The 72089-nt window shown below is 45.2% G+C and overlaps 2 protein-coding genes across 3 annotated transcripts; both read left to right on the top strand.

The window, feature by feature from the left end:
* The first annotated feature begins 39573 nt into the window (after window positions 1-39573).
* LOC144599775 (uncharacterized) lies at window positions 39574-53982 on the top strand. The gene is made up of 6 exons (XM_078411012.1): window positions 39574-39647; window positions 43239-43338; window positions 49495-49824; window positions 51386-51655; window positions 52412-52650; window positions 53938-53982. Exons 2-6 carry the CDS (start codon window positions 43251-43253, stop codon window positions 53980-53982), a joined length of 972 nt encoding a protein of 323 aa, XP_078267138.1. The 5' UTR covers window positions 39574-39647; window positions 43239-43250.
* Window positions 53983-53987: 5 nt separating this feature from the next.
* Window positions 53988-67110, top strand: LOC144599914 (uncharacterized). Of its 2 annotated transcripts, none has more exons than XM_078411178.1 (7): window positions 53988-54210; window positions 61306-61410; window positions 62462-62560; window positions 64779-64832; window positions 66162-66215; window positions 66620-66663; window positions 66795-67110. In XM_078411178.1, exons 1-7 carry the CDS (start codon window positions 54012-54014, stop codon window positions 66864-66866), a joined length of 627 nt encoding a protein of 208 aa, XP_078267304.1. In that variant the 5' UTR covers window positions 53988-54011; the 3' UTR covers window positions 66867-67110. The 2 variants fall into 2 exon arrangements, with proteins under 2 accessions (XP_078267304.1, XP_078267305.1); XM_078411179.1 differs by lacking the exon at window positions 53988-54210 and adding an exon at window positions 56341-56569.
* Window positions 67111-72089: the final 4979 nt, after the last annotated feature.

Here is a 72089-nt window from a genome sequence, read left to right as displayed (position 1 = left end):
TGACGTGAAGTCGGAACTGGGGCCAGGGAACCCACCCGTGCCCGGAGCGATGCTAAGACTGATGGGACTGGAGGCAGCTGATCGGAGGGGTCCGGAAGCAAATCCCCGGGTACTCTAAATGGCGAGCCATATACTAGCTCCGCGGACGAAGCACCGAGATCTTGCTTAGGAGCAGTCCGGATGCCCAGAAGGACCCAGGGGAGTTGGTCTACCCAGTCCGGGCCTTCTAGCCTCGCACTGAGGGCCGCCTTGAGTTGACGGTGGAACCTCTCTACAAGCCCATTTGCCTGGGGGTGGTATGCTGTAGTGTGTTGTAACCGGGAACCGTACAGCTCTGCTAGCGTGGCCCAGAGGGACGAAGTGAACTGCGGCCCCCTGTCGGTGGTAATAACCGCCGGAACCCCGAAACGTGCTACCCAATGGAGGGCCAAAGTCCTGGCACAAGAGGCTGCCGAGATATCGGACAATGGGAAAGCCTCTGGCCACCGGGTGAACCGATCCACCACCGTGAGGAGATGGGTGTAGCCCCGGGAGGAAGGCAAGGGCCCGACTAAATCCATGTGAATGTGGAAAAAACGGACCGCTGGGACCTCAAACTCCTGTACGGGGGGCTGGACATGGCGCTGGACTTTAGCGGTCTGGCAGGGAACGCAGGAACGGGCCCAACCAGCTACCTGTTTACGCAGGCCATGCCAGACAAACCGAGCGGCTACTAACGCAGAGGTGGAGCGGATGGATGGGTGCGCCAGCCCGTGAATGGCATCGAAAACCCGGCGCTGAAGGGAGGGCGGCACTACCGGCCTGGGACGGGGAAGGGAAACATCACACCAGACTTTGTGCCTTCCCGCAGGCTACCTGAGCCAACATCAACCCCGAAGTGGTGGACTGGTATGCCGAGGCGGTATCCGCCAGAAGCTGTGCCTCCGCAAGCTCCTGGGGATCCACCTCGCAGTCCACCGCCGAAATGGGGGAACAAGTAGGCCTAGACAGGGCGTCAGCAACGGCATTAAGCTTACTCGCGACATGACGGACATCGGTGGTAAATTCGGAGATGGCAGTCAGGTGCCGCTGCTGGCGAGCCGACCATGGGTCAGACAATTTGAAAAATGCAAACGTTAATAGTTTATGGTCCGTAAAGGCCACAAATGGGCAGCCAACAAGGAAATACCTGAAATGACGAACAGCTAAATAGAGGGCCAGAAGCTCTCGGTCAAATGCGCTATACTTCAGCTCAGCCGAACTCAGTTGCCGGCTGAAAAACGCCAAGGGCTGCCAAAGGCCACCGACCTGCTGCTCCAAAACCCCACCCACCGCCACGTCAGACGCATCAATCGTCAGGGCCGTGGGGGCGGAGGGGCTCGGGTGGACCAGCATGGTGGCGTCTGCCAAAGCCGCCTTAGCTGCTGTAAAAGCCGACTCTGCGGCCGGGGACCATATCAACTCTACCGGTTTACCCGCAAGGCACTGGAAGAGTGGGCGCATGACCCACACTGCTGCCGGGACGAACCTATGGTAGAAGTTAACCATACCTACGAACTCCTGCAGCCCTTTCACTGTGGTGGGCCTGGGAAATGCCCGGATAGCCTCCACCTTCTCGGGCAAAGGGGTGGCGCCGGCAGGGGTGATGCTGTGCCCTAAAAAATCGAGAGAAGGGAGGCCGAATTGACACTTGGAGGGTTGGATAATGAGCCCTTGGTCTTGGAGCCGCTGGAATACAGTCCGCAAGTGGACCTGGTGTTCCTGCACTGAGGGGCTGGCAACCAGGATGTCGTCTAAATAAATAAACACAAAGGGTAAACCCCGACCCACACGGTCCATCAGTCGTTGGAAAGCCTGTGCCGCGTTCTTTAAACCGAAAGGCATGCGCAACCATTCGAACAACCCGAACGGAGTGATCGTGGCAGTTTTTGGTATGTCCTCCGGCCGCACAGGAATCTGGTGGTATCCTCGTACCAAGTTGATCTTGGAGAACACCACCGCCCCTTCCAACCCAGACGAAAAGTCCTGCAGGTGCGGTATGGGGTAGCGATCAGCCGTGGTGACAGCATTGAGACGCCGATAATCGCCACATGGTCTCCACCCCCCAGATGCCTTGGAGACCATATGCAACGGCGAGGCCCACGGGCTGTCGGACTGACGGACAATGCCCATTTCCTCCATCTTCCTAAATTCCGCCCGCGCCACCACCAGTTTGTCAGGCGGTAGTCTCCTGGCCCGAGCGAAAACGGGAGGGCCCTCGGTGCGAATGTGGTGGACCACGCCATGCTTGGCCGAAGGGGCGTCAAAACGCTGGATGAGCAGCTCTGGAAACTCCGCCAGGACCTCAGCATACGAGTCAGAGGACGCGGTGACGGCCTGGACAGTAGGGCTGGGCGGGGAGGCGATTGTCGGAGCGACGGGCTCCTCGCTGGCGGAGGGTCGGAGGTCGTTACCGCGGACATCGGGGACCAGTGAAAAGGCCCAGAGAAAATCTGCGCCTAGGATCGCTTGTCTGACGTCTGCTATTGTTAAATCAAATTCTTTACCTTCAGTCTGAATAATCACACGTGATACTGGATTAGCACATCAGATTTATTCCACCATGGGGTTCTTCCCGAGAAGATCTCCAGACACAACACTAGTGTCTGAAGAGACCTCAACTCAGGAGAGGGGAAGAACAACTTCTCCACGATTGTTTACTTTTTTATACAGAAAAGAGAGGTGTGACAAAAAGAAATCAAGGACCAATTACACATCTAATACAATGACCAATTACACATCTAATACAATTACTATGGTTACAGAGAAGACACAATCATTGATACAGGTCACATGCTCAAAAACCAAACCATTAATATAAGTCACATGTATTTAGAGAAACGCATCAATTTACCTAGCGTGGATTCAAACTTTTCCTCCTTTCACACGCACCCAAATAAGGAGTTGCTACTAAGAAAGAAACTTTCTTATCTATATAGACGAGCAATCTCGCAGCTGCATGACCTTGCTTTACTGTTTCAATACACAGTACTCTCAGTCAGACAGAGTGGGAGAGGACAATAGCCCATCTCTTCTGTACACTCCTTATCACTCGTAAAGGGACAAACACATTCTGTTCCCAAGGATAACATTTCTGCCACAAGCATCCATCTTACTGCTTTCCACTAAAATAAGCATCCATTTTATATTAGCTAAAACAACACAAGAAACCATCTTTACTACAACAAAATATAATATCTCTAATTGACTATACCAGCTAATAGCATAGATTCACATTATAATGAATGGCCATTCGTACGTGCGGAGGCCTAAAACAAGGGACATCTTCCGCGTACCGAACGTGCGGATGGGGCTGCCGTTAACCCCGATGAGGGTAGGACCTGTCTTACCCGATCTGGTCTCAAGGTCGGTCGGCGGCACGATACTGACAATGGCTCCCGTGTCCACCAAAAATTCTGTGTCCGTGAATCGATCTCGGACGTAGAGGCGTCGGTTCTGGCCAATCGCAACTGCCCCTATGTACGATCAGCCGAGGCATTTCCCACGAAAGTACAAGGTGAGCGGCAGTTGCGGGATTCTCCACCCCATCGTAGATGATAATAGCACCAGCTGCGCTTGTGCGGATCCTTTTGGCGGGTTTTGGAGGACTGGCGGGAGACGCGGCGCCATCTTGATGTCGCTGTGGCGTGGTCACTGATGTCGAGACCTTGTTGATCGAACCGCTTCCTTTCGATTTGGCCGCCATGAGCGCATCAGCTTTTTCTGCATATGCCTCGGGGTCCTTAAAAGAACAATCCGTGAGCAGAAGTCTGACATCTTTGGGAAGCGTCTCTCGGAATGCCTGCTCGAACATGAGGCAATCCGTATGTTCACCGGCTAGCATCATCATCTCGGCCATGAGAACGGACGGCAGCCGATCTCCGAGATCCGGTAGGTGCAGAAGTTTTTTAGCGCGGTCATGCCTATGGAACCCGAAGGTTCGTAGTAACAGTGCCTTCATGGCCTCATACTTGCTTTCTGCAGGAGGATTGACAATGAACCGCATCACACGTGTGGTCGTCTCCGGCGATAGAGCGCTGACGAGGTAGTAATATTTCGTCGCGTCTGTCGATATGTTTCTTAAATGAAACTGGGCTTCGGTGTGGACAAACCAAGATTGTGGTTGATGTGTCCAAAACGACGGAAGGTGAACGCTTACTGCGCTTAGCTCCGGTGTGCCAGGCGCAGCATCCAACAATGGGGCGTCGTGTTCGCTCATGGTCGGTGATCGCCCAGATCACGTCGGGGTCACCAATATGGCGAGTCTGGAAACTTGTTCTTTGTTGAAGAAGTTTATTGCGACAGCAATATTCGATTACAAAGGTTTCTCAACAAGATAACGGACAACCATCAAAACTCACTGTCTTCTTCGAAGACGTCTCCGAACTAACTCTTTTCGGGCGCCAAAAGCGCACATGACAACGCTGTCCAATCAGCGATGTCGCTCTCTGGACCAATCCCTACGGTTGCGCCCACACGTGACCTTGCTGGCCAATCTGAGGGTTCGACGACCAGGACCACTCTCTATGGTCGCTACAATACGATAGAACGTTATTCATCCCACAGGAGGGAAATTGATCTGCCAATGAACTGTCATGAAATATCGATTATGAGCTGCTAATTATGCATAAGATAACATGAAGAGTATCAAATGCATTCAGATCCACAAAACATAAAATCTTCTTTTTAATTATTTGTTTTTCCATATGTTTGTCCATTTGGTTTCTGCCATTGATTTTCTTTTCCGAGGAAACATAAGGAGTCATTACAATACAACAAACCATTAACAAAAATTGAATGAGGTGTCAAAGACCTGTTATTACTTGGGTGAGACACGGATCAATAATATCTTTCTCTTTAAATAAAGTCACATATAAAGATGAGGGATGACGAGAATTATGGGATTTCTTCCACAAGGTGAAGAGAGAATATTCTAGTCAAACAACAGGGGAAAAGGTTTTACTTCATTGATTCTCAAATGATCTGTGAGTAAAAACAGTTAATGATAATGTCACCTTAATAGTAAATGACAATTTCAATTTCACTTTAATAGTAAATGATAACTTCACCTGAAACAGCAGGGAAAGGAATCTCCCCACTGTGAGTACAATGGGCTTCTCACTGACACACTGTTAGATGGACTCAGTGTTGTCGAGTTACCAACAGATGATGTGTGGAATTAAGTCTCAGCTCTGTGGGCCTGTGGTGAGCTTGGCCAGTGACACTTGTCTCACTTGGTTGAGATCCCAGAGGAAGTGCATCATCCATGGAACTTACACGCGGTCAAAGGTTTCCCACCTTGAGGATTGTCGGGCAGACATGACAAGGTTAAATGGACAAATGGACAAATGGACAAATGTATCAATCCAGTTACATCTAAATGTTTAGGAAGGAACTGCAGATGCTGGTTTAAACCGAAGATAGACACAAAAAGCTGGAGAACCTCAGCGGGTCAGACAGCATCTCTGGAGAAAAGTCTTCTGTCTGATGGAGGGTCTAGACCCGTGAATTCAGGTGCAGAAATATTTCAAACACGAAGTTTATATAATTCCAGGAAGCAACATAGAGTCATAGAGTGATACAGTGTGGAAACAGGCCTTTCGGCCCAACTTGACCAGACTAGCCAACATGTGCCAGCTACACTAGTCCCACCTGCCTGCGCTTGGTCCATATCCTTCCAAACCTGGCCTATCCATGTACCTGTCGGACAGTCCCTTCCATTCTCTATCTCGAGAGATGCTGCCTGTCCTGCTGAGTTACTCCATCATTTTGTGTCTACCTAACTGTTTCATAAACGTTGGGATAGTCCCAGCCTCAACTACCTCCTCTGGCAGTGGCATGAGTGACACTAGAGCAGTAAACATAAAATGTATGAATGCATCAATGGAGGGACGGAGACCAAAAGACAATGAGGACCCGGCGTGGGGAAACCGCTGTGTGTCTGTGTGTGTGTGTGGGTGTGTGTGAGTGAGTGTGTGTGAGTGTTTGTGTGGGTGTGTGTGTGTGCGGGTGTGAGTGTGGGTGGGTGTGTGTGTGTGTGCCTGTGTGTGCGGGTGTGTGTGTGTGTGTGTGGGTGTGTGTGTGAGTGTGTGTGTGTGAGTGTGTGTGTGTGTGGGGGGGTGTGTGTGTGAGTGTGTGTGGGGGGGTGTGTGTGTGGGTGTGTGAGTGTGTGAGTGTGTGTGTGTGAGTGTGTGTGTGTGTGGGGGTGTGTGTGTGGGTGTGTGAGTGTGTGTGTGTGTGTGGGTGTGTGAGTGTGTGGAGGGGGGGGTGGAAAAAAAGGAGGAGCCGGCGTGCTTTGTAATTTTTTCTGCGCCGCATGGTCAGAAGTATTCCATTTCATGCTATCAATGTGTGGAACAACAACAACGTAACTGAATGGACCGATTCAGATTCAGATTCAGGTAAGTTTATGGTCATAAACATAAGGATGCAACAAGATTCTTTGTTCACATGAAGCTCATGGAGTAAAAGTTAATGGCGGATCAAACAATAAACATATGAACAAATGCAAAACAGCAGAACGGTGCAGAGTTTGCATGAACGCAAAATAAAAGTAAAGTGCAATAACTGCAAGAGCCCGTGACAGCACCTCCAGGAAGTGTGAGTGAAGGTGATGAATGATTCGGGAGTCTGAAAGCAATAGGGAAGAAGTTCATAAGTCTGTTCATAAGTTTTCAGCTGAGGTGGGATTGAGCCCAGTCATTGGACTGGACACACCACGACTCACTCTGAATCTCATTGATCTGTTGTTCACAGTTGAAGCAAGTCAACAGCGCCCTCTGCTGGGAAGTGACGTCACACTCAGCTGCACCATCTCCAGACTCTCAGATACAGTCAGTCTTCACTGGAGACCAAAGGACTCATCCCAGCAGAACAGGAGGGACACGGAGCAGATCCGCCTGAACAACACGGTCTATCTGATGGTCCGACATGTCACAGTGGAGGATGGGAAGCTGTATGTGTGTGAAGTGCAGGAAAATGGAAAAATCATTCACACAAGTTACGCCAATGTTAATGTAACTGTGGGTAAGTGTTAATACCTCATATTAGATATTGAGCAGACACTTGTGCCATTGGTGCTTCTTATGACATCATGGGAAGAATTGTAGTTCGTGGCCAAAAGCTCTCTTGGAGAAAATGTGCTCTCTTCCAGAAGGTCTCCCTGTGGAGCAGCTGCCTGTTCATCTCTGTTTGACAGATACACAATACCGAAAGAATGAATTCTTTATGTTTAGTAAGAGGGGGGCAGGAAGGACGGAGAACAAAAGACAATGAGGACCCGGTGGGGCAGGCTACATCTTTGGAGAACACTAATAGTAGGTGACGTTTTGGGTCAGAATTCTTCTTCAGATTGGCCATCCTCTCCATTTCCCTCAGTGACCCTTCTCACCGAGTCCTGCTGTTGTTTGAAGTGATTCCAGCTGCTGCAGACTTGGGCTTCAGATCAGCATTCAGCTGGAAGCAGAACCCAGGGAAGAGGGAAGGGCAGGGAATCAATGGGTGTGAATGGGAGAGGGGTGGTGGGAATAATGGGAATGAAGGGAAGGTAGGGATTGGATGTGGAGGGGAAGGAGGCAGCCGGTGGACAGAGGAATGTGACAGAGAGTGGGGTAGGGCCGATGTTTGCAGGTTGCTGGTTCTGTAAGAGGGTGAGTGAGAGAGTCAGGAGACGTTCACCAATCCCATGGGGGAGTCACTGGGATGCCAGACCAACTCATTATTGTGCAAAACCCACCCTATGAAGATGCCAGTGATTCCAGGGGAATCTGTTCCCACCACCTTGTTCTGTAACCTGGTCACCCTGTGCACTACATCTCTCCCCAAGCTCAATGGAGAACAGGTTCTGCTGTGCGGACATTAACATGGACACATGAGCGTTGCAAACTCTGCCGGGGTCTGACGCGGAAGGGTCACGATCCAATGTATTGTAGACATGAACAACTGCTGATATTTACAAAAACGACGCAAAGTGCCGAGTAATGGCGGGTCGTGCAGTATCTCAGGGTGCTGCCTGACCCGTGTTTTGGGTCGACACCTTTCTTCAGACTGTTTGTAATAGGGGGGAGAAAGCTGGAAGAGAGTTGGGGTGAGACAAAGCCTGCAAGTGGTCGGGCGATATAGGTGAGAGGTGAGGGGGGGGGGGGGGGTGTTGATTAGAAAATGGTCGGGCAAAGGCCAGAGATGAAATTATGAAAAAAATGTGTGATATGATAACGAGAGAGGACACATGAAATGTGATGTCAGAGGAAGTAATATATGTGGAAGCGGATTGAGGGAATTGGAAATGTGGGGGGAGGAATTTGTTCACATGTTAGTAACCAAACACTGAATAATTCAAGGTATCACAAAATGCTGGAGTAACTCAGCGGGTCGGGCAGCATCTCTGGAGAGAAGGAATGGATGACATTTCGGGTCGAGACCCTTCTTCAGACTGATGTCAGGGGGGGAGGGGCGGGACAAAAAACGGATATAGGTGGAGACAGGAAGACAGTGGGAGAACTGGGAAGGGGCGGGTAAGAGAGGGACAGAGAAGCTATTTAAAGTTAAAGAATTCAATGCGTTTTGTTAGTGTTTTTCCTTTCTGTAACCTGCTACATTACAGCTACACAACTAATTAACAGTGGCTTTACTCTCGTGTCTTGGGTTCAGCCATTTTAATTCAGGATCACACTGATTACAGCCTCATGGGTAATATATCCCCGGTACTGCACCACCGGGTGCGCTATTCCCATAACATCCCCCTTTATTTACAAAAGAGATATGTACAGGAACTTTACATGTATAGCCCTAAATTAAATTCTTCCATGGCAACTTATTTCACTGAGTCCAACATGTCTCCAACAGTCCACTTTCCAACATGCCTTTGACAATCCATTTCCTTAGTAGCTTCCAAATTTTCCTCCCTTGGATCTGCGACAGTTCAGTGCTCGGAATTATCTAAACTTTGAACAACACATGTCTGGTTCCTCATTCCCTTTCCCTTTTTATTTATTCAGTTTTATTAGCCATTACCACTACTTCTACATAAAACAATGCATATCAAACTATAACCAAAAATATAACATTAACTTTTTAAACATAACCTAATATCCTTTACATCTATATTCAACTACATGTACAGGCCCTATCCTTATGTGGGCACATAATCCTGCAGATAGCGTGGTTTTCGAACGCATCTACCAGATCTTGTTGTCAGGGTTTGATGCTCCCTGGGGACTGGTGGTCGGCTCATAGGTCGATTTTCTCGCACCGGTTCAGGCAATGTCACCAGGTCATCTAGGTCAACATCAACGCGATGAAATGGCTCGTTGGTCTTCCTCAGACGGTCTCGCTCCAGTTCAGGCAACGTCACCAGGTCATCTAGGTCAACATCAACGCGATGAAATGGCTCATTGGTCTTCCTCAGATGGCGCCGATTCCGATGATAGATGACGCCGTCCTCAGTTCTGACTTCATAAGATCTGGGTTGCGCAACACGGCCTACAACCACAGCCTTCCTCCAGCACTGATGTCGTTTATCGGTCGGCTTCACTCGAACTGGATCGCCAGCTTTCAGGGGAATCAGATCTTGAGATCCTCTGTTGTAGTAGTCTGCTTGTCTGTCTCTAGCTGCTCTCAACTCATCTCTTACTTTTTTCGGAATTTCAGGTTTGAGTAGCCTCTGAGTAGTCGGTAGAATGGTCCTGGTACGTCTGTTCATCAATCTTTGAACTGGACTGCTACTCATGCCAGGTGTTGGTGTGTTGCGAAAAGCTAGTAGGCTCAGGTAAGGGTCAGCTCCAGCAGCCTTAGCCTTTCTCAGCAATGACTTCACAACTTTCACACTGCTCTCCGCCTTTCCATTACTCTGTGGATAATAGGGTGATGTGCTCGTATGTTCAAACTGCCACTTCTTGGTTAAACTCTTGAACTCCTCAGCTGTGAACTGTGGCCCATTATCTGTGATGAGCTGATCTGGTATTCCATATCTTGCGAACTAGCCTTTGATTTTATGGATGACATTCACTGCCAGTGTTTTCTCTAGATAATCTATTTCCCAATATCCTGAGAAATAGTCCACAGTGATCAAATAGTTCCTTCCATCCAAGTGGAACAAATCTGCACCCACCTTCGCCCATGGTCTCTCTGGAATTTCATGGGAATGCAGCGTTTCTTTTGGTTGCTCTTTCCCTTGAGCTTGACATGTCTCACATTTTTGTATGAAGTCCTTGATTTCTGCACTCATTCCGGGCCAGTGCAGACATTCTCTTGCCCTTCTTAGACAGCCATTCACACCAATGTGGGAATCATGTACTCTTGTGAGCATGTCGCATCTCCTGGCTTTAGGGATGATTACTCTCTCTCCCCTAAATATGAGACCATCTCCAACACTCAGCTCGTCCCTCACATGGAAATAGGAGATGAGCTCTGGGTCAACATCCTTCTTGTTCTCTGGCCAGCCTCGTTTGATCACCTCTTGCAGTTTCTGCATAGTCTCATCTTCTCCTGTTGCATCCCTTATGCCATTTAGCAGAGGCTGTGCTATTGGGATGTGCCTTGCCAGGTTTACAGTCTCCAGTTCTCTCATGGTCTTGTCCGTCTTGCCAGTCTGTATATACGCTCTGCTCAGCGTGTCTGCAAGCTGCATCTCCTTCCCTGGTCTGTATCTTATTGTCACATCATAGGTCTGCATCCTCACCAGCATCCTCTGCAATCTCTTTGGTGCCCGATGAAGTGGTTTTGTGGCGATTATCTCCAGTGGCTTATGGTCTGACTGCACATTCACTGGCCTTCCATATGTGTACACATGGAACCTCTCTAGACCAAACATCACTGCCAGCAATTCTTTTTCTATTTGTGCATATCTGGTCTCTGCATCCGTCAGGGCCCTGCTGGCATAGGCAACTGGATGGCCCTCCTGCATCAGCGCCGCACCAAGTCCAGTTTCTGACGCATCGGCTTGTACTGTCAGCTCCTTGGATGGATCATAGTATCTGAGCACTGGCTCGGCAGTTACTAGCTTCTTTATGTCCATCACCGACCTGTCATGCACCTGTGCCCACCACCAAACTACATCCTTCTGTGTCAGCTTGCGCAGCGGTTCACATAGGTCGCTTAATCCAGGAAGGAATTTGCTCAAGTAGTTAACAAAGCCAATAAATCGCTGAACTCCTTGGACATCCTTTGGGTTAGGCATCTGTAGCACGGCTTCTACCTTCCCTGGATCTGGTTTCAGTCCTGCAGCAGAGACTCTATGTCCTATGAAAGTGACTTCCTTCACCTTCAGCTTTGCCTTCTCTATGTTCAGCTTCAGGTGACGGTCACGACATCTCTCCATCATAGCTTTAACCTTCCTGTCATGGTCTCTTTCTGCTTCCTCTGCCGTTTTTCCTTTCCCAAACACTAGGATGTCGTCAGCAACAGACCTCACTCCTTCCAGGCCCTCCAGCACTTGGTTCTGTCGTCGCTGGAACTCCTCAGGGGCCGTGGACAGACCACACAGCATGCGTCTCCACCTATATCTACCATATGGTGTGTTAAATGTCGTAAGCTGAGAACTCTCATCATCCAGTTCCACATGCCAAAACCCATTCTTGGCATCAAACGTGCTAAAGACCTTGGCATCATTCAGGTCGGTGAGGACATCTTCGATCGTCGTCATTGGGTAATGACTTCTTTTAAGCCCCTTGTTCAGATCCCTCGGATCTAAACAAACTCTCAACTTCCCATTGGGCTTTTCCACACACACAAGGCTGGATACCCATGGTGTGTGGGTCTCTACTGGGGCAATTATTTCCGCTTCTGTCAGTCTGCCTAACTCCTCTTTCAGCTTACTCCGTAAGGCTACAGGGATTCTTCGTGGTGGGTGGATCACCGGCGTTATGCTGTCAGCTACCAGCAGATGGTACTTGCCCTCAAATTTACCTGTCCCTTCAAACACATCAGCATACTCCGCTATCAATCTTTCCTTGTTCAGAGGGATTTCACTGCCATTCAGTGTCATTATGTTCTCTGTACACACTGAGATGAGCCCCATCTGCTGGGCTGCCCTGATTCCCAGGATTGGAATGCAGTCTTCCTCCAGGACTACAAACTCTACTTTGTATTTCCTTCCATTCTTCGGGTTCACCAGTCTCATCAAGCTTTCCCCAAGAGGCACCACCTCTTGACTGTCATCACACTCATCACTGGAACTCTCCACTTCTACCACTGCATGCACAGGTTTTTTCCCTTTCTTTTCTTTCTTCTGCTGCCCCTGCTTTTCCATGCATTGTGAGGCAAAATGATCTTTCTGATGGCATTTGAAACACTCCCTGCCATATGCCGGACATTTCTCCTTCTTTCTCTCATGTTTGTATCCACAGTATTTGCACTCTATGGTTGGCTGGTATCATTTCCCCTCATGTCTCACTGCACAGACATATTGTTGCTGGTCCCCTACCAGGACATCAACTCTGGCCTTGGCCAGCACCAAAGCCTGGCATGCCTTCATACACTTTTCCAAGTCAATTGAGGTTTCTCGGAGAAGTCTTTCCCGCAGCATGTCATCCCTTATGCCGCATATTATTCTATCACGTATCAGTGAATCCTTCAACTCTCTGAATCCGCAATGAGCTGCCAAGAGCTTCACTTCTATTAAAAATGAATCAAAAGTCTCCCCTCTCTCTTGGCTCCGCATAAAGAATCTATACCTGTCGACGGTCTCGTTCCTCACGGGTTGACAATGCTTTTCGAAAGCATCGAGTGCCTGCGCTAGCGTAACCTCTTGTACGTTGCCCTCCGGCGTCCGTGTCTCTAGCATTTGGTAGAGCTCTCTCCCTTGTGATCCAACTAGGTACATTAGCAGTTTCCTCATTGTCTTGTCCTCCTTCCCTTCCATGCTCAAATCAACATAGAGCACAAACTCTTCCCTCCATTGTCTCCACTCCATTGGCAGGTCCCTTGCCTCAAAATTCATTTGCCTAGGGGGCTTCAGCTGCTCCATTTTCCTGATAAATCCGCCCCTCTATCAATGGGAACAATGTAGGCCCCACAGTCGTCTCTCAGCAGTAATTACTCACAAACGTTGTCTGCTGTCGTCCTTTCGATTGAACCTGAAGCAGGCCCCGATCTGACACCATGTTTTGTTAGTGTGTTTCCTTTCTGTACCCTGCTACATTACAGCTACACAACTAATTAACAGAGGCTTTACACTCGAGTCTTGGGTTCAGCCATTTTAATTCAGGATCACACTGGCTACAGCCTCATGGGTAATATATCCCCGGTACTGCACCACCGGGTGCGCTATTCCCATAACACAATGTTCATACCGCTGGGCTGTAAGCTGCACAAGCGAAATATGAGGTGCTGTTCCCCCAATTTGCGGTGGGCCTCACTATGACACTGGAGGAGACTCATGACCGAAAGGTCAGACTGGGAGTGGGAGGGCGAGACCAAACGCATGTTGGGCGATCGTTTCGCTCAACACCTTCGCTCAGTCCGCCTTAATCAACCTGATCTCCCGGTGGCTGAGCACTTCAACTCCCATTCCCACTCCCACTCCAATACCTATATCTTTGTCCCCCCCCCCTCCCCTGATATCAGTCTGAAGAAGGGTCACGACCCGAAACGTCACCCAATCCTTCTCTCCAGAGATGCTACCTGTCGGCTGAGTTACTTCAGCATTTTGTGATATCAACAATTTGTACCAGTGTCTGCAGTTATTTTCCAACACAACTGGATAATTCAATGTTTGTATCTTTGGGTTGCAAGCTATTCAAGCAGAATATCAGTTGCTGTTGCACCAGTTTGTGTGTTGCCTCACTCTGGCAATAGGGGAGTCGAGAGTGAAGTTGTTGAGGGTGAGGACATGTTCTGCCAGGCGGAGGAGTGTGTTGGTAGAGGGGAAGAGATTGGGACTCTGAACAAGGAAGAACCGGTGGGCTCTGAGTCCTTCCCGGTGGGAGATGGAGATGCAAATGGAGCTGGTGTCCCTGGTAAAGATGAGGCGCCAGATCCTCGGAATTGAAAGTTATTGAAGTGTTGAAAAGCATGTGAGATGTCTCGGATGTAGGCAGGAACAATGGGTCTGCCAGGGCAGATCTGTTTGTGGAGTATCACAGGAGATAGAAAGAGACAGTAAGGGGCTGGTGGACGATTAGGTTGGCGGCTGTGGAATGGTGATCGCCAGAGGTGATGAGATCTGTGACAGTGTGGGAGACGGTGGCCTGGTATGTGTATTGGGCCAGACATGTGATGTAACAGGTCACAAAGTGAAACCGTGTTAATGTCTAACCTCTGACCAAGAGCTGAGCCGGGAGGGGCCCGTGCTGGTCTTTAGTTGCTCTCGAGAGTCTCCGGGATGTTTCCTGGACAGTCTGTGTGTGCGGGCGACCCTAAATGTCAGAAATTAAGCAAAAATCTGAATAAATTACTGTTTTATTTTTAGAAAAACCTGGTGTTTTGTTGCGGAATTCATGCAAGAAGTCACATTTTGAAAATTATCAGCTGAAAAAAACACAAAGAATCTTAAAAATCAGGTTGTGAATTTTTACCCGATTTTCGCTGTGCCTCAGTAACTGTGATGCTGAAAGATCTATGCTTTTGTCTCTCTGATACAGACATATACAGCAAACGTCACATACTTTACCGCTCCAGCACAGATGACAGTGACGTTCAGCTGATTTGCTATGTTCTTCCTGGTTCCGACCATCATTCTGACGTGTGGACCTGGAAATCTCGTCGCCTTAAAGACCAGGAGAAAGTAATAGCATCAGCAACCCTCTCTCAGCCCATCAATGTCACCAAGTCCGCTTTCAGGAATCGACTGGTGACCTCAGTGAGACACTTAAATGGCGAGGATTTCAGTGTGAGGATTGTCCCAGTTTTGTTTCAAGATACCGGAGTTTACACATGTTCAACAGACACATATCCATTTCTCACCATTGATCTAATCACAGTGAAAGGTAGGAGACAGAATGCTGCCACTGATTTTACTGATGAACTAATTGTTTAAAATCTAAACAACCTGCTTGTTTCCACAGTCACAGCTGAACCGTCTGATGCAGTGACTGAGGGAGACAATGTCACCCTGACCTGTTCTGTGTCTCACGTCACTGAGTCAATGAGACTGGTTTTGATCAATGGTGATGGCAAAAGTGTTGGAGAAAAGACACTGAATGTAGAAGATAAATCTCAGAGTCTGGTTATTCAGAAAGCTGAGAGAGGCAGAGGGAACTGGAGATGTGGTTTGTTTCATAAGGACCTGCCCCGGCTTTTTGTCCCGTACTATCAGGAGCCCAGTGGTGAGTGACTCAGGGTTTTTGCTTCATACTTACAATCAGGGTCACATTTTGATGTGACTTATTGCACTATTTGCCAGCACTCACTTCTCCTTTACAGTCCGTGTGGGAGGCTCTGCTCTGGTGCAGTGCCTGGGAGTATGGACTCCGTGCCCCTGGGTGGATATTGAAACTTCACCTTTCCATGTGTCACTGATGCTATTGGGAAGGTGACAGAGCATTGGGTCCTGTCAACAAAACAGACCCTTTCCATTGGACCCTGGACCAGGCCCATTGCCAGAATCACTGCTCCTGGTCCATCATGCCCACACTGACTGATGCTGAACACAGAGAGAGCATCTCAATGGCCCTCCACATCCTGAACACAGCTGGACCCTGGTGTGTTCCGGACATCAAGACGCAGAATGGTGACATTGTCTGGATTGAGATCCTCAGGATGATAAAGATATCTATAGCTCTGGTGCATTTCCCATCCTGTTTACATAAGCAGTCCAGTCACCTGTGGTGTTACAAACTGCAATCGCAGAATCATGCAGCATGGAAATGGGCCTCTTACCCATTTCATCCATGTTGACCAGTTATACATGTCAATAATGCCCCCTCAGAGTCCTCCACTCCAGGGAGAATAGATCTCGCTTCTCTAATATCTCCTCAGAGCTCATTAGCTCCAACCCAGGTAGCATCCTGTCAACCTCCTCCATACCTTCTCCAGTGCTATCATATCCTTCCTGTCATTTGGTAACCAGAACTGCATATAGTACTCCAGCTGAGGCCCGACCAAAGTTTACACATCTGCCGCATAACTTGCTTACTTCTGTGATCAATGTACTGACTGATGAACACACCATCCCGTATGCCTTTCCAACCACATTATCTACTTGTTTTTCCACTTTCAAGGAACAATGGATGTACTCCAATGTCCCTCTGTTTCTCAACAGTTTGTCAGACCTTATAATTCATTGTGCATGTCCTAACCTCACTTGTGCCCCCAGAACACATAACCTCACAAATGTCAGGATTAAGATCCATTTCATTTCTCAGCACAGTTCACCAACACATTGACATCTCTCTGCAGAATAAGACCACTGTCCACACTATCAACAACTTCACTAATCTTGTCACCTTAATCCACTGCTAAAACATTTGTGTAGATTAGATACAACAATGTCCCAGGACCAATCCCTGTGGGACACCATTAGTCACAGGCATCCAGGTGCAAAAACAACCCTCCATCATCACCTTCTGACTCCTGTTGCCATAGATGATTGGAGCTGGCTGCTGGCTGTTTGCAAATAAACCTGCCCTCCTCAGCCCCATCTTCATTGTTCATTGTTGGGTCACCCAGCCCCCCCTCCACTTTTCCAATTGAAGGCTTGATTATACTGGGAGACTATGAAATGTCCACACAATTTCACAATATTCACTACTCCACAGACCAGACTGAGAAATAGCACTAGGTTGGTCTAGTACCTGATAAAAAGAAAAAGAACTATGTCTGTTTAAATATGAAATAAAATCAGAGAATGCTGGAATCATTCATCAGGTCAGAGAGCATCTGTGGAAAGATTAATATAATTAATGTTGCTTATTGAAAATGTTTTGTGAGAATCTGTCAAAGTATTTTTAAACTGAAAAATTGAATTTACACTACTTCAGATTGCACTACAATCTGTGCACCATTCTGCTATTTTGGACATTCCTTGTTGCGTACAATATAGCATTTTTCACGCATAGATAGGTTGGTCAAAAAGGCATTCAGTACATTCGCCTTCATCAGTCAGAGTATTGTGTATAGAAGTTGGGATGTTATGTTACAGTGTTATGTTATGTTAAGTTGATGGGGGCCGCATTTCGAGTATTGTGTTCAGTTTTGGTCACGCTGCTATAGGAAAGATTTAGTTAAACTGGAAGGAGTCAGAGAAGATTTATGGGGACGTTGCCAGGACCTGAGGGCCTGAGCTATAGGGAAAAGTTACCAGGCTTGCACATTATTCTGTGGAGGGCAGGAAAGTGAGGAATGATATTATAAATATGTATAAGATTATGTGGGGAATAAATGGGGTAAATGCACAGTCTTTTAAGGGAATCAAGAACCATAGGTTCAAGTTGAGAAGGGAAAGATTAATAGGAAATTGAGAGTCAACTATTTCACACAGAGGGTGCTGGTTATATGGATCAAGCTGCCAGAGGAGTTAGTTGAGGCATGTACAATAACAACATTTAAAAAACATTTTGGCAAGTGCATAGATAATGAAGGTTTAGAGAGATATGGGCCAAACGGGTCCGTGGGACTCGAGTGGATGGGGCATCTTAGTTGATATATAGCAATTAACGGGGAAGGTCCTGTTTCCGTGCTGTTTGAGTTTATAACTCTAGAACCCGTTGGACAATGGGCAGCATCACAGCTGACTCAGATCCAGCTATCCGCACACATCTCACGCCAGACGGGGTTGCCTAATCGAAAACAGGAACAATAACCTTGTGTAATTTCTTTCCGGTCTCTAACTGATGGGTACTGAGGACAGTTGTAGCTCTCAGATCTTCCTGAGCGAGGTCTGTTAACCTAGATCAGAAAGTAAATCCAGGACCTCTGGACTCTGCTGGTTAATTATAAACTAGGCCACATGATTGCAGCTGGAAGGTTGGAAATGCTTTGGAATGATGGTTTATAGACAATAGACAATAGACAATAGACAATAGGTGCAGGAGTAGGCCATTCAGCCCTTCGAGCCAGCACCGCCATTCAATGCGATCATGGCTGATCACTATCAATCAGTACCCCGTTCCTGCCTTCTCCCCATACCCCCTCACTCCGCTATCCTTAAGAGCTCTATCCAGCTCTCTCTTGAAAGCATCCAACGAACTGGCCTCCACTGCCTTCTGAGGCAGAGAATTCCACACCTTCACCACCCTCTGACTGAAAAAGTTCTTCCTCATCTCCGTTCTAAATGGCCTACCCCTTATTCTCAAACTGTGGCCCCTTGTTCTGGACTCCCCCAACATTGGGAACATGTTATCTGCCTCTAATGTGTCCAATCCCCTAATTATCTTATATGTTTCAATAAGATCCCCCCTCATCCTTCTAAATTCCAGTGTATACAAGCCCAATCGCTCCAGCCTTTCAACATACGACAGTCCCGCCATTCCGGGAATTAATCTAGTGAACCTACGCTGCACGTCCTCCATAGCAAGAATATCCTTCCTCAAATTTGGAGACCAAAACTGCACACAGTACTCCAGGTGCGGTCTCACCAGGGCCCGGTACAACTGTAGAAGGACCTCTTTGCTCCTATACTCAACTCCTCTTGTTACGAAGGCCAACATTCCATTGGCTTTCTTCACTGCCTGCTGAACCTGCATGCTTCCTTTCATTGACTGATGCACTAGGACACCCAGATCTCATTGAACTCCCCCTCCTCCTAACTTGACACCATTCAGATAATAATCTGCCTTTCTATTCTTACTTCCAAAGTGAATAACCTCACACTTATCTACATTAAACTGCATCTGCCATGTATCCGCCCACTCACACAACCTGTCCAGGTCACCCTGCAGCCTTATTGCATCTTCCTCACAATTCACACTACCCCCCAACTTAGTATCATCTGCAAATTTGCTAATGGTACTTTTAATCCCTTCGTCTCAGTCATTAATGTATATCGTAAATAGCTGGGGTCCCAGCACCGAACCTTGCGGTACCCCACTGGTCACTGCCTGCCATTCCGAAAGGGACCCATTTATCCCCACTCTTTGCTTTCTGTCTGTTAACCAATTTTCTATCCATGTCAGTACCCTACCCCCAATACCATGTGCCCTAATTTTGCCCACTAATCTCCTATGTGGGACCTTGTCGAAGGCTTTCTGAAAGTCGAGGTACACCACATCCACTGACTCTCCCTTGTCAATTTTCCTAGTTACATCCTCAAAAAATTCCAGTAGATTTGTCAAGCATGATTTCCCCTTCGTAAATCCATGCTGACTCGGAACGATCCCGTTACTGCTATCCAAATGCTCAGCAATTTCGTCTTTTATAATTGACTCCAGCATTTTCCCCACCACTGATGTCAGACTAACTGGTCTATAATTACCCGTTTTCTCTCTCCCTCCTTTCTTAAAAAGTGGGATAACATTTGCTATTCTCCAATCCACAGGAACTGATCCTGAATCTATAGAACATTGAAAAATGATCTCCAATGCTTCCACTATTTCTAGAGCCACCTCCTTAAGTACTCTGGGATGCAGACCATCAGGCCCTGGGGATTTATCAGCCTTCAGTCCCATCAGTCTACCCAAAACCATTTCCTGCCTAATGTGGATTTCCTTCAGTTCCTCCATCACCCTAGGTTCTCCAGCCCCTAGAACATTTGGGAGATTGTGTTTAGAAACTCAAAGTGACATCTGTCCCTATTCTTCTGACAGATAATTTCACTTCAAAGCAAATTATTATTATTATTGGCATCGTGGCTTCTCTGCTCGTCATTATCCTGGCAGTGGTGTTGTTCCTGGGAATTTGTAAATGGAGAGGTAAGGTGCATGATGAAGTTCTGAATGAGCACATGATTCTAAAAACTTGCAATGACAATTTTCTTAATGTGCTGAAGAGAAAAGAACAGTGACTGGGATTAGATGCATAAATGTGTTTGTGTTTCTGTTGTTGAGAAGGTGGATTTCACTTTTTTCAGTTTGCTAAAACATTATTATGTCTAAGCTACCAATGTTGTCATGACCAATCTCCTTTGCGTTGAGGTTGTTTGTGTCCAACTGAGAGAGCAGAAAGATCTTAGTTTTACAAATAATCACAATGATAATCTCTGATCAGGTGGAACCAATTTGGCGGCAATCCCACAATACGGCAGTGGTGTGTCAGTTTCAATTATATGCTCAGATACTCTTTCAATCTGGTGTGTGTGAGGGTGTCTTTCGATGTTATGTCACTTGGAGTCTATCAGTGAGATACGAGGGTATGAACAGAACATTCTTTACTGACGGCAGTAGCTCTCAACTAAACAGCAGTGCCTGGTGCAACAATTCATCAAGATCTCCGACACATGGAACACTCAATTCTTAAAGACATCCTGATACTTATTTACACTCACTGTTTCCTCTTTATAAAATAAATAATTCCATTCAACCCATTGACTACTTTTGCTTGGGAAATTATGCAATTGGTTAATCATGTCTATCTTTGCATTAATTCAGTTTATCAAATTGAAATCTGTGCTTCTTAGACTAATGTGGTATTCTCAGATGGTCCTTGATTAATGTCCAGGAAATCTGTGACAATGTAATAATCCTTTAGAAGTGCTCAGATCCACCCAACATGATTATGTACTAGTAACATGGAGTAACTTTTGAAAACAAGTAATTTAGACTGCTGTATCACCAAGCCTGATCCTATGGACTATAGAATAATTGATTACATATGGTTATAATTTTTTTGATACTTATGGCGGCACGGTAGCGCAGCGGTAGAGTTGCTGCTTTACAGCGAATGCAGCGCCGGAGACTCAGGTTCGATCCTGACTACGGGTGCTGCACTGTAAGGAGTTTGTACGTTCTCCCCGTGACCTGCGTGGGTTTACTCCGAGATCTTCGGTTTCCTCCCACACTCCAAAGACGTACAGGTATGTAGGTTAATTGGCTGGGTAAATGTAAAAATTGTCCCTAGTGGGTGTAGGATAGTGTTAATATACGGGGATCACTGGGCGGCACGGACTTGGAGGGCCGAAAAGGCCTGTTTCCGGCTGTATATATATGATGATATGATGATGATAATGATCTAAACATAAGGACAACTCAAGTGTCGAAGGATGCAGCAGGATATTAATCAGTTGTAAATATGGGTTGATACATGGCAGATAGAATGTGAGGTGTTACACTTTGGAAGACCAAATGAAAGAGGAAGACTTTCACTAAATAGTGTCATAGAGTCATACAGTATTAAACAAGACCTTCGGCCCAACTTGCCCACACAGACAAACATGTCCCATCTAAACTCGTCTCACTTGCCTGCATTTGACCCATATCCCTCTAACCTGTCCTATCCATGTACCTGTCTAATTGCTTCTTAAACGTCACAATAGGCCCTGCCTCAACTTCCTCCTTCGGCAGCTCGTTCCGTACACCCACCAGTCTTTGCATGAAAATTGCACAAATTCCTAGAAAATCTTTCCACCTTCACCTTATACCTATGCCCTCTGGTTCTCAATTCCCCCACTCTGGACAAGCGACTCTGTGCATCCACCTGATCTATTCCTCGCATGATTTTATACAATGATGGGATAATTTGGAGATTTGTTGTACAGTTGGATCTGAGGTTGCAACACACCTCCCCATCTTGCCAAATGAGATGGATTGTGAAGAATCTCTCAAATGTAGCAGCTTTAAGAAATGTAACTCAATTCCCATCTGCTGTACAATTGCAGGTAGCTCATAATTCCAACCAGTTGATCCATCCCAGTTCACTCTGAGGTCAAGTGCTGACTTGTCATCATTGACAATCCCTTCTCCGTCTCTCCTCACCTCACTTCAACAAATCTTCCCTGGAGCGCAGCTAATCGGCAGGAGCAATGGGTGTCTCTAATCTTCATCACCTACAGGATCCAAGCTCACTGCAACCTCACTCACAGAACTGCAGTACACAATCGCACCTGTGAGTGTGTGCCTTTGGAGGCTGAGCCCTGGGTTACTGATGGCTCAACAGTGGCGTTTGAGAAGGTCACAGAGGGTTACAGCATGGAAGGAGGCCATTTGGCCCATTGAGTTGCCTCAGTGCCACATCTCCAAGGGCCTGGCCATTCCCCTAAACGTCATCCTCTACAAACCTAAGTGCTGAAAATTCTTCCCCAAAGCTCCCAGCAACAATAGAGACAAATTTGTTGGAACAATATTTAATCTTAATTTAATTTAGAAGTAATCCCATTCTTATTTTGCTCTCTGTAATTGGACTTTATTAGATTTCAATATTCTATATATCACTAAATGTTGTACCTGTTTTCCTTGATCTATGCACTGTGGACAGCTTGATTGTATTCGCGTATTATACTTTTCCTTGACTGGATAACACACAACCAATAATGCCCTTTCTTGTACTTCAGTAGTCTAGTCTAGACTAGTCAAAATGATGGCCTTAAAAAGCTGGAGGAACTCAGTGGGACAGGCAGCATCGCTAGAAAGAGGAATGGGTGATGTTTCAAGTCGAGACCCTTCTTCAGAACCAAAATGTCATCCTTCTCTCCAGAGATGCTGCCTGAATTACGCCAGCATTTTGTGTCCATCTTCAGTTTAAACCATCATCTGCAGTTCCTTCCTACACTAAACGTAGGCCTTGTGATTTATATACATTGATTCTTCATTTCAGTCTCTGCAGAAACAGAAGATATCCATTATGGATCTATCAACTTCCAGAAAAAAGCGCCAACTGGTAAATCACTATTTTTCTTTTTTTAAATCATTTTTTAGTTCTTTCTATCAAGTTGCTGATTGTTGGCACTGGGACTGAAATCTTGAATGTTTGGGGATCTTAGAACCGCATTCGGCAATCCTGGGCCTATATCCCTCATGCTGCCCATTGACATGTTCTAGGACAGTCAGCTGAGACTCCGTTGATACTTCAACCTTCTCTGAGTGGGTTCAGGACCCCTCCAGAGATCTGAGCACGGATATCTGAGCTGATGTCACGACGACAGATTGCAATTGAGATTTCTGAACATCAATGTCTTGCTGATTCTTTATCATGAAGTGAAAAGCAGGATGTTTGTGACATTTGTATTCCATCCACCACGTCCTTTGTCAGTGTGATCCACCAGTGTCATCCTTTAATTGTGATGTTTCCAACTATCACAGGGCACCGTGATGGAAAATCACCCTCCAACCAAGAGACAGATATGGTCAGTACATTCATTCCTTGCGGTGAAATACCAAGTAGTGCATTCTCAATTTCTGGAAGCTTCTGCAAAATTTGCTGATATAATATATGCCAACAAATTGTGTAAACGTGATTGCTATTCTCTCTTTTAATACCTGGCTCTTTCAAGGAATGACGATTCATCGGTCATCTATGCACAAGTAGCACAAACAAAGGTGTGACTGAAAAGAAAAAAAATGTTCCACTCCCTGAGACGGAAATGTAGAATGAAGCTTTTTTGTGAACTGAATTTTTTACTTTCCAACTGCTGTAGCTTTTGTCTTTTCTACTGGGGGAAAGGCCATGCTGGGGCTCAGAGCACTGGGGTTGGGGAGAACCTTAAATATGGCCAGAGGGATCATTTTAGATGTGAATGCAAACAATCCAAAGCAAAAGGTGGACACATATGTTCCTCTCCCTGAGATAGCAATATAGAATGTAGGATTTTTGTGAACTGAATTCTTCATTTTTCAACAACATAGAAAGCTTTTATATTTTGTTCCTGCTCTGATTTAACATTGCACCAAGCTTTCAGCAGATCAATGCAGTTACTAACAAATGACTTACAAATTAGCACCAGTATTCTTAACATTGTTTCAACATCTGTATTCAGCATCTGAAGTTGTTCTGTCAAAGATTGCCAATGCATTATGCAAAATAAATGCACCATTGCAGGTAATTTTAGTGTCCTTTCAGCTTGTATTTTGAATTATAATAAGTAACAGCAATGATTTAACTGAAACGCAAAAATCCTAGTTATCAGCCAGGTGCAGGAGTGAGGGAGAACTGGACTGTCAGAGGAGTGGACAGTCACCAGCATTTTGTCTTCTCCCTCAACTGAATGTAATAGATCACAAGATTCTGTTCAAAGGGTTTCGTGACCATTTCTGGGACTGACAGGGTACTGCGGGGAGGTTGTGGAAGGTGATGCTGCTGCAGGCTGGCACCTTCGCTGAGATCGCTCAGGAAGGAGCGGAACGGGAGTGGGATGAGGCTGCAACGAAGCCGACGTGAAACTCAGACAAGACCAAAGAGACAACAGTAGTATCTGGACAGACAGGGAAAGGAAGAGTTTGGGTTGAATTCCTAATTTGTTCTGGCCAGGGGAAGGGTAAATGCACAATGGAGTTTAAGTTCAACGGGGACCTGCAGATACAGCTGATAACATCCACTCAAGATTTACCTGAATGTGAAGTGTCTCAGCTACAAGACCACTGCAGTTGGGAAGGATGAACTGAAGTTGTACATCAAGGGACTGTCAAAGATTGACCCTAAAGTTGGTTATGAGTAACTGATCATAACATAGAGAGGAAAGATATAATAACATCCATTGTTAAATTAATGTTACTGAAATCGCTCCACACCAGTTAAAACTAGAATACCACAAATTTCAGCCTTTGGGACACAGACCAAGTCTTCTCTTGAGTACTGAGACATTAATATTGCACATACCTCAATGTTATAAACTATGGCTGATGTGAATCTGACCAAAACTGATAATCGCTCATTAATTGCTGTAAACTTACTTTCCTCACATTGCTATTACTGCGAATCATGGACAGAATATTTCATCCTTAGGTGATATCTGTAAATCTTGTTATATTGCTGTTTAACAATTTTGCAATAATGGGGTGGCGGCCTTTCTCATTCCCCTCAAATAATTTATTTTCACCATTCATGGGAAGGTTTGCAAGACAAAGAATCAGAGCACAACTCCTGGATTCAAGAAGATTGCAGACACTGTACTCTAGAGCAACAACCCATCTACTGGATGAAACCAGCCAGCACGACAACATGGCTGGGCAAAGCCTGCAATTATTCTCAGTCTACTTTTCAGTCTTGTGACCAGCTTCTCACTTTCCATCATCTGACCTGGAAGGTTTGCATGAAGACATCTCTTCTCAATCTCCATTCCTTGGCCTCCTGTCATGGTGAGCGTAGAACTGAGGTTCCTCCATGGGCAGGTTGATGTGATCTGTTCCAGGCCTGGGATTCATGGTGCCAATCTCACACCGGATTGTGCAACAGGTGTCCATGTCCATTGTGGTGTGAGATTGTTGGATTGGTTTAGCACCAAAAGATTGATGAGTCCCCCATCGCCAAGCTCTTGTGCGTGGCACAGTGGTGTAGTGGATAGCTCGGTGGCTGGTAGAGCTGCTGCCTCACAGCACCAGAGACTTGGTTCAATCCTGACCTCAGATGCTGTCTGTGCAGAGTTAGCATGTTCACCCTATGACCATGTGGGTTTCAGAAACATTTCTGGAAATGACTGAGGTTTGACTGAGCAAATCAATGAACCAAGTTGGCCACAGAGGAAGTGGGTCTCATCCGAGATATCCTCTTTCTTTGGAAAAAATATGTTTTCTCCCATTGCTGTTGTAGATGGATCCCTCACACACATCTCCTCTGTGTCCTGTAGTTCTGCTCTCACTCCTGCTCAGCCCAGATGGAACCAGGATAAAGTTAACTTTCACTCCACCAGCCACCACATCCAACACATTATTCTGACATTTCTGCTACCTTCAGCGTGATCCCACCACCAGTCACATCTTCCCATCCCCACCACTCTCTGCATCTGGCTGCTGGGAAACACCGGGACCCTGGACTGAGCTGTAGCCTCAGACAACTGAGCCACGGCTGTGCTCAATTCGCCAGAAAGAGATCAACTCACCTGCACCTCAGCCTCCTCTTTATAAACCTAGGCAGTTCCTGCCAGAAGAATGGTGATGTTTTCTTTAAAGCAAGTGGACATCACAGATAGGATGAGGGAGAGGTTAAAGATATCTGCAAATACTCTTGTCACCTAGTCTGCACGGGTCCAGAGGAAACAGCTGGGGACTCCACCTGGGCCAAGTGCTTTCAGCGTGTTTGTGATGATTCCATTTGCTAGAGAGTGGTCGCGGTGTATGAGAGCAAGTTTATAGTAGATGAGCAGAATAAAACCTGAAATACAAGAAGATAAGAATGCAAACAACTGAATACTAGAAATGTAAGAGGCATGTGTGAAGTAGCTCACTACCTAAAATTATTACATTTGACACTGAGTCCTGATGGCTACAATGTGCCGTGTTAAAAGCTGAGGCGATTTCCTTCCTTCACTTTATGCAGCCACAAACGACGGCAAATGCTGGAATCTTGATGAAAGTACAAACTGCTGGAGTTATTAACTCCTGATTCAGGATCTCAGCCTAAACCGTGACAATCCCTCTCTCCCACAGATGCTTCTTGACCCGATGGGTTCCGCCAATAGTTTGTTTTTATTCCTTCAAGTTATGTTGGGTTTCCATGGTAACAATGTGGGAAACATAAGAGGAACCAGAGTTGGGGAGGAAGAAGTAAAATCGCTCGTGAAGCACCCTGCACAATCCTAACCACAACCCTGACAGTAACAAACTACCTAAGGCTTTTGCACTAATAATGTTGCACTAGATACTTTAGCTTGCACTATCATGGTCTGGTTTTCCTGGAATAATTAACAATATTATACGGATAGCAGTTTGCAGGAAGACCAAAGTGGAGGAGAGGGCTGCAACAGGCCTTTGTGGCCAGCTCTAGCTAGGACTGCAAAATGGTGCCAAAATGTTGCTTCTTGCATTTGGTCTCAGTGGGCTGTTGTGAACATTCTGTACTTACTCGGGGATTGTGCTCATATACGGGGATCGTCTTGCTCAGGTGTATGTTAGAAATAAAGTATTTCACTGTAACTTAGTACACGTGATTATAAAGAAACCATTAAACCATTGAACTTATTATAGATTTATTTGTGTGACCGTTATGTGTCTATAAGGCAGCAGCAAGTAAGATTTTTATTGTTCTGGTCCCCGTGCATATGGCATTTAACCTTTCCTAACTTTTGGTAATTCAGCAGAAATATTAGTTGTCAGGAGGAGATGCCAGAACAACAGACTTGCAGCATCGCACCACAACCCAAAGGGAAGTTTGTAGTTGACCAGTGTTTTCCATTGACACAGCTTCCCATCGGTGGCTGGTGGTGAAAATCAGAAGTCCATTGAGCTGATTCATCCACTTTGTGTGATGCACTGTGGTGAATGGAATTCAAGAGCAGTTGCCGTGTGAAGTGCAGAACAACTATGTAATTTATTTCCATTCTGTGCTCCTGTTGATGGCACAGCCTCATCCTTGGAAATGATTGGAGAACACTTTGGGCCTGGACTGTGTTCTCACTTCTTGGAGGTAGACGAGGTTAATGTGCCAAAGGTTACAGGGTGTTTCTGGGTTGCACTTCCAGCCAGTTATTTGCCACCTGTACCTAAACCATAACATTAAAAAAAAGTAAGTGCTGGAGTCACTCAATGGGTCAGGCAGCCTCTCTGGAGAACATGCATAGGTGATGTTTCAGTTGGGGTCTTTCCTTAGAGTTAGGTAGCAGAATTAGTCCAACGATGAGTCCCGACCAAAGATATTAAATTAAACTCCCCTAGTTTTGACTAACTGACCTCACTTTAGGTCATGTGATGAACCATAAAGCAGCAGATGTTGGTTTTAGAGTCACACCTTGGGCAGTTTGCTACAGGATAATGAATGATGTGGTCCATCACAGACCATGACATGATGAGAACTACAGTAGGTGACCTTAGAAAAGACCAGTTATTATTCAACATAGGTTTTGTAGTTTATGGTCTAACTTTTAAACATATCAGTGACTGAACACTTATGTTTCAGAAATGCTCGAATTTGCTTTTAATTTACATTTAAAACTGACAAAAAGGGTGTCGTGTTTGGATTGGCAATCAGTTACAGGTGTGGTCTCAGTGCTAAGGTCTCAACTATTTACACTCAGCATTAACAATGCACTGCAGCTAAATGTGCAAATGACTCGTATGTTGTGAAAGAGGACACAAACAACAAGTAAATGGGTTGTGGCATCGGTCATAATCCCAGGTCAAAAATGACTACACTGACACTCTCTGTTGGGTGAACTCACGTGATATGATTTATTTATGATGACAGACGATAGTGACAAGAAGGTCCGGGTCCACACGGGGCCGCAGTCCTTCATCATCAGTGAGGAACACCTGGTATCTTGGATTTGTCCCAGCAGCTCATTCTGGCCTCAACAGGAGGTGCTGGCGGTCTCAGGCTTCTTCCGAGCCTGTGAAATGAGGCACTTAATAGAAGGCCTTCCACTTTCTCTCCCTTTCCTTTCCTGTCCCCGTACTGAAACTGCCTGGGTTGATAAGAAGGAGGTGAGTTGATCAATTCTGGGTAATTGGACACAGCTGTGGCTCATGTGACTGCGGCCACAGCACAGTTCAGGATGCCAGTGTTTTCCGGCAGCCAGGCGCTGTTTGTGGTGCTGAAATGCACATTCGATGTTACCGTAAAATTAGTACACGGTAATATTACAGAATTTATAGGTATCACCTAAGATTCCACGATACAGACCACGCTGAGAAAATCATTGCTGCAAAGAGACAATGTGAGGAAAATGTCTTTTTTACAATTAATGGGTGAGTTTGTGTCTTGGTCACGATCGGATCAGCCGTGATTTACAACAATGAAGTTTAGGAATAGATTAACATTTCTAAACGTGCTATTCTCATCGAGACTGGACTTGAACCCAGGCGTCACTTTCCCAGAGATGTGAATTCCACCCCTGGACTTCTAGTGAAGAAAATATAATCGATAAAATATCCAGTGCTGCCAGATTTACCCCAAATCGAAGGTATTTATTCACAAAATGCTGGAGTAACTCAGCAGGTCAGGCAGCATCTCAGGAGAGAAGGAATGGGTGACGTTTCGAATGGGGCCCCTTCTTCAGACTTCAGTCTTCCTACATTTCACACTGAAGGACTTTCCATTAAAAGTTGTAAAATCAGTCTGAAGAAGGGTCTCGACCCGAAACGTCACCCATACCTTCTCTCCTGAGATGCTGCCTGACCTGCTGAGTTACTCCAGCATTTTGTGAATAAATACATTCGATTTGTACCAGCATCTGCAGTTATTTTCTTACACTAGAGTTCCGCCCCAGTGGTCATTGTCTTGAGGGAAGGGCACAGTTTTAGGTGTTGGTTGATTATTGTCCTGTACTGCAGTACAGTGAAAATATTAGTTTTGCATACTATCCTGTATTTTGTTGTCTTTATGATCTCCATTCCTTGTACAGGTGATGGTCAATGTACCGGATGCCTGTTTTGTTCAGGACCATCCTCGTGTCGGAGGGCTGGATACACCAGCATTGTTTTGCTGCGGTGCAGGATTGGAACATATTCTCGTATTCCAAGCTGACTAACAGTTCACCGAGAAATGTAATGACTCACAAGCCATGACATCTGCTGAGAACCTGAGTGATCTGAGAAAGTCACTGACCAATTCTTCCTGGTGAGATTAGCAATGAGAGAGAAAATTATAATGAAGATGGTTGTGATCATCACACTGCACATTAAATGTCCTGAATGAGACGAGATGATTGCACTGAATAATTTCTCTGGGACAGTGGAAAATATCTTGTGAGCACTGCAAAAGACAATAGACAATAGGTGCAGGAGGAGGCCACTCGGCCCTTCGAGCCAGCACCGCCATTCAATGTGATCATGGCTGATCATTCTCAATCAGCACCCCGTTCCTGCCTTCTCCCCATACCCCCCTGACTCCGCTATCCTTAAGAGCTCTATCTAGCTCTCTCTTGAATGCATTCAGAGAATTGGCCTCCACTGCCTTCTGAGGCAGAGAATTCCACAGATTCACAACTCTCTGACTGAAAAAGTTTTTCCTCATCTCAGTTCTAAATAGGCGACCCCTTATTCTTAAACGGTTCCCTTTGTTCTGGACTCCCCCAACATTGGGAACATGATTCCTGCCTCTAACGTGTCCAACCCCTTAATAATCTTATACGTTTCGATAAGATCTCCTCTCATACTTCTAAATTCCAGTGTAGACAAGCCTAGTCGCTCCAGTCTTTCAATATATAACAGTCCCGCCATTCCGGGAATTAACCTAGTGTGGCGGCGCCCGGGGGCTAGGCCACTCCCTTGGTCATTCCACTCGGCACTCAGTGGACGGGAGGGATTAGGTCACTTCCTGGGTCAGTTCCCTTGGGTCAGGTGGTCTGGGACTATAAAAGGTTTTGGGTGTGTCGACTCACGAGTTCTTGAGTGCGGTGTTTGGTGCCTTAGGAAATAAAGTATATTAACTACTCACCTGGCGTCTGGCCTGATTTCCGCAGTGACCGCACCCACCACACTAGTAAACTTACGCTGCTATTGAGGCAAGAATAGCAAGAATATCCTTCCTCAAATTTGGAGACCAAAACTGCACACAGTACTCCAGGTGCGTTCTCACTAGGGCCCTGTACAACTGCAGAAGGACCTCTTTGCTCCTATACTCAATTCTTGTTATGAAGGCCATCATTCCATTGGCTTTCTTCACTGCATGCTTCCTTTCAGTGACTGATGCACTAGGACACCCAGATCTCGTTGTACGTCCCCTGTTCCTAACTTGACACCATTCAGATAATACTCTGCCTTCCTATTCTTACCACCAAAGTGGATAACCTCACACTTATCCACACTGCAAAAGCTGATGAAACTGTCACCAGTTCGGGATTTTGTGAAGTTTCAGACAGTTAGCATCAAAGTAATGACTGATAGAATTTGCAGATTCCAAAGCAATTGGAGCTTACAAAAGCAGGAATTTGTAAAACATTTATTACATGTTTATGTTATATTACCAATCCCAACTATCTTCTGCTGCATTCCAAGTCACATTTCACAAGACTGAGAACAGGAAAGGACAAGCAAACATTTTCCAAACCAACTTGCCATTCTGATTATTTTCAATTTCCAGAAAAAATTGGGATGCATTTCCACACATCTAAATTTAGTTCCCAGGTGCTTGGTCAATTGTTGGGTGATATTACAGGGAACGGCAGTGTGATCAGACACAGTGAAGACACGTGTCTTCCCCTCACTGCAGCCTTTGGTGAAGTTATCCAGGTTGCCCTGCCGAGTGTGCTAGAGGCTGGAAACCACCACCCATTGACACCATTGCCCATGACACAACTGCTCTGATGTTTGAGGGCACAGAATGAACAAAGCCTGCTTTTAATGTTCAGTCTCACCACTTAGGGGGGCACTGATTGGGTACTAGGACAAACTGTAGCACACATTTAGTGCACGAGAAATGGGTAAAATCCAATTTATGGACAGATGTGTCACATTTCTCATAATTATCTGCCATCAGCATGCAACTGACATCAGCTTATTACAGCCCCAAGCCAAATTTCTGCCATTGTGTGGTCCAATTGGATTGTGACTTTGTGACTAATACAGGACAAGTGCAGTCCCATATGGGACAAACCAATTTAGCCCAAAATACGGGATGTCCCGGCTAATACGGGACAGTTGGCAACCCTAGATACCACACGGAAATAGGCCCTTCGGGCCTCCACTCCACGCCAATCTTGGATCACGAGTACACCTTAGTTTTGTGTTATCCCACTTTCTCTTTCACTCCTTACACACTGCTGGGAATTTACGGAATTAAGCCACAAACCCACACAACTTTGGGATGTGGGAGGAAACAGGAGCACCCGGAGGAAATCCACTCCATACAGATAGTACCCAAGGTCAGGACCGAACCCGGGTCTCTTGACCTGTGAGGTAGCAGCTCTTCCAAATGTGCCACTGTGATTTGGGTGGTCTGGCAGTTTAAAACTATATCGATTGTAGTGGATCATGGTGGATTTTTGGTTTTGAAGAACACAAATGAGCTGGAATTGATAATAAAAATACTGCATTTTGTTTAGTAAGTCTAATATTGAGCGTAATGTTCTCCTGAGTTCCCATTTTCTTCATTGAACCTTCAGCCACCATCTTGATAATCATCCAATTTTCTCCCGCATCTTTCAGTATTCTCCAAGTCTAAGCTCACAGAGTGCACCAAGACTTTTGCAGTATCTGAGAATAACGCACGTGACATCCCAGTTCTCCAAAGCAAATTTCTCAACTTGAAGCTATTTTGATTTGCAATATCATTTTCAGCTATTTAAAGCAAGATTACTCCCAAGTAAATCAAATCGTACTAAAGAATGTTTATTCACTGGCTAGTTTTCGCCAGTATCAATGAAATTACAATGTTCTTATATTGTAAAAGGACACTTAGATAGTATAAATAATGCTATTTGTAATTGAGGTTTAGAACAGTTACTGGTAGCACTGGTTCCGGGAACTGTTCCGGTTAAAGTTTGAAATCTATTCTGAGCACTTCCTCAACTGAACAAAATACACTTGCAAGATACAGCTGATACTGCTGTAATGCAATAGCTGTTGTTCCTAAGAAACCATTGTAGTAGAAAATCGTGATGTGAAGATATTCATATCAATGGGAGGTGGGGTGGTGGGGGGTGGGGGTGATCGGGGCTACATTGCATCAGTCTCGCATTAATAACATTATATTTTCCTTCAGGATTTTCAAATAGGGGACAAGATGCAGATGGGAAGCAAACAGTTACAAGCCAGAAAAGAGAAGTGGTTAAAAAAAGAGACAGAGGAAACTGCTGATGGTGAAATCTGGAGCCACAAACAATCTGCTGGAAGAACTCATCATAATGTGTAGCATGGGTGAGTGGTGTGATGTATGTAAAGTAAAGGGGGAGATGTGATGTATATGTAATATAAATGCCAGTGCCCCCTTGAGGCCAAGAGCAGAAGCTGGCCAATGGGATTGTGCCTCGTGACTGAGGTCTGGTGACCTAGAAGTTTCCTGGTGAAGGATCATTAATAAAATCTTCTTACAAGTTGTCGGGCGTATATTCATTGTGCTAGCCACAACAGGGTCTTACAGTGGACATTACATGGTGTCAGAAGTGATGTTCGTGACATTGAGTTCCAGATCAACACTTCTCCGCTGCCTGAGCCAGTGGACGACAACGTTGATGTATTCTACATTGACGTGATTGACGCTGTGATTGAGTCGACGCGTGAATGGGGACAGATGTGCAGCATCAACAACGTGAACATTGAGTTCAAACTTGACTCTGGAGCTCAAGTTGACATCCTGCCAGAGCACTTGTTCAGAAAGACTGGTCTTGCCTTACTGAACACGAACGTAACACTGAGATCATACTCTGGACATACAATGAAGCCTGTGGGACAGGCAAAGGGGAATGTCAAAGTAGGTAAGAAAGAATAAAGGGTTGTCTTTCAAATAGTGAGGGGGAATGTGAAACCCATTTTTGGGAAGCTAACGTGTGAAAAGTTGTTCCAGTGGGAACATGCTCGATATGCCAGGCGACTAGGAAAGCACAAGCAAGCGAGCCGCTACAACCACATCTCATCCCCAGCAGACCTTGGTCTAAGGTTGGCGCAGACATCTTCCATCTGGATGGAGTTGACCATTTGCTTGTAGTGGACTATTACTCCAAGTACCCAGACATAGCGCAGTTGACAGACATGACGTCACATTCGGTGATACGTGAGATGACGGGCATGTTTGCCTGGAATGGCATTCCTGACTTAGTGATGACAGACAACGCCAGACAATTTGACTGTGCGGAGTTTCGAAGGTTCCAGGAGGACTGGGAATTTGCCCATGTCACCTCAAGTCCCATATATCCACAGAGCAATGGGCAGGTAGAGCGCTGTGTACAAACTATAAAAAGTCTCATGAGAAAAGCAAATCGCAGCGGCCGTGACCCGATGTATGCCATCCTCGAATACCGCAACACCCCCCCTTGATGGGCCAGGCAGCTATGCCCCCTCACAGTTACTGAACAGTAGACTGTTAACAAGCAAATTGCCGTCGCATCTATCGCTCTTACTGCCGCATCATGTCCCTCCCATGGGACCACAAATGGTTGCCCGGCAAGATAAACAGGCAGCATACTTCAATGAGAAGGCAAGTGCCAAGCCGCTGCCGCGCCTGGAACAACAACAACAGGTGTGGTTTCGTGCCAAACCAACCGAGTGGCAACGTGGCTGCATTGCAAGAGAAAACCTGTCCCCTCGGAGCTACGTCATCTCTACACCGAGCGGTACTGAGTTCAGCAGAAACAGGAAGGACGTACGACCTGCGCACGAAGCAGTTGAGCAATGCCCTGGCAACACGCAGCAGACCAGCGCGAGCACTCTCCCACAAGGAGGACCCCTCTCCCAGAAGGAGCTCGTCTCCCAGACGAGACGGAGGGTCAACCAGACGGAGGAGCCCCTCTCCTAGAAGGAGCTAGTCTCCCAAATTCAAGAGGACTATCACAGGCCGCATCACAAGGTCCTGTGGTGGGGGAACCGGCTCAAAGCGTGCCAAGCCACACACGCATACAACATAAATACCACACAGAACGGGTTGGAAATACGACCTGCACGAGAAGTGGGCGATTGTCAAAACCCCCGGCACGGCTTGTTATGTAAAATTGATAGTTTTGTAGTTTGAAGAGCATTGTGTTATTTGTGGTGTTTCATCCACATAAAATTGATGAAAGCTTCAAGTTATTAGTTTTGACCCCAAAGTTGAAGGGGGAGATGTGATGTAAGTAAAGTAAAGGGGGAGATGTGATGTATATGTAATATAAATGCCAGTGCCCCCTTCACACACCACACTTTATATCTAGTGCTACAGCTGTTCATTGTGTTCATTTCTACCTCCCATGGTTGTTGGCTTGAACAGATCTAAGTATGGGGTGCTACACTTCAAAATACACACCACCTGCACTGGATCCACATAATGAATCTCGAACATATTTGTGACGAGCCCCCAAATGTTGTGAATGACTGAGCCAGTAAACGTGAAAGGTCCTTATACATCACGACAAACAGGCATTATCTTGGGGACAATCTCAGCAGAATCTCTCATATTTGAGAAAACCATTCCACTTGCATAGTGATTAAGAGAGAGGTTACCATGCAGCAGTAGCAAAACTGTCACACTTGCCATGCCTCCAGACGCTTGAGACTCTTTCCACACTCTTCCCCTGAGCTACCAGGTGTTACACCTGCATTTAATCTGCTTCCCTAATCTATCACTTGGTATAAATAGCTGAAATCATCACCAATTGGGTGCTGACTAATCAGTTCTGCATTCTGTCGGTTTGATAGCAGTTTTGAATTCTGTCGTTTCCTGGTCTATGTCTTTTGGTTCCATTCACATCTGGATTTGGGGTTTTCTTCAGTACTTCTCGGTGAGCCTGCATTCGAGTCCTTTCCATTTCGGGGCCCTCTGACAGATTAGTCGGCCTCCTGCTCTGCACCGCTTCCAGGTCTAGAGGACGGGCGGATCATCACCGGACCCCTGCCTTGGTTAGAGGGTATGGCTGTCCACCTGAGACTTCCCCCTCCGCGTTGAGTCCCGTAGGTTGGCACCCTAGTTTATTGGCCCATTCTCGATTCTCAAGATCATCGGTCCAGAGGAGAGGAGCTGGACTCCTGCCCATGACATCCTGGACCCCTCCTGATCCGTGACTTTCATCAGCAGTATCCGACCAGCCAAAGAGATCACCAGGAGGCATCCATGGGAAAGGGGCTCCTGTCACACTTGCCATGCCACGAGACACTTTCCACACACCTTCCCTGAGCTATTTGGAATTAAACCTGCATTTAATCTGCTCCCCTAATCTATCACTTAGTATAAATACTGGAGTTTATCACCTATTGGGTGCTGACTAATCAGTTCTGCATTCTGTCGGTTCGATAGCAGCTCTGGAAAGACTGGGCTTGTATTCACTGGAATTTAGAAGGATAGAAGGATGAGAGGGGATCTTATAGAAATGTATAAAATTATTAAAGGACTGGACAAGCCAGATGCTGCAAAAATGTTCCCAATGTTGGGGGAATCCAGAACCAGGGGCCACAGTCTAAGAATGAAGGGGAGGCCATTTAAAACTGAGATGAGAAGAAACTTTTGCACCCAGAAAGTTGTGAATTTGTGGAATTTTCTGCCACAGAAGGCTGCAGAGGCCAATTCACTGGATGAATTTAGAAGAGAATTAGATAGAGCTCTAGGGGCTAGCGGAATCAAGGGATATGGGGAGAAGGCAGGCACGGGTTACTGATTGTGGATGATCAGCCATGATCACAATGAATGGTGGTGCAGGCTCAAAGGGTCAAATGGCCTCCTCCTACAAATATTTTCTATGTTTCGATGTTTCTATATTTCTATGCCGGGTGAGATATGGGAACATGAGGTTAGCCACAAGTGGGAGAGGAGAAACTTGGATAATTTTAAACTGAAAAATTTCATTCTGGATTTTGACAAAAGTAAAGAAAAGCAGGTTGAGATTGTCAGAAAGCTGGGTAATGGGATTTAAGAAAGATTGACAAGAGGTTCTATTGACACTGCTCCCTTTACAGTGGAACCTCCAATAATAAAGTATTTGTAAGTGTTTGAATACCATGAATCCAGGTGTACTTGATTTTACTTGTGTAACATTTCTTTACACATTCAGTTATTTTCTACAGTTTGAGCATCACTGTCAAGGTTAGTGGTTTCCCCCCATTGCTAATGGCACTTAAGACAGTGGTTGGTTGCTTTCCTAAACCTCTCCATTCCTTCTGGCGAAGGTACTCCCACAGTTATACTAGGTAGGGAGTTGCAGCATTAAGAAGGATTATCGATAAAGGAAAGGTGATTCATTTTTTGTTATCATGGGGCAAGCAATTCCTGACACGACACAACCTCACCATCAACTGCAAGGCCGAATTAAGGAGGGTGCAATGCCTTGATGAATGTAACTCCAGCGATACTGGAGAAGCTCAACATCTTCCAGCACATAGCATGTCCCCATCTACTACTGTAATCTTCTTTGTTTCCACCACTTGTGTACAGTGTCTTCAGTCTCTATCATTCACCGCAAGGTGTCTCAATGTTCATTGCCAAGGCTACTTGAATAACACATCTCATATCAGTGATCCCATCAACCAAGAAAGACAATGGTAACAGGCCCATGGGGTCACCACATGCTGTGGGTGCCTCTCCAGTCATGATTTGGAAATACATTGCCGTTCCTTCATTACTACTGGGGCCATGTCCTATCAAGAGCACTGTGGGAGCATCATTGACTGGACAACTCAGTGGCTAAATAAGAATGTTCACATCCTCATGGGCTAAAAATGGAAGCCTGAGCAGTGAGGCCCACATCCTAAACAATTGATTTCTAAGCAAACATTCTGGGTGGAATCAGAAAGGGCCGCTCATCATCAGTTCAGCAGTTAGTCTTGTCTGCGTCGTGAGGAAAAATCTTATCAGGCTCCTTCCATAATCCTTGTTCACAACTCATTACCCCCATATTGTGTGCATTCTGTAGAGAAATAAAGTTCCTTTTTATTGCTGCGTCACCCTCTGTTTTGATATTTTTCATATTTTGATATTTGATATTAATGATGAATTCTCTTCGTAATTCATCTCATGGCCCCTTGAAAGTCACATTGTCCATCACTCTCACATTCTAAACATTGGGATCACCCCCCCCCCCCCCCCCCCCCCCCAGAGTCTTCTCTGGTGCAAAAGTCTCTGTTGGGGCACTTGCCGAGTTTCGCAACAGTAATGAAAACTGGACCTAACACAGATCCTTCCTCTTTTACGCTGATGTTATCTTCAGATACAACTTCTCTATTTACCCGTTACATTTAAAAGTAATTCCTTAGTATTCTATTTATGTGATTTTTAAAAATACTTTGAGAACTGAACATATCTGTGTGTGCTGAGGATGCATTTATTATAAGGATAGTAACTAACAAGACAGAGCAGCTCATTTGTCATTGTCAGTGATTGGGATAAATTGTGGCAGATGTATGATGCCAAGGAGAAGATTTATTCTAATTAGTTTTTAATCAGTATCTAGATATCAGCATCAAAGTCAATATTTATTATCCATCCCTAACTGCCTTGGAGATGGTGGTGAGCTGCCCTCTTGAAGTTCTGCAAAACGTTTGGTGAAGATACTCCCACATAGCTATCAGGACTTAGTCAGAGTCATACAGCACAGAAACAGTTGCAACTCGTCCATGCTGACCTAGTTCCCTCATCAAACTTAGTTCCATCTGCCTGCATCGCCCCATAGCCCTCTAAACCTTTCCTTTCCATGAACCTGTTCAAGTGTCTTTTAATTGAAATTTTAGTACCTGCTTTGACTACTCCCTCTGGCAGCTCATTACATATACCTACTTCCCCTTGAATGTAAAGAATGCCCTTCATGTTCTTATTAAATCTTGCCCCTTGCCCTTTGCACCTTAAGCCTGTGTCCTATGGTTCTTGATACCCCCACACTGGGTAAAAAACTATGTTCATTCAGCCTATCTATTCCCCTCAAGAGTTTAACTATCTCTTTAAAATCACCCCTCGGCCTCCTGCACTCCAAGGATTAAAGTCTGAGAGAGCACAAATTTTCAGGCTCAAACAGCTGATCTAATATTGGTCTCAACACCACCTTCCTACTTTCCCCACATCTCTAGACTTCTGTCGAGTTTAAAGTCAATCAACCTCCACCTTGAGCATAGTCAATGTCTCAGCCTCTGCAGCTCCCTTGGGAAGGTGACACCAAAAGCTGTTTTGCCGCTCAGAGCAATATGGGATGACTTTGGTGTAGTGACAAAATATTGTCTTCAATGCGAACTGTGCAATGGTCTTCTGATTTCTGCCAAAGCCATGGTTAACAGGTTCACCTGTTGCAGGTGGACAGGAGAGGAGGAGGTGGCAAGTAGGTCAATCCCCTGTGTTGGCTCATTCTCTACCTGTTGTAGAAACAGCCTGGCAGCAACATCTTCAGGGTTCAGCCATCACAGTGAGTGGCCGTGTGACCAAGCCACTCCCAATGATGGATGCTGAGGTCCACCCCCAGTGTACACTCTGTACTCTGCTTCTTTTAATGTTGTTTGAGATTTTGTTCAGCTGAGCAATAAAGGTGAGCATTCATTAGGACAGTGAAAGCAGCCCATGGTGAAATCTGTGGGCTCCTTCCCACGAAGGGGTAAGTGAGGAAACAGTATGTTCTTTCCCCTTTCACCAGGGCCAGTCCTATCTCCGGAAATGGTTGTTTATCCTAATGGGTGCAATGGAATTGCCAGCATGTTTAATGAACACAACCCTCTATGGAGGTTTTATTCATCATGAAATGGCAGGACTTCCCTGGACTGCTTGTACTCACTTGTGGAACATCAGGCCCTCATTACTTCACACACCCAGCAGAACGCAGCAAAGCACCTGGAGCTCTCCCATTTGAGATCCATTCAAAATGTGCAAAGGTGCAAGTTCAATTCCAGGTGAAATGCCCTTAAGCTCAAAACTTTCCCATTTTGAACAACCCTTTCTTTATTTGTTGTATAATTCTGTACCTTAACCAATTTGGATCAACATCAGTGGTGCCGGAACCCTGAGGTGGAGGGGGAGTGTCCTTTGGTTTGACAAGAGACAACGTCAGTTACTGTGCAGAGTGAAGGAACCACAGCTTGTCCTGTGCTGGGCTCAAAGCCACATTGCTGCTTCTCTGGAATTCCACACAAGTCCCTCTGCAGAAGGTCAGTAAACTTCAGACATTATTCTTCATTGGTAAAAGTGGATTAAATGAACGGGTTTAAATGATTGAAATGTAGTTTGCAAAACTGATGTACTTCAATTTTTATTTTTAAATGAGTTCTCCTATTGCAATGATGGTGTCTTAACTAAAAAGGGAACAATTTTTATTATTTATGCAACATCCAACTGATTAAAATCTAAAATAGTGATGTTTCTCTTGACTAATCAAATGCACTTTATTCTTTCCCACACTTCAAATTTCCTGTTTGCTATCTGCTGTATGAAAATGTTTCAATATATAACCTTTGCTGTTTCTGTTTTCCAAAACAATGTTTTGATATTTACAAAAATAAATTGTCGGATTAATCATTTTCCTCCACAGACGTTGCCTGAGCCGCTGAGTTCCTCCAGACGTTTGTCTTTTTGCTTCAAGAAGAATAAGTGGTTGTGTTGAATTTTCAGAAGGTCTTTGATAAAGTCATGCATAAAAGATCAACAAGGAATAATAAAATATGTGGATTTGGCAATGTTCAACTGGCAGGCTTGGAACTGATATTTATTTTGGGTGGCACATGGTGACAAATAAGCCATCATGGAAACCATTGCTTGAGCCTGTTATTTTCAATGTACATTAATGATTTTGACAAGGAAGTAAATTTAATATTTCTAAGTTTGATGACATGAAACTGAGAGTAATTAGAAGCAAAGAGGATGCAAAAATGTTTCCAGGTGATCTAAGTCAGTTGAGCTAGTGCCCCCAAAAAAACACAGATGCAACATAGAGTCATTGAGCTGTACAGCATTGAAATAGGCCCATCGGTCCAATGCATGCATGCTGACCAAGATGTCTATCTGAGCCAGTCCCAACTGCCTGCACCTAACCCATGTCTGTCCATACATTTCCTAAACATAATATTGTGGATATACATGATTCTATGATGAAAAAGCAGAAAGACTGAGAACTGTATGAATTGTGCTTGATTCAGAAATATTAATAAGAAATCTGCATCTTTGTCCACCAGTCACTGAAAGCAGACATGAGATGCAGCACGCAATAAGTAGGCAAGTGACGTTTGTTGGTCTTCTCTTCTGGAGTTTTTGAGCACAGTAACAAGATGTCGTTGCCATTTTACAGGATATTCCTGAGACCACCCCTTTTGTGTTCTGTTTTGTTCTCCTTACCCGAGAAAGGGTTTTCTGCCACAGAAGGAATTCAGCCAAAGCTGACCAGACTGATTCCTGGAATGGCAGGGCTAACATGTGAGGAGAGGAGGAACCACTGGGTCAGTAGTCACTGCAGTTTGGAAGAGATAAACGGGACCTCACTAAATCAAACAATTCAGGCAGAGCTAGACAAACTCCATATGTAAGGATTTTTTCAGTGACTGGAGGATGTAGAACAAGGGGTCAGACTTAAGACCTTATGGGCTGAGATGTGGAGAAATGTCTTCATGCTGAATATTGTGAGCCTTTAAAAATTCACCCCACGGAAAAAATGGTAGATGACAAGTAACTGAATCCAGGTAAGTAGGGGATAATGTTTTTTTTGACTTGAGGCTTAAATAGGGAGAGAATTGTAATATAGGATTGACAGAGAAGATTGTGTTGAATGACGGAACCTGCGCTGCTCTAGCAGATGCGGCTTACCTGCAGTCCATCTGTCTTTGTGTTTTATGTTGTTTTTTTGTCTTGATTGTAGTGTTTAGATGCGATGTAGTTTTTTGTGGTTGTGTACTATGTGGGGAGGGGGGGGGGGGCTGTAAAATTGTCTCTCCTGAACGGAAACGCACATTTTCCTGGGCTGTGTCTCCGTTTCCGCTGCGGCCTACCATCGCAGAGCCCACAGACCAGACTTGCCATCTGGACATCGGAAGCTCGCAGGCCCTGGGGTGGGGGCCGCCATCGGGAGCTCTGGCAGCGGCAGCGTCTTCGCCCGCCCCGATTCGTGGGGCTTGGGTCGGCCCACCGCGGACATTTCACCGTCCGACGCGGCCTAAAATAGGCTGCGGGATTTTTCTCTGCCCGGCGGGGGCTTCAATGTCGGGAGCCCCGACCACCCCGACGTGCAGCGGCAGCATCTTCGCCCACCCCGAATCGCGGGGCTTGGGTCGGCCCGCTGCGTACCTTTCACCGTCCGGCCCGGCCTGGAACGTGGCAACTTCAACAGCCTGACCGCGGGAGAAGACGGCAGGGGAAGGGAAAAGACATCCTGGTCTTCCATCACAGTGAGGAGGTGACTGGAGGAGACACACTGTGATGGATGTTTCTTTTTGTTTGTTTGTGTTGGTTGTGATTGTGATTGTGTGTGGAATGGCTTATTTTTATTGCTCTATTGCTGGACTGTGGGTAACCTTTCATTTCACTGCACATCTTGTGACAAATAAACTTGACTTGAGGCTCAAAGTGGCAAATAATCCACTCCTGCTCCTCTTTTGCATGTTTCAATAAGGTTTAGTGATGGTTTGATCTTTTCTTTGCCCTACACACCTCTGCTGCCTACTGACACATTGTGAAATTTAGTTGAGAAAAAAACAGAAAGAAAAACAGCCCAGAGCTCAGAATAGCCAAATCTTTGTGGTTAAATTGCAAGAGAGCTCTTAATGCAGCCTTGACCATTGCTCTGAATTTTGCTTCAGGTCCTGAATGTGATGTGGAGAAAGGCAGAACCCCTCATTGCTCTTGGGATCTCTCAGATCTATATAATCTTCTGAATGAGCTTGAAAAACACAATAATTACACCTTGCGCCCTTCTAACCTCACATTTCTTTAAAATTTAAAAAATAAACTTTAGGCACAATAAACAATTTTTTACAAAACTAATTTTGAAGAAAAGGGTCCTGACCCATTACATCACATAGCCATGTTCTCCAGGGATGCTGCCTGACATGCTGAGTTACTCCATTATTTTGTGTCTTTCCTTGGTAAACCAGAATTTGCAGTTCCTTGTTTCTACACAATTATAAAACTACATAAAAACATCTTCAGACACTGTATACATTCAATACTGTCACACTCAATAGCATTAGCATTTATCTTTTCATTAAACACCTTTAACACTCATGTGGCCCCCCTGTGGTGATATCCCTTCTCTTGTATGAGGGGTGTCCCCACCAGACTCATCCCACTATGTGCAGCAGGAGAAGGTCCCTTGACTGTGGTCCTCCCCCTCAGGGTGTTTATGGTGGCTGCACCAAGCTTCAGTGCGTTCCTCAGCACGTTTTCCTGCAGTCTGGAGTGGGTCAGGTGGCAACATTCCCCGATGGACCTCACTTTGACATATCGTTGCTACATTCCTCAGCATAGTAACAGTGTGTGGGGTAAGTTCCTGTCCTGATAATCCGGCATTTGACCCACAATGAGCAGTACCAGAACAGAAACACTGCAATGGAACTTTTATCTTTAGAAACGAAAAAGTCAGTTACTCACTCTTACTTTCAATGGCCTTAGCATTGAAGGCAAGCAAACCATATGCCTTCTTAATTACCATAACCACTTGTGCTACCACCTTCCGTGAGCTCTGAACTTGGACTCCAAATGTACTGAAGATATGTGTCTCAAACAGGCTCTGTCTCAAACTTTGTTATTTCCCACAGGGAATCCACAAAATGAGGCCAACTTTTCTAGGCAGCAGTTTGCCAGCTGATTTGATGTTTGGTTTCTTTGTTTTCCTGCTTCGACCTGTTTCCACACAGAGTAAGTACTTTCTCATACAATACAATACAATACAATACAATATATCTTTTTTGTCATTGTACAGGGGTACAACGAGATTGGGAATGTGCCTCCCATACGATGCAATAAATTAATTAGCTAGTCACGGTAGCGCAGCGGTAGAGTTGCTGCTTTACAGCGAATGCAGCGCCGGAGACGCAGGTTCGATCCTGACTACGGGTGCTGCACTGTAAGGAGTTTGTACGTTCTCCCCGTGACCTGCGTGGGTTTTCTCCGAGATCTTCGGTTTCCTCCCACACTCCAAAGACGTACAGGTATGTAGGTTAATTGGCTGGGTAAATGTAAAAATTGTCCCTAGTGGGTGTAGGATAGTGTTAATGTACGGGGATCACTGGGCGGCACGGACTTGGAGGGCCGAAAAGGCCTGTTTCCGGCTGTAGATATATGATATGATAATATTAATTTAAACAACCCAATGAAACAAATTGGAACAGTTTTAAAACAGAATAAAGTGCAAGTAGATCTGTGCCGGTTCACTGTGCGATGTGACCATCCGGCTCAGCAGGACTGGTTCATAGCAGCTATGGTCCTGGGGATGAAGCTGTTCCTGAGTCTGGAGGTGCGGGCGTAGAAGGCCTTGTATCGTCTGCCCGATGGTAGAAGCTCGAACAGACTGTTGCAGGGGGTGTGGAGACTTTGTGGATGCTGGTGGCTTTTCTGAGGCGTCGTGTTGTAGATTCCCTCCAAGGCTGGTAGCTGTGTTCCGATGGTCCTCTGAGCTCTACGGACTACCCGCTGAAGAGCTTTCCTCTCTACTTCCGTGCGGCTGAGATACCACACAGGGATGCCATGTGTTAGAATGTGCTCTATGGTGCAGCGGTAGAATGTCGTCAGCAGCTGTTAGGGTAGACCAGACTTTTTCAGTGTTCTTATGTAGAACAGTCGTTGCTGTGCCTTCTTGATCAGTGCAGCAGTGTTATTGGACCATGTTAGGTCCTCCGAAATGTGAGTGCCCAGAAACTTGAAGCTGGACACTCTCTCCACACTGTCCCCGTTGATAAAGATCGGGGCGTATTCCCCGTTGTGTGACCTACGGAAGTTGATGATCAGCTCCTTGGTCTTGGTGGTATTTAGGGACAGGTTGTTATCAGAGCACCAGTCCGCCAGGTTCTGCACCTCTGCTCTGTATTTTGTTTCATCACCGTTGGTGATCAGCCCGATAACCGTTGTGTCGTCTGCAAACTTGACAATGGTGTTGGTGTCGAATGCAGGACACAGTCGTGTGTGAAGAGGGAGTAGAGCATGGGGCTCAGAACACAGCCCTGTGGTGTGCCGGTACTCAGGGTGATAGTGGAGGACAGGTGCAGGCCCATTCTCACTGCCTGCGGTCGTTCCAGCAGGAAGTCCAGGATCCAGTCGCATAACGACAAGCTGAGGCCCAGCTGGTGGAGTTTGGTAATGAGCTTGGTGGGGATGACCGTGTTAAAGGCAGAACTATAGTCAATGAATAGCATCCTCACGTACGTACCCTGTCTCTCCAGGTGAGTCAGGACAGTGAGAAGAGCCAGAGAGATGGCGTCCTCAGTGGATCTATTTGCCCTGTATGCAAATTGATGTGGGTCCAGTGAGGCAGGGATGCTGGATTTGATGTGTGAGAGGACCACCGGTCATAACAAGTTTGTCTTACTTTATCATTGTCCGTGTAAACCCACACCCCATTGTCAATCTCGTTTCCCTCTCCACGTCTCTGAATGTGCTGCTGCCTCACATATCCATGCCATCCTTGCTGGAGCTCCATTTCTGAGCCCCTCCCATCAGCTCCTTCTCCTGCACCGACACGGTCCATATCAAAGTCAGAAATGGCCCCCGGTGAGCTTGTTGCAGAGGTAATCTCTCCCTCCTTATCCCGCCCAGCCTGTCTGCAGCCTTTGACACGGTTGTCCACACCATCCTCCCCCAACACTTCCCCACCACAGTCCAGGCGGGTGGAACAGCCCTCGACTTATCGATCCACTCGCAGTCCGAGAACTACCTGCAATGCTTCACTTCACGCTCCCGCACAGTTCTGCTGAGCCCCCTTCGACAATCTACCCTGGACCCCTCCTATTTCTCATCCTCACGCTGCCCTTCGGTGACATCAGCTGAAGTTTCAGCGTTGCTTCCACAAGTTGACTGTGGACACCAGCTCAAACCCCCCAGCAACTCCCTCGACCCCTCCATCATCTCCACATTCCCAGACTACACGTGGGACATCCAGGACTGGATGAGCAGAATTCCCCTCCAACTGAACACTTTGAATCCCAAAGTTGTCTTCAGTCCTACTACAACCCCTTTCCCCAGCCCGCAATTCCATTCCATTCAAATCCCAGAATATTTTGGGGGTCAGACAGGAGATTCAGTGGCAGCAAACCAGACTCCAGGATGGTGATTTGCCTCCCCGGTGCCAGGGCCCAGGATGGTGCGTTGCCTCACCGGTGCCAGACTCCAGGATGGTGCGTTGCCTCCCCGGTGCCAGGGCCCAGGATGGTGCGTTGCCTCCCCGGTGCCAGGGCCCAGGATGGTGCGTTCCTTCCCCGGTGCCAGGGCCCAGGATGGTGCGTTGCCTCCCCGGTGCCAGGGCCCAGGATGGTGCGTTGCCTCCCTGGTGCCAGGGCCCAGGATGTCTCCCAGCAGCTGTAGGACATTCTCAAGGATGAAGGTGAGCAGCCAGAAGGTGGTGGGCACTTTGGCACAAATGAGATGGGTAGGAAAAGGGATAATGTCTGATATTTTCCCTACCACTGACGTGAGTCTCACTACATTGACAACTCTCCAACCCTTCCAGGATCTCACCTGTGACTGGAGAACACACGCAGAGCTTTGTTAAGGCTCGCCGGGCTCGCCATCTCTAGATTCTGTCCGGTGCCATGTGTTAATGAGGATAGGAATAGGAAGAAAGAACAGATGAATGTATGGCTCAGGAGTTGGTGAAGGGGGCTGGGATTCAGATTTTTCCGCCATTGGGATCTCTTCTGGGGCAAACGTGACCTCTACAAGAGGGATAGTTTGTGTCTGAAATGGACGGGAACCAATATGTTTGCATGGAGATGCACTAGTGTTACCAGGAAGGTTAAACTGGAGAGGCAGGGGGGTGATGGGAAGATGGAGATGAGGATAAGTAAGTCTCAAAGGAAGGACAGACAGAGGGAGGTGAAGTTATATAGTGAAACTGATGGGCGGAGGTATGTTTATTTCAATGCAAGGAGTATTGTGGACAAAGTAGATGAACTTAGAGCCGAGATCGCTGTTGGGGACTATGACATTGTGGTCATTGTGGAAATATGGTTGTCACAGGGACATGACTAGCAGCTCAATGTTCCGTGTTTCTATGTTTCAAATGTGATAGAGAAGGAGGGAAAAGAGATGGGGGGGATTGCTCTACTAATCAGGGAAACTGTTGTTGGCACTCAGAGAGGACACACTGGATGGTTTGTCCATTGATGTGATATGGGTCGAGCCATGTAAAAGTAAGAAAGATGCAAGCAATTCAACGGAATTGTATGTGAGGTCCCCCAAGAGCAAGCAAGAAATAGAGGAACAGATATGGACACACATTAGTGGACGATTACACAAAGGGACGTCTTAGGGGGTGACTAATGGTATATCCAATAAGATTTCTTGTGACAGCTGTGAATAGTGCAACATGAGAAAGGAATCCAAAATGGACCTTGTGTTGGGAAATGAGACTGGCCAGGTGACTGGTGTTTCAGTGAAAGAGTATTTTGGAGATAGTAATTACAACTCCATAAGTTTTAAGATTGATTTGAATAGGGGCAAGTCTGGACTTTGACACAAGTCATTAATTTGAGTAAGGCAAATGACAATATTATTAGGCAGGAGCTTGGTAAGGTACACTCAGAGCAGTTGTTATTAAGTTATTCTACGTCTGAGATTGAGAGTTGTCTGAAGGATAGTTGATCAAAGCTCAAGACCGGCAGGTTCCATGAAGGAGGGATAAGACTGGCAAAGGGAACCTTCGATGGCCAAAGAGGTTTGTAAATTTGGTCAAAAATAGAAAGGAAACACGTGCAAGGTTCAAGAGTATGATAGCAGAGAGGGCCTTTGAGGAATATAAAGCAAGGAGGAAAGAAGTCAAGCGGGTGATTAGAAGTGAGAAAAGAGGCCACAAAATGGCTATGGCGATTTGGAGTAAAGAAAGTTCCAAGCCATCTTATACTGACATTAAAATCAAGACGGTAAACAAGGAGAAAGTAAACAAGAATAAATGAGGGAAACTGAGACTGGAGTTAAGGGATGTAGGTCAGGTATCAGATAGCCCCAGGGAAGAGAGGAGCAAGGCAAAAAGACAAAATAGTGAAATAAAGTGAAATATGTCAGTAAAACAGGTGTGGTAGATTGTTTGGGGATTCTTTGCCTGAAAGTCATTAAGTTGTAAGATACCCAAGAGAAATACGAAGTGTGGTTTTTTCAGTTTGCATGTGGCCTCACTCTAGCATTGGAGGAGGCCAAGGACAGAAAGATAAGTATGGGAATGGGAGTTTAAATGGTTTATTTGTTTAAAATGGGGATAGAGAATTCAGGAAATTAAAGAACTGTGAGTCACACATCAATGGTAGGAAACAATTGGAAAGGATTCTTTGGGATAGAATTGACTCCCATTTGGAACAAAATAGATTAATTAAAGACAATAGGCATGACTTTTACGTGGCATTGTCTGCAGTGATTTTAGTAAGGCATGATAGACTGATGCTGAAGATTAATAAGTATGGGATTAACATTAAATTGTTTGTCAGGATTCAGAACTGGCAGACTAGAAAACAAAGGAAAAGACAACATTCAGGCAGGAAGTCTGTGACCAGTGGAGTTATATATAGATCTCTGCTAGGACCACTGTCGTTCATAATTTATACAATGAATTTAAATGTAGATGGGTCGGTTAGTACATTTGCAGATGAGATCAAGATTGCTGGGGTTGTGCAGTGTGAGCAACGCTGTCAATGTATCAAAGTATGTTGTAAAGTAAAGTATGGGATATAGAGCAGCTACGGAAATGGGTGGACAAATGACAGATGCACTTTGGGAGGTTGAATGTAAGGGGAAGATAAACAATCAACAGCAAGACCCTTAACAGCATTGATGTACAGAGGGACCTTGGGATCCAGGTCCAGAACTCTCTGAAAGTGGTAATACAGGTAGATAGAGTGGCAAAGAAGGCAGATGGCATGTCTTTGGGTGGATCATTGTCTATAAGAGTCAGGAAGTCCGGATGTGATGCAGCTTTGTAGGACTTTGGTTAGGCCGGATTTCAAGCATTACATGCAGTTCTGGATGCCCAATAGAGGAAAGATGTCGAGGCTTTGAAGAAAGGGCTGAGAGGGTTTACAAGAATAATGTCTGTATTACTGGGTATCAGCTACAGGGAGAGGTTGAATAGACTTGGATAGTTTTCTATGGAATGTTTGACGTTGAGGTGAGGCTTGATAGAATTATACCAAGTTATGGTCAGTGTAGACAGTCAGAATCTTTTCCCCAGGTTGGAAATATCAAATGCTAGAGGGCATGGCTTTAAAGTGAGAGGGGCAAAGTGTGAAGGAGATGTGAAGGGCAAGTATTTTACACAGAGAGTGGTGAGTGGCTGGATCATGCTGCTGGTGGTGATGGAGGTAGATGTGTGATTGGGATTTAAGAGACTTTTGGATGGGCACATGGACATGCAGGGAATGGAGAGATATGACTTATGTGTAGGCAGATAAGAGTTCGTCTTGGCATTATGCTCGACACAGACCTTGTGGGCCGAGGGGCTTGTTTCTGTGCTGAACTGGTCTATGTTGTAAACCACTGCTGGACGAGGAGCAGGCAGGAGGCAGGAGCGTGTTTATTCTGTCCCAGGTCGGTCCCACAAGGGCCGGGGATGCGGTGTGTACAGGATCCGTCTGATCTCCATCCACTTCAGGAAGCCCCGCCACAGGGAAGGCCGGCTGGAGACCCAACACAAACACCCTGTCTCCCACTCACTCTTCTCATGTCACGAAGTATCCCTGGATCAGGCCAGGTTAGTCCACACATCTCTTCACAAACTCTGCCCGTCTCTCTGGAGGTTCTGTGGGAGATCAAAACATTCAGGTGGAGGAAATGTGCTGAAAATGTTAATTCCTTCATTTTTCCTCTTTCCAACAGAAAAGATAAATCAGATTTATTTCATGGATAATGGAGGCGACATTGTGTTAAAAGGACCGGAGAATCCTGGGAGTAACATTCTTGTCTGGGAATTTGAACCACACTCAGCGCGGGTAAAACAGACAGTGGTAACTCTCCGCCCGGCTAACAGCGGCGCGTGGAACATGCAGATGGGCAATGGCACGAGTCACACGGAGGTGCATGTGGGTGACCGCACTGTTGATCTGGCAATTAAAAAACCCACATTTAAATGGTCGGGATTGTTCACTTTGAATGAAAAACAGCCGAGGAACCAGATCCTGAAACTGTATGAAATATATGGGATCAAAGGTGAGTGGGAGAGACACGGATCAACAATGTGTTTCTCTGTAAATAATGTCATGTATAATGATGAGAGGTGGCGGGAATTGTGAGACTTCTTCCCCCGGTGAATCTCTCAATGAAACAATTGGGGGAAAGATTTTCTGCATTGATTCTGTGGGTCTGGGGTGAGATTGCCCAGTGACACTGCTGCTCAAAGTTACCCAGTGAACCAGGTCCATGCCTCACTTGGTTGAGATCCCAGAGGAAGTCCATCATCTGTGGAACTTGCACTCAGTCAGAGAGATCCCACCTTGAGGGCGTTCGGGGGAGACACGACAGGGACAAATGTATCAATCCAGTTACATCTGAACGGTGTTTGCATTCACTGGTCAGAGTGTTGCCGGTTGTACCAGCAGTGCCACAGTGAACAGCGGGCGATTACCTGCGTGAATGTGAACAGATTCAGGACTTCCTCCCACGCGTTTCACAATGAGGAATTCGCGAACTTGCTGACGGTTCCTGCGGTGAATCTGCCGGCGCTCCCCGTCACTTCTCCACGTGGAGACCAGGAGTGGAGCAGGAACACGCTGATATTCCCCGACCCTGACGCTCCAGGATCCGGTGCCGGGTGGAAACTGTTTAGGAATCGAAACTAATCGTTTTTGTAGAATTAGAGACCCTTTTATTATTTTTTAAATGAAATATTCAATATTAATAAATGTGTTTACTTCTAAAAGTTGGCGCCATTCAGAACCATTCCATTAGCTTGAGAACTTCATCAGAGGATGAACAAGGCCTTTGCCTCCTTTAGATAATTCTCCACAGGTAGAATCCAAAGGGATTTGAATTAAGTCATTGCTCTAACGTTTGCCGATAGGGAGTGAATGAAAAGTTGGATCCAACTACTTTGTTCTTCATGCTTTCCCCAGCAAAATCTCCATTGCAGAATATTCTAGGCTGCAGGAGTACATGCTGAGAGACACACTGAAGATCGGTGCCAACACTGCAAAGGCATCGTGGAATAGAGCTGCAGTCCATGGTCCTTCTGCCACCAGGTCCTGAGGAGCTAAATCTAATGTACAAACCTCTGAAACACTTGAATTCGCATAATCTCAGGATGCAACATGAGTGTCAATAGTGTTGTGTACACAATATGTGTGAACACTGCCAAAGTGAGGACAATAACACAGTGTGTAGTCTGAACAATATCAAATTCAGATTTAGATTCAGATTAGTTCACTGTCATATACATTTGGGTAAAACACATTGATTGTTTAGATGAAGTGCAGCGTAAATTATAATAACAGGTACAGTAAAAACATGCAACAAAAGCAAAACAGCAGAACGGTGCAGAGATTACAGTGCAGTCTGAAATAATGCAAAATAAAACTAACGTTTAGGAAAATGCCCCAGGGGATGGATGATTGGTTTAACGTATGTTGACTGTTTGTGGCTCTGGGCTTGGACCAGCTAGAGTTTGGCAGAATGAGGGGCGGGTCTAGGTTTTCAGCTGAGGTGGGATTGAGCCCAGTCATTGGACTGGACACACCACGACTCACTCTGAATCCCATTGATCTGTTGTTCACAGTTGAAGCAAGTCCACAGCGCCCTCTGCTGGGCAGTGACGTCACACTCAGCTGCACCATCTCCAGACTCTCAGATACAGTCAGTCTTCACTGGAGACCAAAAGACTCATCCCAGCAGAACAGGAGCAACACTGAGCAGATCCGCCTGAATAACACGGTCTATCTGATGGTCCGACATGTCACAGTGGAGGATGGGAAGTTGTATGTTTGTGAAGTGCAGGAAAACGGAAAAATCGTTCACACAAGTAATGGAGATTTTACTGTAAACAAAAGTAAGTGTAAATACCTCCCATTGGATATCAAGTAGACACTTGTATCACGGTGCTTCTTGTAATGTTATGCGTGCGCCCTGTGATGAACTGTGGACAGTGACCAACTGCTCTCGTGTATAAAATGCTGCAATGATCAGGGAGAAGTTTCCAGAAAGTCTCTCTCTGTGGAGCAGCTGCCTGCTTGTCTCTGTGTGACAGACACACAGCACGGGAGGGATGATATCTTTCTGTAACTATTGTTCAGTAAAGTATTTTGTCAGTTTAACTTGCCATCAATGCTCCAGTATCTGAGACTGAGATACTGATACAGGACTCACGTCAAAGTGTCAGATAGAAAGTGTAGTCACCATGACAACCGCCAGCCCTTGCTGTTCACACTCACACTGGGGGTCCCGGTGCACACATCAGCACTGAACAACAACCCGTCCGCTCTCCCCTCACTGACCCTTCACTGAACCTGCACCTCCTGCAGACCGACAGAGATTCACCTCCCGGGCCGCTCTCGGGAGTCTCCGGGAGGTTTCATCCCATCCCGGGAGATTCCAGGACAGTCCATGATTTACTGCAATTTACTACATTACAGTAAATTTTGTTTATAAAAAGATTTGATGAGTTTTGGAGCAAAATTCATTTGCATTTGAAGCTTGATCAGCTGAACAAACCACCGCAAATATTTATCAGAATGGGGTTGAGAATCTCTCTGTGCCACAGTAACTGTAAAACTGAAAGGAGTTATCCTCTGTCTCTCTGATACAGCTTTATATAACAAGCGATACACGGTTTACCGCTCCAGCACAGACCACAGTGAACTTCACCTGGTTTGCTATAATACTCATGGGGATCCCGACACAGTCATGACCTGGACATCTCGTCGCTTTCAACGATACAACGTAATAGCAACTGCAACACCCTCTCAGCCCATCAATGTCGAAGGGGCCGACTTCGGGAATCGCCTGGTGACCTCAGCGAAACCCTTCGATGGCAAGGATTTCAGTGTGAGGATTGTCCCCGTTATGTTTCAAGATGCCGGACGTTACAGTTGTTTTCTTGGAAAAGGTGCATCAGTGAAGGATGAGGGCAGATCTCCATTTCTCACCGTTGATCTCATCACAGTGAAAGGTAGGAGACAGAATGCTGCCAGTGTTTTTACTGATGAACTCATTCTTTAAACATGAATTCTTAAACATTCTTTCCACAGTCAGCGCTGAACCGTCTGATGCAGCGAATAAATGACAACAATAGTGGTGTAGCGACCATAGAGATTAGTCCTAGGAGTCGAACCCTCAGATTGGCCAGCAAGGTCACGTGTGAGTGTGACGGTAGGGATTGGTCCAGGGAGTTGAGCCCGCTGATTGGACAGCGACGTCACGTGTGGTTTTGGCGCCCAAAACCAGTCAGTTAGGAGAGTTCTTCGAAGTGAACAGTTATAATTAATGGTTATCTGTAATCTTGTTCGTTATACTTTGTAATCGAATGTTGCTGTCGCAATAAACTTCTTCAACAAAGATTGAGCCTCCAGTGGTCACCATTCTGAGCATCTCACTCAGATGCTCCTAAAATGACCCCCATATTCCTCTTTGCCCCTTGAAGTTCTCTTTTTATTTTTAAAACCGTCTTGACGCATGAAAAAGGGTGCAATTCATGGAATATCAGTGGCAGTGGGGTGTTGTGTCCAACACTGTGGGCAGTGGGGTGTTGTGTCCAAATCTGTGGGCAGTGGGGTGTTGTGTCCAACACTGGGCAGTGGGGTGTTGTATCCAACACTGTGGGCAGTGGGGTGTTGTGTCCAACACTGTGGGCAGTGGGGTGTTGTGTCCAACACTGTGGGCAGTGGGGTGTTGTGTCCAACACTGTGGGCAGTGGGGTGTTGTGTCCAACACTGTGGGCAGTGGGGTGTTGTGTCCAACACTGTGGGCAGTGGGGTGTTGTGTCCAACACTGTGAGCAGTGGGGTGTTGTGTCCAACACTGGGCAGTGGGGTGTTGTGTCCAACACTGGGCAGTGGAGTGTTGTGTCCAACACTGTGGGCAGTGGGGTGTTGTGTCCAACACTGTGGGCAGTGGGGTGTTGTGTCCAACACTGTGGGCAGTGGGGTGTTGTGTCCAACACTGTGGGCAGTGGCACCATTGTGGGAATTGTGTTTATTCAGCAACGTTCTCAAAGTTGGCGTAGAAGCTTGTCAGTGATCCTTTGGGATAGTTCTCCAGGCATCGGGGTTTAAGAAAACGTTGGGTAGAAACCCCAGCTGTTGTTTTAATTCTCAGTGAATTTCTTGTTTCCCAGCTGAAGAATCTAATGCAAGGACTGAGGGAAGAAACGTTACCCTGACCTGCTCCGTGTCAAAGGTCACTGAGTCAATGAGACTTGTTTGGTTCAATGATGATGGCAAAGTCGTGGAAGATAAATCTTTCAAGGAGCTAAGGCAGGAGCAGATATCTTTGCAGTTAAACATTGCAAACGCTGATGCAGACAAAAGGAAATGGACCTGTGGTTTGTTTTATCAAAATACTCTCAAGGTTTTAATTCCGTATGAACTGATTTTTTTGCAGCACAATGGTAAGTGTCTTGTCTTCTGCTCTTTGTTATTTCCACAGAAATGTAATGTTATTTCTTTTCTCTAACATATCTAATTTCATGACCTACTGTGTACTCCAATGACTCTCTGTTTCTCAAGACTTTGTCAGAGCTTGCCATTCATGGTGTACGTCCCAGCCTCATTTGCACCACAGAACACATCACCTCACAATTGTCTGGATTAAGCTCCATCTTTCATTTCTCAGCCCCTTTCACCAACACATTGATATCTCTTGGCAGAATAAGACCATTGTCCACACTATCAACAATTTCACTAATCTTCCTGTCATCTGTGAACTTATTGATCTTGCCTCCCATATCCATTTCTAAGACATTCGTGTAGATTACATACAACAGGGTCCCATTACCAATCCTTGTGGTACATCATTAGTCGCAGGATTCCAGGTGCAAAAACACCCCTCTATCATCACCTTCTGTCTCTTTGTTGCCATAGATTGGACACGGCTGCTGTCTGTTCTCAAATAAACCTTCCCTCCTCTGTTCTATCTTCATAATGTTTTGGGACACTGAGCTCTCCCTCCACTTTTCTCATCAAAAGGGCCAGTATGATTCTGTGGCGATGACTCTTCGTTGATAACTGGGGTACACTGTTTAAGAATAAGGGGTAGGCCATTTAGAACGGAGATGAGGAACTTTTTCAGTCAGAGAGTTGTAAATCTGTGGAATTCTCTGCCTCAGAAGGCAGTGGAGGCCAATTCTCTGAATGCATTCAAGAGAGAACTAGATAGAGCTCTTAAGGATGGCGGAGTCAGGGGTATGAGGAGAAGGCAGGAACGGGGTACTGATTGAGAATGATCAACCATGATCACATTGAATGGTGGTGCTGGCTCGAAGGGCCGAATGGCCTACTCCTGCACCTATTGTCTATTGTCTATTATGTGCTGGTCACAGAGGAACCTGGGACAATAATAATGGCAACAATTCTGAACCATTCAGTCTCACTCAGATGCTCCTAAAACTATCTCCAAATTTCTCTTGGCCTCTGGAGTTCCAGTTTATTTTTTTTTAAGTCAACTTCAAGCATGGGAAAGGCTGAAATTGATGGAATATCTGTGGCTGTGGGATGTTGTGTCCAGTGGCAGCATTGTGGAAATTGGTGCTTTTTGAGCAAGATTCTCAAATTTGATGCCAGTGATCCTTTGGGTTAGTTCTACAGGAATCATGGTTTAAGAACACATTGGGTAGAGACCCCAGCTGTTGTTTTAATTCTCAGTGAAATTCTTGTTTCCCAGTTGAACAATCTAATGTAACAACTGAGGGAGGAAACGTTACTCTGACCTGTTCTGAGTATGAGGTCACTGAGTCAATGAGACTTGTTTGCATGAATGGTGATGGCAAAAAAGTGGGAGAGAAAATTTTCAAGGAGCCAGTGAAGGAAAAGAAATCTTTACAGATGATCATTCCAAAAGCTGATGCTGACAAAGGCCAATGGAACTGTGCTTTGATTCATCAAAATATGTCCAAGGTTTTAATACTGTGCTCTCTGCAGTCCAATGGTAAGTGTCTTATCTGCTGCTCTTTGTAGTATCCACAGAAACCTGTTATTTCTTTCTCCTAATATGTTACATTTCATGATTTAGTGTGGTTGGAGCTCAAGGAATGGGGTACTGATTGAGAATGATCAGCCATGATCACATTGAATGGTGGTGCCGGCCCGAAGGGCCGAATGGCCTACTCCTGCACTTATTGTCTATTGTTTATTATGTGCTGGTCACAGAGGAACCTGGGACAATAATAATGGCAACAATTCTGAACCATTCAGTCTCACTCAGATGCTCCTAAAACTATCTCCAAATTTCTCTTGGCCCCTGGAGTTCCAGTTTATTTTTTTAAGTCAACTTCAAGCATGGAAAAGGCTGAAATTGATGGAATATCCGTGGCTGTGGGATGTGATGTCCAGTGGCAGCATTGTGGAAATTGGTGCTTTTTGAGCAACATTCTCAAATTTGATGCCAGTGATCCTTTGGGTTAGTTCTACAGGAATCATGGTTTAAGAACACATTGGGTAGAGACCCCAGCTTTTGTTTTAATTCTCAGTGAAATTCTTGTTTCCCAGTTGAACAATCTAATGTAATAACTGAGGGAGGAAACGTTACCCTGACCTGCTCTGAGTCTGAGGTCACTGAGTCAATGAGACTTGTTTGCATGAATGGTGATGGCAAAAGAGTGGGAGAGAAAGTTTTCAAGGAGCCAGTGAAGGAAAAGAAATCTTTACAGATGATCATTCCAAAAGCTGATGCTGACAAAGACCAATGGAACTGTACTTTGATTCATCAAAATATGTCCAAGGCTTTAATACTGTGCTCTCTGCAGTCCAATGGTAAGTGTCTTATCTGCTGCTCTGTAGTCTCCACAGAAACCTGTTATTTATTTCTCCTAATATGTTACATTTCATGATTTAGTGTGGTTGGAGCTTAAGGAACGGGGTACTGATTGAGAATGATCAGCCATGATCACATTGAATGGCGGTGCTGGCTCGAAGGGCCAAATGGCCTACTCCTGCTCCTATTGTCTATTGTCTATTTATTGATTAGCATAACTTTTAAATCTCAAGTCCATTGCATGTCTGTATGGATACTTCCATTGTATATAGTCTAAGACTCAGAAGCACATGATATGATAAGGGTCACTTGTCACTGATAGACAATTTGAAGCTAATGGTGAATGTGTCTGCCTTTGCTGTTAGGCTACTCCTGAGCTAGGAGAACTGTTCCGTGTTTTTCACGGTGTCACTGTCAACAATTAATTTCATAGCCCAGTGATGTACAGTGGGGCAGGGAAATGAAGTTTAGTGCAGATTTAGTTGGAGACGAGGATCATCCTCAAAATGATAACACCAAGGTCATCTCTGCAAAATTCTCCAAATTCACATGAAGGAGAAGTAAACCAATGCTGCTGTCCTCTCCCACACCAGCATCTCCACTGAGTCCTGATCTACACTCAGTTGGTTCAGTTGGGCAGGTCACGTTGATCACATGCCCAACAGCAGACCCTGAAACAAACACTATATTCAGTGATCAGTCATGGAAAGAGACCACCAGATGGTTGGAGGGAAAGATTCATGGATGTGTTCAAAGATGCCTTAAAATGATTGCAACATTTTCACAGCTTATTGGGAATGTCTAGCCCATAACTGCTGAAAGTTGAGAAGGATCATTCAGGATAGCATTGAAAGTATACAGAAGCCCTATATAAACAATGGAAAGAGTGCAACTCCTCACGAACTAATCACTCATTCACCCTGTCAAGCTCCTCCTCCCCTCTCTGTGGAAGAAACTATAGTTCCTGCATTGGCCTCATCTGGGAAGTCTGAAACTACTAAAACTGGAGTGGAAGAGATAAACATTCCACTGAGGAATGAAGACTTTGCTTGTCCTCTGCCTGTGCCTCAGTGACAGTAGGACCCTGCTCCGTCAGCCGCTGCACCAAGGGAGAGGCCACCCTCATGCCCACTCCCACTGTTGTGTCCCCAACCCTTGGATTGGAAACCTGTGCTAATGGCACTGCAGAAATCTATGCGGGAGGTTGGAGATGGGATCCCTGACACTCCTCGACATCTCTTCCATGCTGTCAGACAGGTAGAAGTCTTCCCATGTATGCGTCGTCATCACTGTTTCCATCAGACTCCTCTGGGGCAGATGTGACTTTGAACCTTGACCTCCAGGGTGCTGGTGCACAAACCTCCCCATCCTTTGGCCTAACTACAGGCGGCTGCAGTTCCACTAACATTCCCGAGAAATGTTCCTATCATTCTGAACTGAGGTGTCCTGCAAGTACTGGAGCCTTGGGTAAATGGGTGTGTGAACAGATTGGCAACTGTGTGGCATTGATGCACTAGACAAACTTACTACAAGAAGTGAAAGATTATGTACTAGACACACAAAGGAATTTTCTGCAGCATTGCAATAGAATAGTGTGTTCCAGCTGCACTGATAGCAATAGGCTGCTCTATTGCTTGAGAAAAATAAAAATAAATACATCTGCTTAAATTTGAAATAAAATCAGAGAAAGCTGGAATCCTCCAACTGGTCAGAGAGCATCTGTGGAAAGAGAAACACAATTAATGTTTCTGATTGAAAATGCTTTGTTAGAATCTGATGAAGATTTTCAGACTGAAAATTTAACTTTGCACTACTTCAGTTTGTTCTACAATCTTTGCACCTTTGTGCTATGTTGGGCATTTCTCATTGCATACATTGTACCAGTTATATCAGTTGTATTATTTAATCAATGAGCTGCGTGCAAACAAGGAACTTTATTGCACTGAGGTGTAAATGACAATAAACTACTCTGATTAGTTTCTCTTCCCATGGACACTGCCTGATCTGTTGAGGGTTTCCGGCATTTATAGGTTTCGTGCTCCTGGTTAGAAAGGATTGATGATTGAAGCCATGAGCCACCCAGTTGTGAACAGTTCTCTTCCAGCCATTATTTCAGTCTCAGCCCAGAGTGTGAGTGGCCTTTGACCTGAGGCATCGCCCTGGGGAGTATTGTAGAGCAGAGGGATCTAGTAGATAGGTTGGTCAAAGCTTTCAGTACATTGGCCTGCATCAGTCAGTGTATTGAGTATAGAAGTTGGGATGTTATGTTACAGTTGTACAAGACGTGAATGAGGCCGTATTTGGAGTATTGTGTTCAGTTTTGGTCGCTCTGCTATTGGGAAGGTGTTGTTAAGCTGGAAGGAGTGCAGCAAAGATTTATCAGGATGTTGTCTGGACCAGAGGGCCTGAGCTATAGGGAGAAGTAGTCAGGCTTGGACATTATTCCGTGGAGGGCAAGAGAGTGAGGAATTAGATTATAAAGATGTATAAGATCATGAGGGGAATAAATGGGGTAAATGCAGTCTTTTACCCAGAGTAGGGGAATCAAAAACCATAGGTTTAAGCTGAGAGGGGAAAGATTCAGTAGGAAATTGAGGGGCGACTTCTTCACACAGAGGGTGGTGGTGGTGGAACAAGCTGCCAGAGGGGCTGATTGAGACAGATACTATAACAACATTTAAAAAACATTTGGACATGTACATGGATAGACAATAGACTATAGGATAGACTCAACGATAGGAATGGTTTATAGGGATATGAACCAAAAGTGGGCAGTTTGGAGTAGGGTAGATGGGCATCGTGTTTAGCGTAGACGATGTGGGCAATAGACAATAGACAATAGACAATAGGTGCAGGAGTAGGCCATTCAGCCCTTCGAGCCAGCACCGCCATTCAATGCGATCATGGCTGATCACTATCAATCAGTACCCCGTTCCTGCCTTCTCCCCATACCCCCTCACTCCGCTATCCTTAAGAGCTCTATCCAGCTCTCTCTTGAAAGCATCCAACGAACTGGCCTCCACTGCCTTCTGAGGCAGAGAATTCCACACCTTCACCACCCTCTGACTGAAAAAGTTCTTCCTCATCTCCGTTCTAAATGGCCTACCCCTTATTCTCAAACTGTGGCCCCTTGTTCTGGACTCCCCCAACATTGGGAACATGTTATCTGCCTCTAATGTGTCCAATCCCCTAATTATCTTATATGTTTCAATAAGATCCCCCCTCATCCTTCTAAATTCCAGTGTCTACAAGCCCAATCGCTCCAGCCTTTCAACATACGACAGTCCCGCCATTCCGGGAATTAATCTAGTGAACCTACGCTGCACGCCCTCCATAGCAAGAATATCCTTCCTCAAATTTGGAGACCAAAACTGCACACAGTACTCCAGGTGCGGTCTCACCAGGGCCCGGTACAACTGTAGAAGGACCTCTTTGCTCCTATACTCAACTCCTCTTGTTACGAAGGCCAACATTCCATTGGCTTTCTTCACTGCCTGCTGAACCTGCATGCTTCCTTTCATTGACTGATGCACTAGGACACCCAGATCTCGTTGAACTCCCCCTCCTCCTAACTTGACACCATTCAGATAATAATCTGCCTTTCTATTCTTACTTCCAAAGTGAATAACCTCACACTTATCTACATTAAACTGCATCTGCCATGTATCCGCCCACTCACACAACCTGTCCAGGTCACCCTGCAGCCTTATTGCATCTTCCTCACAATTCACACTACCCCCCAACTTAGTATCATCTGCAAATTTGCTAATGGTACTTTTAATCCCTTCGTCTAAGTCATTAATGTATATCGTAAATAGCTGGGGTCCCAGCACCGAACCTTGCGGTACCCCACTGGTCACTGCCTGCCATTCCGAAAGGGACCCATTTATCCCCACTCTTTGCTTTCTGTCTGTTAACCAATTTTCTATCCATGTCAGTACCCTACCCCCAATACCATGTGCCCTAATTTTGCCCACTAATCTCCTATGTGGGACCTTGTCGAAGGCTTTCTGAAAGTCGAGGTACACCACATCCACTGACTCTCCCTTGTCAATTTTCCTAGTTACATCCTCAAAAAATTCCAGTAGATTTGTCAAGCATGATTTCCCCTTCGTAAATCCATGCTGACTCGGAACGATCCCGTTACTGCTATCCAAATGCTCAGCAATTTCGTCTTTTATAATTGACTCCAGCATTTTCCCCACCACTGATGTCAGACTAACTGGTCTATAATTACCCGTTTTCTCTCTCCCTCCTTTCTTAAAAAGTGGGATAACATTTGCTATTCTCCAATCCACAGGAACTGATCCTGAATCTATAGAACATTGAAAAATGATCTCCAATGCTTCCACTATTTCTAGAGCCACCTCCTTAAGTACTCTGGGATGCAGAAGCTGTATTATGACCCGTTGGATCGTGTGCAGCATCACAGCTGACTCGGATCTAGCTATCCGCACACATCTCATTCCAGACGGGGTTGGCTAATTGAAACCAGGAAAAATAACCTTGTGTAAATTGTATCCGGTCTCTCCGGAAACTGATGGGTACCGAGGACAGTTGGAGCTCTCAGATCTTCGTGAGTGAGGCCTGAAAACCTCACGAAGTAAGTCCAAGACCTCTCGTCACTGGTGGTTAATTATAAACTAGGCTACATGATTACAGCTGGAAGGTTGGAAATGCTTTGGAATGATGGTTTTGAAGCTCAAAGTAACATCTGTCCTTATTCTTCCGACAGATGATATCCCTTCAGAACAAATTATTATTATTATTGGCATTGTGGCTTCTCTGCTCTTCATTATCCTGGCGGTGGTGTTGTTTCTGGGAATTTGTAAGCGGAGAGGTAAGGTGCATGATGAAGTTCTGAATGAGAACATGATTCTAAAAGCTTGCAATGACAATTTCCTCAATGTGCTGACGAGAAAAGAACAGTTCCTGGGATCAGATGCATAAATGTGTTTGTGTTTCCGTTGTTGAGAAGGTGGATTTCCCTTTTTTGTTCAATTTGCTAAAACATTGCCATTTCTAGGTTACCAATGTTGTCATGAGCAATCTCCTTTGCCTTGAGATCTCTTGTGTCCAACTGAGAGGGCAGAAAGATCTTAGTTTTACAAATAATCACAATGATAATCTTTGATCAGGTGGTACCTCCAATTTGGCGGCAATCCCACAATACGGCAGTGGTGTGTCAGTTTCAATTATATGCTCAGATACTCTTTCAATCTGGTGTGTGTGAGGGTGTCTTTCTATGTTATGTCACATGGAGTCTATCAGTGAGATACCAGGGTATGAACAGAACATTCTTTACTGAAGGCAGTAGCTCTCAACCAAACAGCAGTGCCTGGTGCAACAATTCATCAAGGTCTCCGACACATGGAACACTCAATTCTTAAAGACATCCTGATACTTATTTACACTCACTGTTTCCTCTTTATCAAATAAATAATTCCATTCAACCCATTGACTACTTTTGCTTGGGAAATTATGCAGTAGATTAATTATTTCTATCTTCACATAAATTCAATTTCTCAAATTTAAATTTATGCTTCTGAGTCTAATGTGGTATTCTCAGATGGTCTTTTATTACTGTCCAGGTAATCTTTGATAATGTAACAGTCCCATAGAAGTGCTCAGGTCCACTCAACATGATTAGGTTGAGTAATCGGTGTAGGGCATGAACCCAATAGCTTTGAAAACATGTACATAATTTAGACAGTGCAGTATCACCAAGCCTGATCTAATGGACTAGGGAATGATTGATCACATATGGTTATAATGTTTTTGATATGTCGACATATCTGAGCTCATGGATATCTCAAGTGTCCTTTTTTTAAAAGCGTATGAAGTTAAAAGAAAAGCAAAATCATTTAAAGTGGTGACCTCTGTCTGAACAGGTTGGGGAAATCAAACACAGAGATCTCCACAATCAAAGAGGAAAGCGAAAGGTAAATCTCAACCTTCTTCAACATCTGGTGCAATCCAGCAGAAGCCAGGTAACATTGAAATAAAAAGATCAGAGGAATTGTATAACTAACAGCATTTGACGCGGCACATTATTAAGGCACATTTTGATTTATGGAGTTTTGATGGATTGGATACAAATTGAGTTTGTAATTTGAGTTTCCAATAGAAGGTGGATGGTAGTGGTGGCATGGTGTCATACTGCCTGGAGGTCTATTACTAGTGGTGTTCTGCAGGTTGAGACCTCTGTTTGTGAGGTATGGAGATTTAGACAAAAATGTAGGAGTTCTGAAAGAGGTGGCTTGAGAGATTGTGGAGGCATTAATATTGATATTTCAAGAATCGCTACAGTCAGGAGTGGTTCCAGACAATTGGAAAATTGCCAAAATTACCCCCACTGTGCAAAAAGGGAGCAAAGCAGAATAGTGGGAACTATAGACTGACTCCAGTGGTCCATTATAGAAACATGGAAAATAGGTGCAGGAGTAGACCATTCAGCCCTTCAAGCCAGCACTGCCATTCAATATGATCATGGCTGATCATCCAAAATCAGTGCCCAGTTCCGGTTTTTTTCACATATCGCTTGATTCCTTTAGCCCGAAGATCTAAATCTAACTCTCTCTTGAAAACATCCAGTGAATTGGCCTCCACTGCCTTCTGTGGCAGAGGATTCCACAGATTCCAAAGGATGAGGTTACGGAGTACTTAGAAGTTCATGATAAAATAGGCCAACGTCAGCATGGTATTGTGAAGGGGAGATCTTGCCTGACGAATCAGCTGGAATTCTTTGAAGGTAAATAGCAGGACAAAGTAGAGTCAGTGGATGTTGTTTACCTAGATTTTCAGAAAGCCTTCGATAAGGGGCCACATGTGAGTCTGCTCAGGAAGATGAGAGCCCGTGGTATCAAAAGGCAGATACTAGCATGGGTTGTAGGTTTGCTGGATAGTCGAAGGCAAAGAGTGGCAAGAAAAGGTTTGTTTCTGGTTGGCTGCCAGTAACTAGCGGAGTTCCGCAGAGGTCAGTACTTGGGCCGCTACTCTTCACATTGTATATTTATGATTTGGATGAGGGGATTGAAGGCTTTGTGACCAAGTTTGTGGATGATACAAAAATAGGTGGAGGGGCAGGTAGTGCAGAGAAAGCAGGGACTCTGCAGAAGGACTTGGACGGGTTGGGAATGTGGGCTGAGAAGTGACAGATGGAATACAGCGTAGCAAAGTGTGGAGTCATGCATTTTGGTGGTAGGAATAAAGGCATGGGGAGAAAATTCAGAAATTAGATGTGCAAAGGAACTTGGGATTGATGGTGCAGGATTCCCAAAAAGTTAATATGCAAGTGAAATCGGTAGTAAGGAAGGTGAATGTAATACCAGCATTTATTTTGAGAGGGCTAGAATACAAAAACAGGGATATGATGCTGAGGCTTTATAAGGGACTGGTCTGATCACAGTTGAAGTATTGTGAACAGTTTTGGGCTCCATATCTGAGGAGGGATGTGCTGGCATTGGAGAGTGTCCAGAGGTGGTTTACGAGAATGATCTAAGGAATGAATAATTTAACATATGATGAATGTTTGTGGGCAATGGGCCTGTACTTGCTGCAGTTTAGAAGGATGAGGGGGACTTCATTGAAACTTACCGAATAGTGAAATGCCTGGATAGAGTGAATGTGGAGAGGATGTTTCCACTAGTGGGAGAGTCTTGGACCAGAGGCCATAGCCTCAGAATAAATGGACATTCTTTTAGAAAGGAGATGAGGAGGAATATATTTAGTCCTAGGGTGGTGAATCTGTGAAATTCAAAAGACCGTGGAGGCCAATAGATTTTTAAATTGCGGAGATTGACACATTCTTGATTAGTAAAGGTGTCAGGGGTAATGGGTGAAGCAGGAGAATGGGGTTGAGAGGGAAAGATAGATCAGCCGCGATTGAATGATGAATCATGGTGAAATTTGGTGGAACATTATTTAATGTTGATTAAATTTAGAAGTAATCTCGTTCTTATTTTGCTCTCTTTAATCGGACTTTATTGGACTTCAATATTATATATATAAATAAATATTGTTCCTGTTACCCTATATCTGTGCACTGTGGACAGCTTGATTATACTCATGTATAGCCTTTTCCTTGGCTGGAAAGCACACAAACAAAATAGCTGTTCACTGTACTTCGGTAGACACGACAATAATAAACTAAACTAAACTAATGCCTTGACATTTATATAAATAGATTCTTAATTTCACTCTTCGCAGACACAGATGATATTCATTATGGATCTATCAACTTCCAGGTTAAAGGACAAACTGGTAAATCACTCTTTTTCATTTTTAAAATCATTTTTTAGTTGTTTTATCAAGTTGAAGATTGTTGGCATTGGGTCTGAAATCTTGACTATTTGGGCATCCTGGCCATGAGGTATTCCTGGGCCAGTGCCCCTCACTCTCCCCATTGACATGTTCTAGTGTACAAGTTTGTGGATGATACAAAAATAGGTGGAGGGGCAGGTAGTGTAGAGAAAGCAGGGATTCTGCAGAAGGACTTGGACGGGTTGGGAAAGTGGGCTGAGAAGTGACAGATGGAATACAGCGTTGCAAAGTGTGGAGTCATGCATTTTGGTGATAGGAATAAAGGCATGGGGAGCGAATTCAGAAATTAGAGGTGCAAAGGGAGTTGGGAGTGCTGCTGCAGGATTCCCAAAAAGTTAATTTGCAAGTGAAATCGGCAGTAAGGAAGGTGATTGTAATACCAGCATTTATTTTGAGAGGGCTAGAATACAAAAACAGGGATATAATGCTGAGGCTTTATAAGGCACTGGTTAGACCACATTTGGAATATTGTGAACAGTTTTGGGCTCCATATCTGAGGAGGGATGTGCTGGCATTGGAGAGGGTCCAGAGGAGGTTTACTGGAATGATCTCGGGAATGATTGGTTTAACATATGATGAGTGTTTGTGGGCAATGGGCCTGTACTTGCTGCAGTTTAGAAGGATGAGGGGGACTTCATTGAAACTTACCGAATAGTGAAATGCCTGGATAGAGTGAATGTGGAGAGGACGTTTCCACTAGTGGGAGAGTCTTGAACCAGAAGCCAAAGCTTCAGAATAAATAGACATTCTTTTAGAAAGGAGATGAGGAGGAATTTATTTAGTCCAAGGGTGGTGAATCTGTGCAATTAAGATGACTGTGGAGGCCAATAGATTTTTAAATGCAGAGATTGACACATTCTTGATTAGTAATGGTGTCAGGGGTAATGGATGAAGGCAGGAGAATGGGGTTGAGGGGGAAAGATAGATCAGCCATGATTGAATGATGAAGGAGACTTGATGGTGGAATTTGGTGGAACATTATTTAATGTTAATTTAATTTAGAAGTAATCGTTCTTATTTTGCTCTCTTTAATCGGACTTTATTGGACTTCAATATTATATATATATATAAATAAATATTATTCCTGTTATATTTTATCTGTGCACTGTGGACAGCTTGATTATACTCATGTATAGCGTTTTCCTTGGCTGGATAGCACACAAACAAAATAGCTGTTCACTATACTTCGGTAGACACGACAATAATATACTAAACTAAACTAATGCCTTGACATTTATATAAATAGATTCTTAATTTAATTCTTCGCAGGCACAGATGATATTCATTATGGATCTATCAACTTCCAGGATAAAGGACAAACTGGTAAATCACTCTTTTTCATTTTTAAAATCATTTTTTAGTTGTTTAATCAAGTTGAAGATTGTTGGCATTGGGTCTGAAATCTTGACTATTTGGGCATCCTGGCCATGAGGTATTCCTGGGCCTATGTCCCTCACTCTACCCATTGACATGTTCTAGGACAGTCAGCTGAGACTACCTTGATACTTCAACCTTCTCTGAGTGGGTTCAGGACCGAGTACTGAGATCTGAGCTGATGTCACAACGACAGATTGCAATTGAGATTTCTGAACATAAATGTCTTGCTGATCCTTTATCATGAAGTGAAATGCAGTAGTTTTCAGACATTTGTATTCCATCCACCACGTCCTTTGTCAGTGTGATCCACCAGTGTCATCCTTTAATTGTGATGTTTCCAACTATCACAGGGCGCCGTGATGGAAAATCACCCTCCAACCAAGAGACAGATATGGTCAGTACATTCATTCCTTGCGGTGAAATACCAAGTAGTGCATTTTCAATTTTTGGAAGCTTCTGCAACGTTTTGCTGATATCAAAATATATGGCAACAAATTGTATAAATTTGATTATTTTCTCTTTTAGTACCTGGCTCCTTTAAGGAATGACGATTCATCTGTCATCTATGCACAAGTAACACAAACAAAGAAGAAATGAAAAGAAGAAAAAAAATCCACTCCCTGAGATGGAAATGTAGAATGAAGCTTTTTTGTGAACTGATTTTTTACTTTCCAACTGCTGTAGCTTTTATCTTTTGTATTGATGGAAAGGCCAGGCTGGGGCTCAGAGCACAGAGGGTGGGGAGAGGTGTAAATATGGCCAGAGGGATCATTTTAGATGTGAATGCAAACAATCCAAAGGCATAGGAGGACTGGGTAGGCAGTCCAAACCTTTTTTCCAAGATGGAAATGTCAAATACTTTGTTCCGCATAGCTTTAACATGCGGATGGGGGTGGGTGGGGAGGGGGCTGGGGACAAAGTTTAAAGGAGATACTTTTTACACAAGAGTGGTGAATGCGTAGAATGCACTGCCCAGGTTGGTGATGGAGGCACATACATTAGTGACATTCAAAAGACATTTGGATAGGCAAATGAATATGGAGGGATGTGTATTATGTGCAGACAGATAAGGGTTGGTCTTGGCATCATGTTCGCCAAAGCTTAAGGAGATAAGCAGGGCAACTATTTTACATGAGGGTGTTGAGTGCTTGTAATCTATGCACAAACATCATCAACAAAAATATGATTTAAAAGAAAAAATACCTTCTCCCTGAGATGGAAATGTAGTATGTAGAATTTTTGTGAACTGAATTCTTTATTTTCGAACAGCTTAGAAAACAGCTAAATAGCTTTTATATTTTGTACTTGCTCCGATTAAACATTGCACAAAGCTTTCAACAGAACAATGCAATTCCTGATGAATGACTTAAAAATCAGCACCAGTTTTCTTAAAACTGTTTCAACATCTGTATTCGGCTTCTCAAGGTGTTTTGTAAAAAAAAGGATACATTATGCACAATAAATGCATAAATAGTAGCTCATTTTGGTACATTTTCAGCTTGTATCTCCAATAACTAACAGTAATGATTTCACTGAAAAACAAAACCCCAGTTATCAGCCAGGTGTCGGAGTGAGGGTGAACTGGACTGTCGGAGGTTGTGTCTTTAGGATTGGACAGTCACCAATATTTTGTCTGCTTCTGGTCAGTTTCTGCATTCCCCCCCCCCTCCCCCCATTCCCACTGGAGCTACTCCTGCCAGTGGTCAACATGGTGACACTGGACATTCTGCTGAGTTGGCTGTGAGTACATGGGGTGTAGGTGCCATTTGTGTTTGTGAGAGGGATACATATATGGGCATAATGGACTGGGAGGAGCCAGAACCGGGTATATCTGGGAATGCAGAGATGGGAGGGTCAGACACAGAGGAGCTTGGTGAGATATTGTTCTGATCAGACCGGCGACGAGAACAAAGTTTGGAGAGATACAGATCTGTTTGTATTACTACTTCAATAAGCGACCAATGAAAATACATTTGGAAATCTCTTTGTTGGTTTGTTGCATCAAGATCGATCACTCCACTCTCTGTGAAGTGGTGGCAAGCGGAGAGGACTTTATTGGGAACGACTTGAAGTTGTCATTACATGGGGTTTAACGTGTACAGGAGAGGAGTAGAGAATGATGGTATTCCTAGTGCCAGACATTACATTAATGTAAACTTTGCATATCAACTCAGGGTATGACTGTAAAAAACCCCATTTTTTGTCAGTTGTCCTTTATTGCAGATGTAGGGTGGAAGGGAACAGACCGGGTATAGAATTACTGAGTCATGTAGCATGGACAGGCCCTTTGGTCCAACTCATCCATGCCAACCGAGATACTCAAACTAATCTATTCTGCGTTTGGCCCTTATCGTTCCAAACCCTTCCAACTTAAATCCTTCACTCGGGAGTACAATTCAAGGAAAAGTTTGGAGTAAGTGGAAAGATTGGTGGGAACTAGCTCTGTATCACTTGGGTGAAGGAGACTGTAGAAAGGGCAGGGAGAGCCCAGGAGTAGAATGTGGGGAAAGGGATCATTGGTCTGGACAGCTTATGGCTGTGGCAACCTCAACTGTGTTTCCCATGTAGCGGAGACCGTATTGTTACACTACCATTGCAGGAGCTCATCTCTATCACCAACTCCAGATCCTGGTGTCACACGTTGCCATTCTGGATTTTGTTCCCAAAAGTAATGATAGCAATGGGTAGTCAGAGTAAGGAAGGTAGCCCTGCAGTTGTTCAAGTGGCAGGATGATAACATTAATCCAAAGCACCAGAGAAATCTAAGGGGTTGGAAGAGGTATAAATATGGCCAGAGGGGTCATTTTTGTTGTGAACGCAAATGATCTAAAGAAAATGGAGGACTGGGTTGACAATCAGATCTTGTAACCCAGCATGGAAACATCAAATGCAAGGGGCAGTAACTTTAATTTGACAGGGGCAAAGTTTAAAGGAGATGTATGGGACAACATTTTGCACAAGTGAGGTGACTTCCCAGAACACACTGCCTGGGTGGTGGTGAAACAGATGCATTTAAAATACTGTTGGATAGGCACATGGATATGTGGGCAATGAAGGGGTATGGATTATGTGCAGGCAGTTAAGGGTTGGTCAGGCATCATGTTTGGCACAGACATTGGGGGCTGAAGTGCCTGTTTCTGAGCTGTACTGTTCTGTGTTCTATGATCACAATCCAACTGACCCACCAAAACACCATGTACTGATTGAAGCGCTGACACCAGTCCTTCTGTGAGAAGGTCCAGGCAGCACTTTGGTCTGAGTGGCAACTACCTGTGTCCACTCCAAACGATTACAGAGAACATCAGGTGTGGTCGTTCCAACTGAGGGGAATCAGTCCAGTCAGCTGTGCAACCTGCCGATGGTCTTCCATTGTCTTCTATTGTGTACAGACACTGATACAGAGCATAAGGAGCTTCCAGAGGAACCCGATTCTCCAGGACCAATGGATTAAAGACACAGACATAGATAGATCAGTGAAACGTCCAGTTTCTCTCAGTTTCTCTGTCAACTCATCTGGGTGATATATGTAAATATATGCATTTCTCATTCCCCTCAAATCAATTCTTCTGAACAATCACGGGAAGGTCTGCAAGACAATGGATCAGAGCACAACTCCTGGATTCAAAGAGATTGCAGACATTGGAATCTAGTGGGACAACACAGCTCAGGAAAGCTTGCGATTATTCTCAGTCTAACTTTCAGACTTGTGACCAGCTTCTCACTCTCCATCATGTGACCAGGAAGTTTTGTAATGAGACATCTCCTCTCGATCTCCAATTCATTGGCCTCCTGTCTTGGGGAGTGGAGAACTGAGGTCCCTCCTGCAGCAGATCTCCGTTGGCAGGTTGACGTGATCTATTCCAGGTCTGGGATTCATGGGCACAATCTCATGAATTGTGCACAGGTGGTCACAATGTCCATGCCCTGTGTGGGGCTGGTTAAGTACCAAAACATTGATGAGTCCCCCATCACCAAGCTCTTGTGTGTGGCACAGTGGTGCAGTGGATGACTCGGTGGCTGACAATAGACAATAGGTGCAGGAGGAGGCCATTTGGCCCTTCGAGCCAGCTCAATCAGTACCCTGATCATTCTCAATCAGTACCCTGTTCCTGCCTTCTCCCCGTACCCCCTGACTCCGCTATCCTTAAGAGCTCTATCTAGCTCTCTCTTGAATGCATTCAGAGAATTGGCCTCCACTGCCTTCTGAGGCAGAGAGTTCCACAGATTTACAACTCTGACTGAAAACGTTTTTCCTCATCTCTGTTCTAAATGGCCTACCCCTTATTCTTAAACTGTGGCCCCTGGTTCTGGAACAGCTGGTAGAGCTGCTGCCTCACAGCACCAGAGGCTGGGTTTAATCCTGACCTTGGGTGCTGTCTGTGTGGAGTTTGCACATTCTCCCTGGGACCACATGGGTTTCAAAAACATTTCTGGAAATGACTGAGGTTTGACTGAGCAAATCAATGAACCAAGTCTGCCGCAGAGGAAGTGGCTCTCATCTGGGATGTCCTCTTTCTTTGGTAAATATGGTTTCAGTCCTGCTGTTCAAGATGGATCCCTCACACACATCTCCTCTGTGTCCGGTAGTTCTGCACTCCCGCTCTGCCCAGACGGAACCAGGATAGAGTTACCTGGTCTTTACCTTTCACTCCACCAGCCTTTGCATCCAACTCATTATTCTCTGACATTTTTGCCACCTTTAATGTAATCCCACCACCTGTCACATTTTCCCCATCCCCACCCCTTTCCGCTTTCTACAGTGACCAAATTCTCCACAAACCCTTTGTCCACTCATCCCTTCCCACCCAAACCACCCCCTACCCATGTACCGTGCCTTGAAACACAGGGGATGTAACGCCTGCCTCTTCATCTCCTCCCCCCACTTCCATTCAGGGATCCCAAGTGCCCCTCCAGCTGAGACACAGGTTCACATGCACTTCCTTCAACCTCATTTATTGCATTTGTTGCCCCCGATGTGTCCTCCTTCACATCGGCAAGAACAAGCATAGACTTGGCGGCCGTTTTGCTGAACACTTGCACTCGGTCCATCAAGCCCTGCTGAATCTCCTGGTTGCCAAACATTTGAACTCCCCTTCCCATTCCCATTTCAACCTTTCTGTTTTTGCACCTCTCTCTTTGCCAGACTGAGGCCACACAAATTCTGGAGGAACAGCACCTCATATTCCACTTGGGTAGTTTAAAAACTCAATGGTGTGAACAGTGAATCCTCCAATTTCAGGTACCTAATCAATAAACACGTGCAATCCCTCCCTCTCTTGGATCTTACCTGGGTGTGCACCCATTTCTTTCACATCCTCCACCCCCCACATTCTCCCTTCCCCTGCTTCCTTCCACCTATATCACATTGCATGCCTCCTCTATCCGTATTCCTCATCTCACTTCCTTTTGTCTTTCAGCACTCATATTTGTTGAAAGATTTGCCAACCAAACCCCCATCGCCCGCATCCAGTAGCACTTGCCAGACTTGGTCCCACTCCACCTCTCCCAGCTTTCTGGCCCCACTATAATCAGTAATAAGAAGAGTCTGGACCCAAAACATTGCCTATCCAAGTTCTCCAGAGATGATGCCTGATCCGCTGAGTTACTCCAGCACTCTGTGTCTTTTTTTGTAAACCAGCACCTGCCCTTCCTTCCTTCAACAGAGAGACAAGCTAGGTTCAGTCTCCAGCGTGACTGTAGCTCTCTGGCTCCACCCAGTGACAGCAACAGGAATAACACAATGTGTCAAACAAAATAAAGCTATCAACACAGAATATCCCAGTACCAGCAAAGACTTGCGTTTCTAACAGACCTTTCAAT

The sequence above is a fragment of the Rhinoraja longicauda genome, chromosome 14, assembly GCF_053455715.1.
Source record: "Rhinoraja longicauda isolate Sanriku21f chromosome 14, sRhiLon1.1, whole genome shotgun sequence".
Classification (NCBI taxonomy): domain Eukaryota; kingdom Metazoa; phylum Chordata; class Chondrichthyes; order Rajiformes; family Arhynchobatidae; genus Rhinoraja; species Rhinoraja longicauda.
Note: the sequence above shows the minus strand (reverse complement) of the source record. Positions and strands in the feature narration are given on the sequence as shown.

Bases quoted from the DNA above. Each gene is read 5' to 3' on its own strand.
- LOC144599775 (XM_078411012.1), top strand. From the start codon at position 43,251: ATGAGGCCAACTTTTCTAGGCAGCAGTTTGCCAGCTGATTTGATGTTT. The intron at 43,339-49,494 runs GTAAGTACTTTC...TCTTTCCAACAG, and splicing joins TCGACCTGTTTCCACACAGA to AAAAGATAAATCAGATTTAT. The intron at 51,656-52,411 runs GTAAGTGTAAAT...TCTCTGATACAG, and splicing joins AGATTTTACTGTAAACAAAA to CTTTATATAACAAGCGATAC.
- LOC144599914 (XM_078411178.1), top strand. From the start codon at position 54,012: ATGAGACTTGTTTGGTTCAATGATGATGGCAAAGTCGTGGAAGATAAA. The intron at 61,411-62,461 runs GTAAGGTGCATG...CTGTCTGAACAG, and splicing joins GGGAATTTGTAAGCGGAGAG to GTTGGGGAAATCAAACACAG. The intron at 66,216-66,619 runs GTAAATCACTCT...CAACTATCACAG, and splicing joins CCAGGATAAAGGACAAACTG to GGCGCCGTGATGGAAAATCA.